General features: G+C 55.9%; 2 protein-coding genes across 2 annotated transcripts; one reads left to right on the forward strand and one right to left on the reverse strand.

Moving 5' to 3' along the window:
• Positions 1–32799: 32799 nt before the first annotated feature.
• LEP (leptin) lies at positions 32800–34529 on the forward strand. Its single transcript, XM_063308982.1, has 2 exons — positions 32800–32943; positions 34170–34529. The coding sequence occupies exons 1-2, from the start codon at positions 32800–32802 to the stop codon at positions 34527–34529; spliced, it is 504 nt and encodes a 167-aa protein (XP_063165052.1).
• Positions 34530–48133: 13604 nt separating this feature from the next.
• On the reverse strand, positions 48134–59128 carry RBM28 (RNA binding motif protein 28). Its single transcript, XM_063308357.1, has 19 exons — positions 58948–59128; positions 58711–58863; positions 58467–58564; positions 58130–58205; positions 57671–57763; positions 56675–56749; positions 56307–56400; positions 55893–56068; positions 54605–54674; positions 54259–54368; positions 53948–54021; positions 53689–53824; positions 53412–53476; positions 51381–51539; positions 50527–50661; positions 50066–50140; positions 49278–49618; positions 49018–49105; positions 48134–48915 (listed from the first exon to the last, which is right to left on the reverse strand). The coding sequence occupies exons 1-19, from the start codon at positions 59126–59128 to the stop codon at positions 48775–48777; spliced, it is 2340 nt and encodes a 779-aa protein (XP_063164427.1). The 3' UTR covers positions 48134–48774.
• Positions 59129–60948: the final 1820 nt, after the last annotated feature.

Raw genomic sequence — 60948 nt, forward strand, 5'->3', positions numbered from 1 at the left:
GTGACACAAAAGAGCTTTTACAATTACATAAATGACAATTGGCCCCAGAATCTAACACCCATACATCAGAATTACCCTTCTCAGCAACCTGTGCAATATGGGTTGCCTTCTTCTGTGTTGCCCTGGTGTTCTTCTTCTCTGTCTTTCTACTCTTGGGTCTCAAGGCACAGTCTTTATGCAAATGTCCAGCTGAACCACAGCTGAAACATCACTGGCTGGCTAGTGCTGTTGCCTCAGCTTCTTTTCCCTTCTTCTCCCTTTGCTTGCTTTCTGGTGCTGCAGCTTTCCAGAAGAGATGGGGGGATCTTTCCTCTCTCTTCTCCCATTCAGCGAGTAAGCGCTGTGTTAGGTACGATGGGGTGAGGTCTGCTTCAGGCATAGCCTCCAGGTACAAATCAGCGTGTCCCATGTTTCATTCAATGAAGACAGCAGGATATAGGATTTTGTGATAGGTGTAAATTCCATACCTCTCTCCCGCAACTCAACAAGCAGCTGCTGAATATAATGCAGGTGCTCAGGAAGGCTATCTCCTTCTGCAAGGTAGGCTTTGTACAGCTTTTTTGTCAGGGTAACTTTACTCCCTGCTGTTGCCTTTACATACAAGTCTCTCAAAGCATCCCAAAGTTGCTTTGCAGACTGCATGCCTCGCACGTGGACTAGCTGATTGTCCTCAACTCCCAGGATAATGGTGGCTCTAGCTGTCTCATCCTGTCTAAGCCATTCAGCACTGGGATTTGGGGGGGTTTGCTCACCAATTGGCAGCCAAAGATTCTCTCTGCGAAGATATATTTCCATCTTCAGGGCCCAATTCAAGTAGTTGGTCTCTGATAGGTGCTCAAAGGCATTGCTGAGCGCTGGGAGGCAGCCATGGCCTCTTCCTTCTTTTGCAAGTCACCTCAGCTGGCTTCTTTGTCCTGCAGACCGGCAGTGGCTGGAAAATCTCCAGGTTGCTCCAAGGAAAAATCTTCATAACTCTTTGCTACCTGCCTTTAAATGTGCATGAGGTGTGGAGCTGATCTCTCTGCTCTCTCTGGACTGGGCTGCTTACTGGTCCATAACCTGTCAGAGTGTGCTGGAAAGCGTTTGGCCTGAGAGATCAGAAAAATCACATACCAGGAATTTGTATAAAAATAAATTTATTTACAGAAAACACAAAAACATTTTCAAGCTGTGCATTCACACACGCTCAGAGAGGACTGGGCTGAGAGGCTGCAAAAGCGAAACTAAACAAGCCCAGGCAAGCTGCCCTCCCCCAGGCAATGCAGCTATTAACCCCCAAACTGAGGACAATTAAGTTCGACCTCTTCACCCTGCCGATACTTAAGAAAGTACTCAATTACCATGGTAACCTAGTGCTTGGTCCGAGCAAAAAAACAAAGAAATGCCAACAGAAAATAATTTTAAAATTCTGAGTAGGTGACATTTAGCACCTTTTAGACAACATGCTGACCAAAGGGCTGGAAGTGCTGCAAAGGAAAAGATGCAACTTTAAGTGAATATATATAGCTGTAGCAGGACAGAGAGGTGGGATAGAGACTGTTTACATAAAATAGGGTATTTGACTATGCCTTTTGATTCCCATCTGTAGGTTGAGGCCTCGATTAGCCACGGGCTTACTTAGGCTGCTTTTATTGGTGCACAAAGGGCGATGAAGCTAAGGCCTTGCTGATTCCTACCTTTGGGACAAACTTCTGTGCAGGGTTGAAAGGCTGGAGGAAAGAGCCCTTTGGCTTCTCCATCCGGCCCTCCAGGAGGCCCCACCCCGGTGCTTCCTTCTTCCTAGGAAGGGCCTGGGGAACCTGCTGGCGAGGAACACCCACCTCCTTCAGACAACAGCCACGGTGGGTGGCCTCTGAGCCCCACAGCAGCTACTCTGATGGCCTCTGGGATGGATGTTGATTCCTGTTCCTTTCTGTTTTCTGTAGCTGGGTTATGATGTTGTTGCTTGTGTTAGATGCTTGTCTGGAAAAAAGGAAATTTATTCATGTTTAATTCAAATGAGCAGAATAAAATGACTCTTTGAAACTGCCAAAAACAAAGGCAGGCACAGAGAACAACGGAGAGATTCCTGTGGAGCAGCAGCTGATGAGAAACAGCAGGAGGGAGATGGACGGTCTCTGTGGGATGCCTGTCACTGGTCCAGAGAGAGCAGGTGAGGGGTGGTCCCCCAGCATCTGCCCTCCGGGTGTCCTTAGGAGATCCCCTCAGAGCCAACTAACACAGTCCCAATCCACTTGGAAGAGGCAAGGCAGGCATAGGCCTCACCTTTTCAGCTCCCCCATGCCACCCACACCTGCAGATGGTGTCTTTCCTGGCAGAGGATGAGGACAGGGCAAATCCTGCCTCCAACGCATGCGTGCGCGCATACACACACACAAACACACGCACGAATGTCTTCTCCAGGCTGGTCCCAATCTATATGCTTGATGAACCAGCTCAGGAGATCCAAGCTCTTTGCAGCATGCACTCCCAACTGTCAGGCAAATGGGCTTTGACACTACTGCAGCCACGTCCTGGGTCCTGAGCACCTGCCATCCACTGGACTTGCTTGCAAGGATGTCCAGTCTTCCCTGATGGCTCCCCATTCATCAGGGCACCCCGACATGGAGGAGCCTTTTCCCTCTGACTCCCGTGCCCTCCCTTTCGCCAATCCCCAGAAGTGTCCTTGCTGTTTCCCAGCAAAGCCGCAGAAATTGTGAAATTGAGAGTGGAGGGCTGGGAATTGTCCACATGAGTGGAGGAGCGTCTGAGAAGGGGAGAAGGTACTGCCTGGGCTCCCTCTGTGGAGGGGGAGAGAAGGAGCATGTGGACCACAGCCAGATGCACCAGCAGAGGCAGCTTCTCAGGGTCTGAGAGATGGCCCTCCCCCATTTGTTCTGCAATTCCTCAGCAGCTATAGGGACACCTGTGGGAAGCCAGTCCAGATCCTCCCCAATTTTCATTCCCAGCCTTTGCTGACCTGGCAAAGGAGCCCCTTCAGCTGCTGGCAGGAAGAGCAGGAACATCCAAGTGGGATGGCTCAATGAGTAACAATTAGCCTCCAGGCTTTTTTGACAGATAGTGTCTGAAACTCTGCCGAGGCTGAAAGAGCGAGCAGAGCGGCCCCTTTCCAAGCTGCCTTCCGTTCCTCCCACACACCTCGGAAAGCTGCTCTGGTTTCCGATGGCTTTCCCTTGCCTCCTGGTTTTCCAAGAAAGCAGTTTTCAGCTGAGGGTGAATGAGGTACACGTACCAAATTGTCCCACCCCATTATGCATGTCTGTGACCGCAATAAAGATTGGATTTGATCTGACTGATCCCACCCCAACTGCATGAGTGTGCAAACACGCAGAGACAGACCCTCTGGCCCAGCTCCTCTGCCAGTGTCCCACCTCTTCAGGTCACCTGCATGTCAGCTAAGCAGCTTCCTTATGTCTCAGCAGCTCCAGACAAAGTGCTTATGGTGAGAGTCACCAGCACATGTGGAGGGCCAGCACACCTCGCACATCCTTCTGAAGGGGCGCTGCGGGCCTCCTGCCAGCACACACATGCGCCTCTCCACTGTTCATTAAACCGCCCCCTCCATCTTTTTCCAGACTACTGCAGCTGCCTTAAGGAGCGGGTTGATGGAAGTTAGTACACAGCAGCTGGATGAAGATGCTCTGCTTCAGAGAGATAAGGGGGTGCTGTGATTGCAAGAAGCACTCCTTTCCAGTGTGTGCAGCCCTCGTGTGCATCTTTGGCTTGTGCTACTTTTGGATTGTTGGCATAGGTTAGGAAGCTGCGTGCCTTCCACGTTTCCACAGCCACATCAGGCAAGGATGAAGTCAGAACTGGGTGCAGAATTCTGCATCTTCGCTTTCTTGCTTTTCTTTTCTTTTTTTCAGCCAGTTAGAAGCAGCAGCCCAGCAGGAATCTGGAGGAAGGCTGGGGAGAGGCAGGGAAATTTGATCAGCCCCCAGTGTCCGGTTTTCCACAGCCTGGGCTGGGCCAGCACACCAGGTGCCTTTCTCCTTCTAGCCAGCCCCTGCGAAGGAGGAGGGAGACGGCTCCCCCGCCCCTCTCCCTCCCTTCCCACCTGTCCTTCGTGGGGCCTTGGTCCACCAAGGGTGGGGGAGACTGGGGGGCTGCAATGGCCCAAGAGGGAGGGCGGGGCGCGCGGCTGCAATGGCCCAAGAAGAACAGCCAGAATCGATTTCATCACAGAGCAAGCAGGGAATATTTCTGGAACAAACCGAGGAGCTAGGCTTAGTCTCCGAGATTTTACTACCCGATAGGGACCCATTTGCCACAGCCGCTGCCTCCGTCAATCTCGCCGCCCTGGACCTGGGGGAAGCGAAATCCCAGGCGCCTTCTCGAAGATGCGCTGAGACGGGCGAGTAGCAGAGAGATGCGCCGGAAGTGCTGACGCCGGCGGAGAAACCGCTGCCTTGGGAAGGCGGGCTCCCCACTGCCCCCCCCCCGCGTCCGGTCTGCGGGTTTGAAAGAGGAGCGCGGACCCCGAAGCAGAACGGCGACCGGGCCTCGGACCGTGGGCTCGCGGCGCTTCCTCTTCCTGGCCATCTGCACTAGAGCTGGGCAGGCGCAGCGCCGGCGGGGAGGCCGACGGCCGCAGGGGAGGCGCTTCCGTGGGCGAAGGGAGGAACCGGGACTGTCCCAGCAGCTCTCGGGGACGGACGGGGTCCCGCACTTACCCCTTAGCCCTGAGGGGATTTTAGCTGCAGGAGTCAAGCCTTGCCTCGGAAGCAGCCAGTAAGTACCAGGGCGGTGAAGCCGTTCGGAAGCGCGCCTCGCTCGGAGGAAGGTTTGTGCGGAGCGCCCGGGAAGCGGCTTCACCCCCCGCCCCCAAAGAGAAGCGGCAGCGACGCTGCCCCGCACCGCAACCCGAGCCCCCGTTGGGCAGGTTAGCTCTGGGAAGAGATACTCTGCCGTCCTTCCACGCAGCCGCCTATCCTGCTCCTGCAAAGGGCCAAGCGCTGCCTAAACTGCCCCTTGGGCTACTGAGGGACTTAGCTAATGGTCTGGCCGAAACTTTATTTACTGAGTTTAAGAAATGGAGGTGAATTGGTGAAGGTCCGGATGACTGGATGATGGCGAATGCTTTCTTGTTCTCAAAAAGGACGAAAAGGAGGGTCTGGAGAATGACCATCAATCAGGACCTGTCCTTAAAACCGGGGAATATTCTAGAGCCAATAATAAAGATGTCAGTGTCTAAGCAGCTTAAAAACAAAGGGGTAATTATAGAGGTCAGTGTGGATTTCTCAAGAAAAATCTTGCTGGACTAATTTTATCTCATTTGGCCCTGCCTTCCACCTGGTGGAGCCAGAGCAAGATGCAGAATCAACTCTTCCGTTTGGCAAGTGAAGCAGCAAAATCTTGGCTGCTTAACCTGTCTCTGGTTTCACCCCTCATCCCAAACCACAGCAGGCAAAACGTGCGCAACATGCTAAACAATAAACCTGGGCCACCTGTGTTCCTCCAGATGTGTAGACTACAGCTAGCTACTGCTCCAGCCAGAATGGCCACAGGGGAGTTTGCAGCTCGGCAACCAGAAGGCCACGGAGGCCTCATTGCTGTGTTAAACAAAACTTGAGGAAGCCATCTTAGGACTTAGCAGGTTTGATCATTTAAACCGAGGTCAAGAAGTTTAAATCCCACCAGACATGAGAAGAGCCCTGCTGGACCAGGCCTGGGCCCATCTAAGTCAGTGCTTAGTCTCTGTGGTGGCCCACCGAGGCGCCAGAAGAGCCCTCCTCTCCCATTGCCACTCTGTTTCGCCTGGCAGAGGCGGACAGTCCCAGGCCTGGAGGCAGCCCCCCTTCTCAAGGCCAGAGCTAAGACCTGGCCTCCCCCTTTGGTGCCATCTGGGCCAGCAGCCAATGTGTAGCAGCATCCTCCACAGGTTGGTTCCAAGCTGCATGAAGAAATATGCTTCCCTCTTTTAAATCTTCTGCTGGTCATTTTCTGGTGCTTGCACAATGGGAGACGGGGGAAAAACTTATCCCTTCTCACCCTTCCTTTACCAGGCATAATTTGGGTGGCAGGACCCTGTGTGTTTCAGATGGCTTTATTTTTTTCAGATATCTTTTATTTTATTTTTCTGCCATTGCTGTAAAATTGTTTTTGATATTTGATGCCTCCTAGAGTTGCTATACAGCTGGATTGCCTTACAAATTTGATAGAGATATTAAATTAGCATCATCATAAATTAATTAATTAGATAAATAATAACAGCACACACACAAATAACTAACCTAAACCGCCCTAACCTTGCATCCTCCAGTGGGAGGTGTTCAATCTCCAGTCGTCTGAGGGAGAGAAGCAGATCACTGAACCGAGGCCTACCTCTCCAGGCAGAGGTCCATCAACCAAGGCAGGCCGAGGAACATGGGAAGGTGGTAGCCAGAGCAGGAGTTTCAGTCACAGAAGGTGCCAGGTTCTCAAGTCCCTCATTGCCCTGCCTGGAGTTCTGCTCTATGAAAGGTGCAAGTCCTTAAGGGCTTCACCTGGGCTAGGTGGCCAAGTCTCAAAGAGGCTGCATCTCCTTTGATCCGGGGCCTTTGGGTGGCCTTCCAAAGGCGGGGTCCCTCCCCGAAGCACCACAGCGACTCCAGCCTTGTGGTCCACAAGGGTCCTGGGTGATTCTCTCAGGGCCAGACTGGTGTGTTTCAGGACCTACAGAACAGGAGAAGACTGTGTCTGCATCTTCCTCCACAATTCCACTCTCTGGCTCACCAGTGCCTCTGAAATGATGCAGCCATATGTCATTCCCTTTGGAAGCTCCTGCCACAAACATAAACTGGTAGGTAGGTCTCTCTCCAGTTCCAAGGAATGCTCTCCTTGCCCCCCCCTTTTTTTTTAAAAAAAAAGCCAGTTTGGTCTACTGGTTAAGGTGCTGGGCTAGAAACCAGGAGTCTGTGAGTTCTAGTCCCGCCTTAGGCCTGAAAGCCGGCTGGGTGACCCTGGGCCAGTCGCTTTCTCTCAGCCCCACTCAGTGCAATGTAGACTAGCCTCCTCGCGGTGCACCCCGGGCAACGTGACTCGTCATGGCTAAATAGTCTACACATCTGGCTGCTGGACCTCACAGGGATTTCCCAGCAAGAAAAAGCAGCATGAACACCGAACTGCTATGCCATGCAATTAAAAAAAAAAAAGGAACGCTCTCCTTGCCCTCCCTGAGATCCAGGAAGCTGGGTTTCCTTCTAGAGCTGGAGTAAGAAGGACACCCAGTGGACACCTGATGGAATGGCCACACTGGATCATCTGGGAACTCAGCCAAAGAGACCTTGGCTCATCTCACCAGCAGGACACAAGTGCAACATCTCCTCCATTTGTCTTGCTTGGCGCTGAGAGTGGGAGACAGACTGCCACTGAGCCCAGACGTCTAGGACTGGTAACCAAGCATTTGGAGGCTGTTGGGATGAAAAGAATTTGGCGGGGAGATGGGCGGTGATAAAATTTAATAAATAAATAAATACATTCAAACCGGCGAAATGGAGCTACTGTTTGTGCTCTGCCAATGCCAGTGTTGTCTCTCAGGGGGGTGGCCCTGTCCCTGAGGAAGCAGGTCCATAACTTGGGGGTCCTCCTGGACTTGCAACTCCTGCTAGATGGCCCAGGAGAGCCTTTGGCTGATCCACCACATGGATAGACCTCTGCAGAGTCTCTACATGGGGCTGCTTTTGAAGACCACTTGAAAACTGCAGAGGGTCCAAATGCAGCTGCTGCCTATTAACTGGTGCTAGTTACTCTATCATCCCGATTCTGCACATCCATTCTGAGTGCTACAAGGCACTTCAAGCCACCTGCTCCGATGCTGGACCATAGCGGACCTCGGCCTGATCAGCAGGACTGTGGTTATGTTCTTACCATGACCCCTTCAGAGGATGGAAACAGCCTTTAACAGTGTCTTTCTAACCAATGGGCCTTTAGGGTCCCAATCATCCCTCGATTAGCCCCACGCTGGGAGGGCTTATCCCTAGAGGGATCCCACCAACCTGTGAGGCTAATATGGGAAAAGGTATGGAGCTAGTTCTAGCAACGTCCCTCATGAGTGCAAATCCCAAAAGGAAGTCAGGTTTGTCAAAGAGTTGTGGGGCTCCACCATTGGGCAGAATTTTGGTGTGGGGCAGGAATCCTTCTGACATCAGGGCCATGATCCACGCCATCTTTAAAGGCAGTGCTTCTAATCAGGCAGAAGGTCACTGAGTGGTCCTTTCTTTTTGTCCTGGAACTGCCATGTTTACTTCTATGCTTAGGCCTGAACATGGCCCCATAATGCCCTGGAAATGCATAGGAACCTGTCTGGGCCTGTGACGCACTGCCTTTCAGAAACGCAGGATGTGCTCCACAGGCTCAAGATGCCCCTCAAAGGAGATCGTCCCCTTCTGTCCTGATGCAAAGAATTCCCCAAATGCTAAGGTGTCCCCCCATCCCACCCGCATGAGATGCGCTCCTTTGAAGGTGAGGGCCTGTCTGGCTGCAGCTATGTCAGTGGACAGCTCTCCTACCCCTTGGCACATGGCCCTCCTCTAGGCCTCACCCAGCCTTTGATGCTCATCAGTCAGGACTTGCATTTACTTTTCTGAATATTGCCAAGGCAGAGAGGAGACCCATTTTGTGCAGGTGATCCCGGCATCCCACCTCCCTCCCCAGCCTAGGACTGCCCCCAGTTTGTAATGCTGATCAGGTCTTCCCCCTTCGGAATCTCCCTATTCTAAGCAAGTGCCGGTCGAGGACGGGTTTTCTTCAGTGAACAAAATAGCTGTCAGTTTTATCTCTTCAAAGACAATACTGCCAAAGATAACACAAGATCATGCAGAATGTTGAACTGCAACTGACAGTTTATTTTGCCATTTGAATGGATTGAATCACCATCCTTCTTGCTGATAATTGTGCTGTGCGATGACCTGTTTGCCAGCTCCTTGGATAATGTTTAACTGAACTGATGTGAGAAAAAAATCTAGTTTTTGTAAGGCACCGCAGTACCTTTTAAAAGCATCTAGCATGTTGACTCGATAATACTTGCTTTGTCAAGTAATTTTATTAAAGATTATAATTACAACAGTAAAAACTGATACACACTGAAAGAAAGGAAAATGGAAAGAATAAAAAGTGCAAGGGGAAAAAAATAGGAAAGACGAAAGAAAGAAAGAAAAAGAAAGAAAGAAAAAGAAAAGAAAGAAAGAAAGAAAGGAGTAAAGAGTAAAGAAAAGAGTAAAGAAAAAGAAAAGAGTACAGAAGAAAAGAAATATATTAAGAAATGATGTCCCACCTTCATCACAAGTATAAACAATTTTAGTAACTTACTACCTCCTCTTAAAATACAACAAATGATCTCTTCTTCCCATATCCCATCTCTTATCTATAAACATCTATAATCCATAAAGCATTGTCATTTCAATCCTGGTGTCAGCAAAAGTCCATTAGGGGCTACCAGAAATATTTTAACCTTGATCAAATAAACCAACTTCATATTCCTTCCTTTTACTACTGACAACCTTAATCTTTAGTCCATTCAAATAATGTTGCAGAACTTGATTTCTTTTCATTTTTTTCTTTGTCCCTTCTCACGAATTCTTCAAAACTTTAACAAGCCTCTTTTGTAAATCCAATATAGAAATGTTATCCAGGTCACTCTTTTGGTTTGTTATTTGTATATCCCTTTTAATCATTAAGACATCAGCCAGTTTCTTTTGTATGTCCAGTGAAGCATCTTTTTCCATGTCATTCTTGTAGCCTGTCATTTTCAAATCCACTTTCAACTCAGTCTCAGCCCTGTTTTGTAGAACTTGTTCCCCTTCCATAGTATCTTTTAGGTACAGTCTCTCCATAGAGGCAGATGTCTCTGTTGATACTATTAAAATTAACTTCTGATTCCATTCCTGCCCAAAAGACCTGTTGGCAGATTGCTGGGAAAGCCTTTGGCCCAGGAGAGATCAGAAAAGTCACACACCAGGCATTTCTATAAAAATAATTTATTTACAGAAAGCAAAACGAAAGCAAAACATATTTAAAGGACTTGGCTCTCAATGAGAGCAGCCTGGCTTACTACATGTCTACACAAAAGGAAAAGAGGAACTAACAAGAAGTCCGGGCAAGTTCCTCCCCCCCAGGCGATGCAGCCATCAAGCACGTGAAAGGGAGACAATTAAATTCAACCTCTTCACCCGGCCAAAATGATTACTTACTATAGCAACCTTAATCTGCAGTAGGAAACATTAACACTCCCCTTTTTATACTACAGATTAAGATGCCAACCAATTTTCTTTGACAACTCTGTATGTCTTTCCATTCACATTATTTTAACATTATCTCCCCTTTGGTTTAACAGAAAGCTACCATCCTCCTCCCTGTGTTTTTCCAAACCTAGGTTATTTGTTATATTTCCAAGGCTTTTTAATGTGAAATGGCTTTTCATGCAGGCTTCAAAATCAAGCCTTTGTTTTTCTGTTGATGTGAACAGCAGCAAATCATCAACATAAATGCACAGATACATACAGCCTTGTTTGTCCTTCTTCATATATACACAGGGATCTGCTTTTCCTTTTTCAAAACAAAATTCTGCAGTTTTTCATCTACTTTTTGGTTCCAGGATATAGCAGCTTGTTTCAACCCATAGATTGACTTCTGCAGTTCACAGACTAGATTCTCCCCTTTTTCATAGCCGGGGGGTTGCTGCATGTATAATTTGTGGTCTAAATTACCATAGAGAAATGCAGTTTGAATGTCATAGTGGTGAACTGACATTCCTTTGAGTGCAGCAATTTTTAACAGTAATCTAATTGATTCACCTTTAGTAACTGGTGCAAAAGTCTTGTCAAAGTCTAAATCTTCCCTTTGAGTGAACCCTTTTGCAACCAACCTTGCTTTATATTTTTGGATTTTTCATCAGCATCCCTTTTCAGTTTGAAAACCCACTTACAACCTAGACAGTGTTCATTGGGAGGTAGATTTACCAGTTTCCATGTTTTATTTTCTTTCAAGGATGCTAACTCCTGTTGCATGGCAGAATGCCAATTTTGTGCAATCTCAGGTGGTAAAGCATTCACTTGTTCTAAAGACTCAGGTTCCATGAATATGTGAAAAGCCTTTACTGTTTCAGCCTGAAAACGTGATGGAGGAACGCCTTTATTACTCCTCTGAGATCTGCGAGGTAATACAGGGCTTAAATTTTGACTCCTATCACTTTCCTGAGAAGCATCTGTCTCATCAGACAGATCTTCAGTTTGCTTTTCTGGTTTAATGTCCTCATCAGGCAAAAGATCACCATCAGCAAGTCCTTGCTGTTCTCTTGTGGTGGTCAGATCAACTGGAGAGCTAGAGTTTAATCTTCCCCAGTTTTGTTCAACAAAAGAAGGCTTTTGCTAATTATCAATTTCTCTCCCACTATGAACCTGTAGGCTTTGTTCATAGCCAACAAAGATGGCTTTCTTTGTTGTGGGGCCTCCTTTCCTTCTCTGTTGTTTTGGAATATGAACCCAAGCAGTGCTACCAAACACTCTAAGATGGTTTACCTTTGGTTTCACACCATAAAACAAATGGAATGGAATGTCCTGAATCACAGAGTTATACAATCTGTTTTGTACATAACAGGCAGTAGATATTGCCTGTCCCCAATACTTAAAAGATAAATGTGAATCTTTACGTATGCATTCCATCGCATTTTGCAAGGTTCTGCCCTTTCTTTCAGCAACACCATTTTGCTGAGGGGTGTAAGGGTTAGAAAGAATTTGTTCTATCCCCTTTTCCACTAGGAACCTTCTGAATTTGTGAGAAAGGTATTCTCCTCCTCTATCACATTGGAGTGCAGATACAGGCCTAGGGAATTTTCCATTTGCCCATGTCACAAAACCTTTAAATTTCTCAAATGCCTCATCTTTATGTTTTAAGATGTAGATAAATGTGTATCTTGAGAAATCATCAATGATGGTCATTGCATATCTTGCTTGTCCAAGACTTGGAGCAAAAGGACCAATAATGTCAGAGTGTACAATTTCCAAAGGTCTAGTTGTAACTCTATCACTGTGCTTACTCACAGGAGCTTTATGTGTTTTGCACTCTTTGCAAACTACACAATCTAAGTATTTATCACAGGGTTTTATCTTTAGGTCAGCACACAGCTGTGGCATTTGTGCTATATACTTGAAATTAGCATGACCAAATCTCCTGTGCATCAGGTGTACACATTGGTCGTGATATGGTGTGTTGCCAACTGCAGCCTTGCAGCTTGGCTTCCTTGCATTTTGCACAATGTACAAGGAGTCTTTTAACATACCAGTAGCACACAATCTCCCATTTTTACATATCTCACAACCATTTTTCTTAAATGTTATGATATACCCTGTTGCAGCCAATTGTGCCACAGAAAAAAGGTTTGATTGTAAATTTGGCACATACAATACACCTTTTACAGTTTCTCCTAAGCAGGATAAATACAAGTCACCTTGTCCCATAATTTTGGTCACAGACCCATCAGCTAAAGATACACTTTGTCTGTTTTAGACAGTGACACAAAAGAGCTTTTACAATTACATAAATGACAATTGGCCCCAGAATCTAACACCCATACATCAGAATTACCCTTCTCAGCAACCTGTGCAATATGGGTTGCCTTCTTCTGTGTTGCCCTGGTGTTCTTCTTCTCTGTCTTTCTACTCTTGGGTCTCAAGGCACAGTCTTTATGCAAATGTCCAGCTGAACCACAGCTGAAACATCACTGGCTGGCTAGTGCTGTTGCCTCAGCTTCTTTTCCCTTCTTCTCCCTTTGCTTGCTTTCTGGTGCTGCAGCTTTCCAGAAGAGATGGGGGGATCTTTCCTCTCTCTTCTCCCATTCAGCGAGTAAGCGCTGTGTTACGTACGATGCGGTGAGGTCTGCTTCAGGCATAGCCTCCAGGTACAAATCAGCGTGTCCCATGTTTCATTCAATGAAGACAGCAGGATATAGGATTTTGTGATAGGTGTAAATTCCATACCTCTCTCCTGCAACTCAACAAGCAGCTGCTGAATATAATGCAGGTGCTCAGGAAGGCTGTCTCCTTCTGCAAGGTAGGCTTTGTACAGCTTTTTTGTCAGGGTAACTTTACTCCCTGCTGTTGCCTTTACATACAAGTCTCTCAAAGCATCCCAAAGTTGCTTTGCAGACTGCATGCCTCGCACGTGGACTAGCTGATTGTCCTCAACTCCCAGGATAATGGTGGCTCTAGCTGTCTCATCCTGTCTCAGCCATTCAGCACTGGGATTTTGGGGGGTTTGCTCACCAACTGGCAGCCAAAGATTCTCTCTGTGAAGATACATCTCCATCTTCAGGGCCCAATTCAAATAGTTGGTCTCTGATAGGCGCTCCAGAGGCATCGCTGAGGGCTGGGAGGCAGCCATGGCTTCTTCCTTCTTTTGCAAGTTACCTCAGCTGGCTTCTTTGTCCTGTAGACCGGCAGTTGCTGGAAAATCTCCAGGTGGCTCCAAAGAAAATCTTCACAGGTCTTTGCTATCTGCCTTTAAATTGTGCATGAGGTTTGGAGCTGATCTCTCTTTTCTCTCTGGGTTTTGCTGGGCTTACTGGGCTGTTTACTGAGCCCATAACCTGTTGGCAGATTGCTGGGAAAGCCTTTGGCCCAGGAGAGATCAGAAAAGCCACACACCAGGCATTTCTATAAAAATAATTTATTTACAGAAAGCAAAACGAAAGCAAAACATATTTAAAGGACTTGGCTCTCAATGAGAGCAGCCTGGCTTACTACATGTCTGCACAAAAGGAAAAGAGGAACTAACAAGAAGTCCGGGCAAGTTCCTCCCCCCCAGACGATGCAGCCATCAAGCACGTGAAAAGGAGACAATTAAATTCAACCTCTTCACCCGGCCAAAATGATTAGTTACTATAGCAACCTTAATCTGCAGTAGGAAACATTAACAAGACCCACCTGAGGATGGTGGCCCAGCTGGGCAGAAGGGAAGCAGCCCAGGACCCTCCCCAGCTGCCCTCCATGCCTAGGATCTTTAAGCCTCTCTGATGTTTGCCATGAGGAGGCTCCTTTTCTTTTGGCTGCCACAGGCAATGCGAGCGGCTGAGTGCCCTGAGAAGTGGCAGGAGACTCTCCCGCAGCATAGCACCCGCATCTCCTGCTGAGCTGCATCTTTGGCTCCAACACATCGCTCAGGTGGAGATACGTTTTAAGGAGGCCCAAGTGCCTTGCCTCGTTCTTCAGGCCATTCAGCCCTGTTGCTCCGTCCTCCCTGCCAAGTATCTGTGGCCCCTTCAGTGGCCGTAAATACCCACTGCACAGCCACTTCCGTCCTAAATCCTCTGGCTCTCGGCCAAGCCTGGAGCCCTGAGTCCCTCACAGGGATCAGACCCGACAATCCAGGGATCCTTATGGGAAGATGTGGCCACCAGGCGCCAACAGACTGTCACAGCGGCTGAGCCTCACCGCATGTGCACCTTGCCTTTGTGGAAGAATTTAAGCCTTTGGAATATTAATAAATGTTTTAAATAAATATTTACCAAATGCTAGAAGTAAGCAGGTGCATAAGAATAGTTTCTATTTTGTATTTGTGGTAGGCTTCAAGAGGAAGTTGGTCAGGCTGCCAGAGCCAGCTGAAGCTGTGGTTTAACATTTAGCAGATACATTTAGTACACGGTACAGCTCAGCAACTTGGGTCTATTTTAAAACGTTGCCTTTTTATAATTAATTTGTAACCAATTGCATTTACCATCTTGTCCAGTATGTCCTTGGGCTTGATTATAAATACCCAGCGTTTGTTGTGGATCAAGGTCTTGTCCGTGGAGGTTGCTGAGCGTGTCCCTGTGAGCCTGACCTGGCTTTGCAAACCCATCACGAAGTGTCTGGAGCCTGAAGTCCTCGGCTGTCCCGCTTGCGCAGATAAAGCGAACCTCAGCTTGAGAAAACTTGCAAGTCACGACTGGGATAGAAATTCCGGAGTTGCCCCTTACAGACTTTTCTCTACACCTTCCTGGATAGCCAGTGATGCTCCATCCTCAGCAGCAGCAGAAGCCCCCCGGCCACTGCTCTGAGCTGAGGGACCCTCAGCCGCCCTCACTTGGTACATGAGTCAGTCCTTTTTCCTTTTAAGACAATGAACTTGTTTGGACTGCAGGAAAGTCCTGGAACAGGAGGGATTCGATGGGATTCAGAGGCTCGTGAGTTCATCCACCTTCCCTGTGTGACGGACAGGGACCCTCCCCAACGCGCTCACCTTTCGCTGCTCTTGGCCACCCTTGAAATGAGCAAGGGCACCTGCGTCTGATATCAGCGTTGCTCCTTTGTTGACCGACCTCATTTGTATGCTGCCCAACTCCCAGCAACAACTCTGGGCAGCTCATCATAACCCAAACAAGAGAAAGACAATAACAACCATAAAAAATAAAAGATGGTGAGAATAACAAACCTGGCAGGAATGAATGGGGGGGGAGAGAGAAGCAAATGGGGCGTGTGCAGATGCTGAGCAGCTGGAAAGTGAGCCTTTCCTGCCCCCCAAGTCTCTCTGCATCACCCCCCACCACACCTTCTTTCCCAGCAGAAGCTCCTCTTCCTCCCCGGCCTGTGCCCAGAGCAGCCTCCCGCCAGCCTCCTCCTCCCCGCAGTTTGCTGGGCCTGGCCTCCTGCTGCCTGCAACTCTGCCTCGTTGGCCAGGTAGAGCTCTGCACGGGGAGCGGCTCTTCTGCTCAAGACTTGCCCCCCACCCCATTCAGGGATGCAGGCCAGGCAGCGTTCAGGGCCATCCAGAGAGGAGGATTGCTTGGCACGTGGCCACTGGCCAACTGGTCTCCCACTGGGAAGCCTTGGCTAAGGCATCCCTTCCCAGTTGGAGGAAAGACAGTCTAGAAGCTCCCTCGATTGTCTTACAATGTTTGTTTAATTTATATGGTTGGCTTGGGAGAATCTTGGTTTTAAGCACAGCAGCCAGAGATCCAGATATAATTGTTGAGTTTACTCTGGAGAAAGGGGAGAGAGAAACCAGGGGAAGCGCACTGGGCTTAATCAGGTCAGTGACAGAGCTAGTGGCACATTCATGCAATGTGCTAAACATGGTTGTGATTGTGGCACAAACGTAGCCTGCTTGTGATTCAAAGCAGAAAATTGCTGCAAATATGTGACATGTTTAACCTGGTCACTGAGACAACCCATTTTCTGGGTCTGCACAATACATTAAATGGGGGGTGATAAAATGTCACAAAAGTGTAATCAAGCTTGGCCTGTTTTGTAAATGCCTGGATAGCTCCTTAGAATAGATAGGCATGGCCCATGGCCCTAACCCTAACCCACAGAAGTCAAAATTAAGTCAGTGCAACCACTAGAGGTCTTCTGGGGTTCGGAGTTAATGCAGAGGAAATGGCTGGAGAGAAACTGAGAAGGGCATTTCAGGCGTTCATGGGAACTGGCACTCTGAAAACTGTGCTGACCTTGACCCCTCTTAGGCACTACCTGTTCAGAGAGTTTGCCATTTTCAGCTGAAGAGGGGAGAGCAAAGTCTGGGAGAGACGAAGGGGATGTTTTGCCTCCTGAGGCTTCTCAGCCGGACGACAGCCCTCTAGATGGTGCTGTTAAACTCCCCGTGGCTCGGATCATCCCTGCTGGTGAGATCCCATTTGAACAACTGAGCAGGTGACAGCTGCTCCCCCCCCCCGCCCCCGCCGCCTTTGAACTTGCATTTTGGCCTTTTCGCAGAGGGGGGCACCTAAAGTTGTGCCCAAATCATTTCCTGACTCCTGGCAACTGCCCCCTTTCAAAAGTGGCTTGCCATTGCCTTCTTCCCAGGCCAGGTAACCGGCTTCATGCTCAGGTGAGGCTGGGCTTTCAGTACAGTCTCCCGGTTTCTAGCCTGGCGCCTTAGCCACTGCAGAGAAAGGGTCCTTTTAGTCCCCCAAGATGAAAGTGCTTGTTTTAGTTTGCAGATACCCCGTGGAAATGCAGGCTGCTTGGTGTCCAGTGCAGTGCTTCTCTAAGGGAGAAGCAGGCTGGGGCAGTCCCAGCAAGATGGAGTGGCGCTGGGTTCAAAGGCCTCCTGACTCCAGGGAGACCCTCTCTGGCTATGAAGGGGGTCCCACCCACCCCAAACGGAGCTGGTCTGTAATTTGGGGGTCAGCTCAGAGCTCTGCTGGAGGAGCAGGTGGCTGCTGCAGCTCCATCTTCTACCCTAACTGTGCCCTGATGGTGGATTACTGCAATGTGCTGTGGGTGGGGCTGCCCTTCAAGAGCATTTGGAAGCCACAGCCTGCCCAGAAAGTGCTGGCTCGAGTGGTTTGGGGTCCCTCTCAAGCTGCCCAGCCAGCCCCTACTCTTCAAGAGCGTCGCTGATGGCCAGGCGAGTTCCGGGTGCCAGCTGCTCCCCTTGAAGCCCTTTGGGGTTCAGGGCCTGGATGCAGCACAGGAGGTTCTCCAACACCACGTGCCCCCTTGATTAGCTATTGGCAACTGCAGGGGCCATGGACACACCTTCTCAGCTGCTGCCTCCAGAATAGCTTCCTCCAGGTGTTTGAACTGACCCTCCCCCTGCCCCCACCCACCCACCCACCCACCCCACCCCCCCGGTTTTCAGAGAGCTGTTGAAGACCACGCTATTCCATCAAGCCTTGGGACTAGATTGCTGTGGCCAAGGCTCATTTAATCAGTTATATTGTGTTCTAAATATTGATTCCCCATTTTTGTATGGCTCATCATAATATGTTGTTTTAGTTTAAAGTGTTGCTGATTTGTTTGTTTTCAGATTTGTACTCCACTCAAGGCTGATTGATTGGATGTCCTATAAATAAATAAGCAATCAAATAAATAAATAAAATTCCACCTTATATTTAAATGCACCTTCATTTTTATTGTAAACCACCAAACTTCCATTATATGGTCGCCTAGGAGTATTGTCGGCATCCGAGCATCAGCAAGCCTGCATGGGCAGAATTAATGTTCAGCTTGGATCTGGGCTCAAACCCCCACTCAGCTGCAAAGCAACTCCTGGCAAGTCACTGTTTTTCAGTTTAAGCCATCTAATGGGGTTGCTTGGAAGACAAAATTATGTATGGGAGGGAAGGGGCAGAAATGTTGAACGTGGCTCAAGAGCCTTTGAAAAAGCATTCAGGTCCAGTGGGGGGGTTAATGTTTGCTAAAAAAATAAGCTTATTAAGGAAACACTAAATGCTGATAGGTCAGAAGAGAGACATCCAGGAGAGACATCATCTGTAAAAGGCTGTTTCAGCATTTGCTTCTTTGTAAGCCCTGCTACAGAGGCAGCATTGCCAAGCCTCCTCGGTCTAAGCAGGTAAGGCCAGGGAGGTCCAGAGAAACAGGACATTCATGCCGGGTTAGGCAGGTGGGGAGAAGATCCTGTCCCCACAGACCTGTGAGTCACAAGCCACAAAGTTGTACCTTCTACAGCTCTGCAGGACTCCCCTGGCTTGGAATCCACTAAGCCTGGGAGATTTCCTGGCCCTCTGAGTCATCCTGGAAGCTGGTCATCCCCAAGCCTGACAGGTCTGAAAGGAGAAGATGGAAGCATTTCTGGTAGTTCTGGATTAACATGGCTGAAGTTCTCGGCAAACTCATGTGGGTACGTTGGATGAACCATAAACCATGGTTTACAACCCCAATGGCCGGCTTCCTAGAAGACCTCAGCCAGAACCCTAATCTGATGGAGAAAGGAGAACTCAAGGTTATGGGGGTTGGGAGACACTCCCAGCAGGTGGGATCTCAGCCTGCCCAGTACAATCCCTGAGGAAAGGTCTCCCTCCTTGGCCCATAAGAGATCAAAGGGTGGAGCTGTGGAGGACCATGGTAGGAGATCTCAGTTTCAGAGTAGGGGACCAAGGCAGATGACCTCAGGGTCTGGGGTTGGAATAGGAGTAAGGAGACCAGGTCCAAGTCCACCACCACTTATGAAGCTCATTCCTTGCAGCCCAGCCTACCTCAGAAAGTTGTGGTACAGGGACACAATGAAAGTTGGGCCCCAGGTAAACTGCATGGTGGGATATAATACTAATGAGTGAAACAAGGAAGCCACTGCAGGGAGGCTCATGGGCCTTGGCCAAGACTGGCTGCACCCTCCAGGCAGGCTGACCTCATACTCAGCCACATGGGCTTCCTGGCATGGATGAAAGAGGGAACCAATCTTGATGCTCAGCTTCTGACTGACCTCAGGAGATCCCCCATCCAGGAATCAAGAAGAAAACCTTGCTGAGGCCCTCCTTCAGTTGGGCAAAGCACAGCCCAGCTCTTGGCTGACTGGCACCCCCTTGGGGCACCCCAACCACAAGCAGCTGTGCCCCCTTCATGTGCCTCACCTGGGAAGTCCTCAGCCCTGGCCAGTCTGTTCCCCCTGTGGCAGCAGAGGAGGTGGCCCTGGCAATTCTGGGCCAAGAGACCTCCTCCCTCAGGGGCTGAGGGGGAACTAGGGATGGCCTGGCACTCATCCTGCTTATGCTGGCAGCCTTCCAGAGGTCTGCAGCCCGGAAAGGCCTGGGCACCTGGGGGGTTGTGCTTTCCCCTGAACTGAACTGCCCCAGAGGGAGCAGCAAGAATAACTGGCCTGGGAACAGAGCAGGGCTTGGGGCTGTACCCCCAGGAGGAGTTCCTGCAACAAAAAAGGGGAGGGTGAACTGAGGCTGGGTGGCTCCAGCCAGAGAAAATAAGCAAAAAGAAATGGGCCTTTAGTAGAATGAGCATCTGGCCAGCCTCAGTGGAGGCACTTCCAGGAGAAGAGGGACCCCCCCCCCACCCCCGCAGTGGTGACTCTTCCCTTCCAAGAGATGGGGGATGGGGTTGGGAGCAAGGTGCATGGCAGCGTGGCAGCTTTCTTGGGCCCATCCCCACCTGCCCCTCTCCAGAGCACAATCGTGTCCCAAGAACACCCATTCCTCCCTTTGGCGTGGCGGCCTCTCCTTTCCCTCGCCCAGCCCACAGGGCAAAAGGCTGTCAGCGTTGGCTGCTCTGCTCTGGGACCAGGGTCAGTGGAAAAAATGAAATCCTGGAAGAATCAGGACAGACAGGAGGAAACGTTTTCTACCCAATGTGTTATTCAACTTTGGAATTCACGAGCCCAAGATGCAGTGCTGGCTACCAGCTGGGCTGGCTTCAGGAAAGGGTCGGACCAATTCAGGGAAGTCCTGGGGACCAACAGCCACTGCCCTTGATGGCAGCAAGGCTGGCTCTGGAGGTCATCTGCCAGGAGATGGTGGGCTTCCTGCGGGCCACTGGGAGACCAGACCACTGGGCAAAATGGGCTAGGGTCCCATCCAGCAGGGCACGGCTGATGTTCCCATGTTTTTCCCCCTTAGCCTCCAGGTGGCAACATCTGATGCACTTTGCTGTCCACCAGATCAGGGGCAGAGGCGGTGATCGAGGTGGCTGTGATCAGACAGATATCTGATACTGCTTTGGGAAGAGGCGGTCTGTCCTTTGCGAGAATGGTTGCAATGGAGGCTGGGAGCCATTTGTTGGGGGTGCTGTAGTAGTAGATCCCTGCACAGGGCAGGCGGTTGGACTGGATGCTCTCCAAGGACCCTTCTTTGATGCTATGATCACCAGCCAGCCGGGCCTGAGGAGAGAGTAGAGGATGCGGTTTGACTCATTTGAGAGGGAACAAGTTGGAGGGACTGTGTTGGTCAGAGAGGGAGGGCAGCCAGCCTCCATGACAGCCGGGGGTGGGGGCGGGGGCAGACAGGCAGCAGTGGAAACAGCAGCCCAACTGGCCAATCCCGCACAGGTTCCTTGTGGCCACTTTCCCCAGGAAGGGAAGGGCAAGACAAGGCCACCGCAGTTGCTCTGCCAGCTGAGAGGGGCTACTGGTGGCCCCTCTCTGGAAAGTGGGGAGCCAGGGAGATCTTCCCTGGAGGCAGGGAGCCACACAGCTAGCTCTCCAGCTCCACAGCACACTTTGGCAGGCTGGCAGGGCACTCAGGTGAGGGGGCATCTGACCATTAACCTGCCAAGGGCACATGCCCTGAAGCTGGCTGAGGGACCCCCTTCTGATCCCCCAGGGCCTGAAGAAGGGGCCCCTATCAGACTGGAGGAAAAGAGGAAGAGCCCTGAAACAGAAGGGCTTGATCCAAGGAGGGCCAGAACCCTTCCCACGAAGGCTGAGATCGACTCAGGGCCACCTTGAGGTCGGCCAATAACATCCATCATCCCCAACCAGCACAGGCACTCAGGAGGCAGGAACAAGGGAGCCCTGTGGCACACTCCCCCCCCCCCCGCCGAATCTGCCTCCATGTCAGGCTGTAATACCTGAAGTCCCCAGTCAGAGCAGTCCCAGGCTTTTCTCACCAGCAAAACACAAAGACCGGCTTGACCAGAAAACCCAGTTCCTGCTGCCTTGGCCTGGGGAGGGAGGTGGGGCACTCACCAGCTTTGGGCTGTCCTCCAGGTTGGGGGAGAACCATCTTGCCCCAAAGGTCCTGAGCCGGCCTGGGAGGAAGGGGTCCGGGATGGTAGTCTTGAGAAAAGGGGGCTGAGGTGGGGCAGGAGTCCCCTTTCCAATAGCTGAAATGATATCATATAGAAGATGGAGCAGAGCCACCCTCACGTTCCAGAATGCTGGACGGACACAGAGCAATGGACCTGATTCAGAGGACGATCCAGGGAATGCTGGAAAAGCCCTGAGAGTAGAGCAGGTGGGCAGAAGACCCAATGGCCCAGAGGAGGTGGTGGAGGCGAATTGCAGAATCCTGGGGTTGGATAGGCCTTGGAGGTCTTCTATCCCAGCCCCCCGCCCCCGCCGCAGGGCAGGGCTCCCCAGACCCCCCCAGAGAAGCGGCCGTCCAGCCTTTGCTTGAAGGCCTCCAACAATGGAGCCCCCAACCGGGGGGCGGGGGGCGGGGAGCGGGCAGGCCATTCCAGCAGTCCTTAGTGCAGCCCGCCAACTGCTCTCCCCCTCGCACACCCACCCCAAGCCTGTCGTGCAAGGGGGCTTGGGTCAGGCCGCCCTTCCTGCCAGTCCCTTTTCACATCCCCCTTGCTATTTTCCTTTCGTACTTTGGAGGCACTATATTTTGTCCTTCAGTAATTTATGAATGGAAGGAGATGAGGATTTTCTTCTTCTATGGTCTATTGTAAGTAACTTTTTTGGAGTGAGGTATATTTAAATCAGAAAATTGCCGTAGAATCGTAGACTCCATAGAATGGAAAGGACTCAGACAAATGGCTGTCCCAGACAATCTTTTCTTGAAAACCTCCAGTGATGGAGCACCCATGACTTCAGGAGGCAGGCCATTCCACTGCTCAATAGCTGTCACAGTCAGGAAATTCTTCCTTATTTCAAGGTTGTATCTCTCTCTGCAAAGCTTCCAACTGCTGGTTCTTGTCCTACCCTCAGGAGCTCTGGAGAAGCCCTGGGACAGCCCTTCAAGGACTGGGAGACTGCTATCACGTCTCCCCTTGGCCTTCTTTTCTTTGGGCTAAACACACTCAGTCCTTTTAACCTTCCTTTGTAGGATTGAGCCTTCAAGCTCCTCAACATCTTAGCTGTCCTTCTCTGCCCTCTTTCCAGTTCCTCAGCATCCTTCTTATATTGTGAGGACCACAGCTGGATGAGGATTCCAGGTGTGAGATGACCGGGGCAGTGTGGATCACCTCGCTCACTTCCCATGATCTTGGCATTCTACCTTGGTTGGGGCAGCCCATGGTCTCATGGGCTCCTTCAGCAGCTGCAGCACCCAGCTGGATCCTACATGTCTCCAAGGGGAGACTCAACCGCCCAAGAAGCTAGAATTGGATCCCTGCCTGGAGCAGGTCCTTGCAGTCAGCAGCCTGTTGGTCCCTTCCAGCTAGCTGACCATAAATGTCATGCACTTGCCTTTTATGATGCATCTGACTTCGCACCCAGAGTATTTAAAGAGAAAGAGGTTGCCTGGAATGAGAAGCGTGTGTCCTTCTTTTATCAAAGTGAGCATTTAAGCCAGTGTTTCTCAACCTTGGCCACTTTAAGATGTGTGGACTTCAACTCCCAGAATTCCCCAGGCAGTTGGGGAATTCTGGGAGCTGTAGTCCCCCAAACCTGGAGAGCAGCCAACTGGGGAAGGCTGGAAAGCAGGGCTGCTGTATGGCTGCCTGCACTAATTTCCTGAGCACAAGGCTTAACTCGTCCTCGGTTTCTGATAAAAGCAAGAAACATATTAGTTGATGGCTCAGTGGTTCCTTCCTACGAAAGCAGTGCCAAATCCCCACCTCTGGGCTTGTGGCCGCATGTTTGGGCAGCTCAGTTAGAGCGGCTGAGAGGAAGAGCAACCTGGGGAGAAAACATCACTCTGCGGGCCAGAGAGAGACCCAGAAAGACACCCCCCCCCCAAGAGAGTGCCAGTTTAAGGAGGCTACTCTCATCCGTGAATGTCCTGGGACCTTGGTCTGATGCAGGGGGAGCTCAGCAAGTTCCTTCCCTTCTGTGCTCCCAGCACCCAAGCATGGATGGTAGGTAAATTGTGTCCAGCCTCCGCATCTGCAGCACGGCAGCAGCCCCTTTGCCCATTCCCCGCAGACAAGGCACCAAGGGAGGCTGGCCCTCCCTCCCTGGCTTGCAGGTGGCCAGAGACCTCCTCCCATCACCAAGCCAGGCTCTGCGCCCAGAGTGGATGGCAGCTGAGAAGTCCTGGCTTGGCAGGTTTCCTCTATTGCAGTGTTTCTCAACCTTGGCCACTTCATCAAGCTGTGTGGACTTCAACTCCCAGAATTCCCCAGCCAGCCATGCCACTTGACTCTGGGTGGCTCCTAATAGACTCATAATCATAATAATAAACAGACTCTGATCTATTATGAAGTCAGAGATTAACTGGGAGTTGAAGTCCACACAGCTTGAAGTGGACAAGGTTGAGAGACACGGCTCTATTGGCTGTTCTTATCAAAGAACTTGTGGGGGGGACAGGATGTTGTGTCTCCACAGTCCCCACGCCATCTGCCCTCCCTGAGAATGCAGCAATAGCCCCATTTCAGTTCTCTGCTTGGGACTGTACTATTTACAGGCCTGGGTGAACTGGGAATGGGTGTGGCGCCACCCTGGTTCTGATGCTCCTCAGTGGGACTTGGGGGAACAGGAGTTTGCTGCCATTTTCACTCCATCACTGGATTCTGCAGCTGGAATTCATATAGTAATAGTAATAGTAATAGTAATAGTAATAGTAATAGTAATAGTAATAGTAATAGTAATAGTAATAGTAATAGTAATAGTAATAGTAATAGTAATAGTAATATCACCATCCGTCAATTGCAAAAGGCAGCTTTACTTGGAACAACTTATATCCTGCAACAATACCTTTAATATTATTAAACAACATCTGCCTATCCCCGGTCATTGGGAAGGACTCGATAGATGGACAAAAATGCCAAACCCAGTCTAAACAAATTGCTGACTGTGCAGCCAACTATAATAATAGTATATTAAACTTGTAGGCTACCTGACTCTGGGTGGTTCATAATAGAATAATAATAATAATAATAATAATCAGACTCTGGTCTATTATGAGGTCAGAGATTAACTGGTAGGTTCCCATAGATCCCCCTAACCCATAGGAGCCGAGTCCTCCAGCGTTCTTCAGCCATGGAATAGAAGAAATCTTGGCAGGTGCCCGCCCACCCCAGCCCCCATTTTAAAGACCCCCTGAATGGAAGGGGCCTGAAAGAGCAGTCAGAGGCCTCCTCCTCCCCTCCTCTGCCCTGAGCCAGACTCCACCTGCCTGGCCAGGCCCTGCAAAACTTCTTCCTCAGGACTGACGTAAGGGGCAAGAGCATGGCACCCTTCCATTCCTTTTCTTTTGCATAGAGATGAAATTATTAGGTGAAAATTGCCTTGATCTAAAGAATTTCCTTCCTTCCTTTCTTTTGCCAGCAAAGTAGGGGGAATTCAGGGACTGCCCCTGGAACCTGGCAGTACATCTGACAGCCTAGCAGAGTCAAGCAGACTGCACAGGCTCTCTCCCTATCAAAGCTGCACCCAAAGCAATGGAACAGCTGCAGAAGGCCCAGGGTGCCTTTGAGATGGCATGGGAAACAGGAGTGCAGGACGTCCCACCCCTCTTCCTTTGGAACCCAGGGATCCAAGGCCTCATCTGGTTCTTACCAGCTCCTGGGAAGGAGCTGCACCTTCCCTGCCAGCTCGAGGGAGGCACTTCTATGGCTGGCAATGCTCACCTGACCTGCAGGGGGTTTCCCCTGTGGTTGACACTTCCCCCCTCTGCTCAATCTGTTGAAGTCCTCCAAGCACAGTCCCTGACAATTCCTCATTCTTCATTGCTGCCCTTTCACTTCTATCACTCCTCTGGCACAATGGTAGTGTGCTTGGATGGGGCCACCTGCCCCCCAGGAACCCGCTACCCATTGCAGAGCACTGAACCTTCCAGTTTTCAGGAAGGAGCCCTCCACTGCCTGGTAGCCCCCCAGATGTTGAGGCTATTCCCTGCGATGATGTGCCGAGCCAAAGGAAGGATGGGCAGGAATGTGGGGATTTCCAAGGGGAGAGTGCCAGCCTGCGGGCACCTGGGGCAAGCGAGGGCAAGGGCTAAGCCTGCTCGCAAGGCTACCAAGTCTGGGCTGCAAACATCTGGGTCACCACTGGGTGGCAGCAGTGGCTGCTGGACTTTGGAGCCCTGCTTTCCTGCCAGGCTGGTTAGGCAGTTCTCCAGCCTGGCTGGCTGGCTGATCCGGCTTCACAGGCAGTTGGGATCACTCTGAAAGCTGCCCAGGCTGAGAGCGAGGGCTTGGCCCTTCACCCTGCTCCTCACAGTTCCTTGAGAATGGCCTAGATACCCCTGTGGTTTCCCTGGCACAGACATTTCATGATCTCCTGGAAGGTTGCAGCAGGACTGCCAGGACTAGTTGCAGCGCAACCTTTAAAGGAAACCACCTGGAACATGCAGTTGCTGAAGGAGGATCTCAGGTACAGAAACAAAGTCTCCTCAGCTCACCTTCTCAAGGCCTAATTAGTTGATTCCGTCAGTTCCGCAGACTTAGCCCACACCTTTCCTCAGGGCTCAGCCTCGTGCCCAGGATGCTTCCCCCTCCAGGAAACCAGAAGGACAATCGGGCCAATCTTGCAGAGGCCTGTTCTGGCCCAAGCCAGACCCCGCAGGAGACAGCCCAGCGGCTGCCTTTGCCCAGAGCAGGCCCAGAGCAGGCCAGCTAGTTTGCCTCATACCCCAGAGGGAGCTCTGTCAGAGTCCCAGCATCCGGTGCAAAGCACCAGGCCCTCGGGGTGCAGCATGTTTTTGGAACATCCTCACTGTCTTTGTTCCCTCATTAGCACCTCATGTGAATCTAGCACTCCAAGCACAGTTGGGTCTTTCGCTGAGCCTCCCCTACCCCGAACAGCCTGGGCTTCCACTAGCAAGGCTGGAGATCAGAATCAATGAAAGGCCAGAATTCCACACGCAAATGAGTCCTGCCTTGATTAAATGGCCAAACGGGGTTTATCTGTTACGCCCAGCCCTGTACTGAAGATCAGCCAAGAGAGGGACCCCATGAAGTGAAAGAAGCCTGGGGGCACCTCAGACCCATGGAGACACATGATGCCAGCAGGACAAAACAGATTGGGAGGTCCTTTTCCCTCCTCCCCTGCATGGGTTCCTCTGGTGGCTGGTGTGTGTCCCTGTGTCTCCCTTTGTCTGCTCAGCAATGGCACCTTCCTTCCCTCTTCACTGTGGTGCGAAGAGGAGCGGGCCTGCCCCGGTGCCCTGCCATGGATCCTCTCGACCCCCCCCCCCGCCCTGCTGCCTGGCTCCCTGTGCGTCTCCCAGGGACGCCCCAGGCTCTGTGCAGGGGAGGTATCTGGTGTGGCCTCAACGCCTCTCCCTGAGTTAGCAGCCCAGCCTGGCTTCCTGTGTATCTGCTGGGTGCCCTTCCCTGCCAGAGCAAGTGCTGCAGGATCATCTCCCCAACCAGAGGACAGTGCTGGGAGCATTGTCCTCTCCAGAGGTGCTGCTCTGGAAACCCCTTTTCAGGCCAGCCTGCCTCTTGCGGCACTCCCTCGGGCAGCCCGGCACCTCTTCCCTTCCTCTGCCAGTGGTGGGGCCACCAAGGGTCCCCAGAGCCCTGGACAGAGCTGGCCTGGCCCACTGCTCCCTTTGGAGCCGGCCTTGAAAGCACCCCATCAGGGATTTCAATCAGCCTTTCTTTTTTTTACCCCAACCAACTCATGCAAAAAAAAATTCTTCCCCTTCCCAGAAGGTAATATTCTTAGTTACTTTTACCTTGACTTCTGTGTGTGTTGTGTAAATCTCACTCTCCATATAATTTTGTACCCAGCAATCTATTGTGCAACCCTGAAAAAGGATCCCTCTCACACAGGGTTAGTGTGTCCTGGGAATGCAGCTTTCCTCCCACAAGAGGTCTGTGGGAAAGACCAACAAAGGGGTCAGAATCTCGCCCCCCCCGCATCAGCCTCGCAGTTCTGCTAGCGTCGGGGGCCAGTGATCAGGGCGTCTGGAGAGACACCAATGAGTCCTGCTTGAGGTGTCCTCTTCTTCCTCGCCCTCCCGGCCCGGGCGCCCTTCGCTTCCGCCCCCACCTCAGGAAGCCGAGCCTTCTGGGTCGGTGGGGCAGAGCCGAGGAGAAAACAGGGTTCCCTTCCATCGTCCCTATTGCAGCCCAGACTCCTCTCCCCCGCCCGGCACGACCACGCAAGGCAGGTCGGCCCGACCGAGGCAGGCTATTTCGCTAGGGAGGCTCTTCCCGGCCGGCCCAGCTTCAGTCCTGCCGCTGCCCGAAGGAGGGAACGCCCGACGAGGCTCCTGCCACCCTCCCCACCAACTGCGACCCGCGATGAAGGGCAGCTCCCTTCCGCGACGGAAACCAGCAACCCCCTTGCCTGGACGCTGACCCCAGCCCCGTTCGCGCCCGTCGAAGGCCAGGACCTTTGGCAGCTGAAAGGGGGAGCAGCCGCGTCGCCAGGGTTGGCCAATAGGCCCCTTCCCGTGGGGCTTCCCTCCTGCATTCCTCCCTCCCTCGCCCACACCCTCCCCGACTCCCTTGGCGAAGGAACCACCTGCTCCGAGACTGGGCAGGGCAGCGCTGGGGTCGTGTGTGCGCTAGTGGCGCCTCCAGTTCCTCGAAGGCGCTTTCTCGGGAAAAGCCGGGCCGCCGGGCGGTCAGCCGTTGGCTGATGTTCGATACCCCACATTTCAACCGCTCTGACCTGCTTCCCGAGCATTGGTCGGATGCATTAATATATAATCCTTGGGGGGTCACACGGTACCCGGAGGGTGTCCCGGGACAATCTCCACGTGTGCAGAAACTGGCCCGCTGCACCCCGCACCCCGAGAGGTGAGAGGACTGAGCAAAAGACTTCGATAAGCGGGAGGGGCACCTAAGAACCCCTCAGCTCTCGGGACCACCTTCCCTTGACTCCGGCGCGCAGCTCCTTTTCGTTTGAGCGAGGACCCCTTTTTCTCAAGCGAAACCTGCCCTTCCCCATTGTTGCCTGCCCGGACGATTTAAAAGACGAGGGCAGTCTCGTTTCAGCAAGCTCTTATCCCCTCCCTAGACGCCCGTATCCCCTTCCCCACCCGCACGGCTTTTCCTCCTTCCCCGAGAAATATCCGCGAGGAACTGGAATCCTCTCTTTAAAGTCGAGGAAGGGAAATGGGGCGGTGGGAGGGGGGATTCCTGCTTCGTCTTTCAAGCCAGAGGTGTCAAATCCAGCGTGCCGAGTTTCCAGCCAAAGGGACCCATCCCGCCCCCACAGCCGGTCTGGAGGCTCAGCGGTGCGGTTATCTGAGGTCTCCCCACCTTATGCCCCAGCTGCTAAACTGGGGAAGTCGAGTTCGTTCGCCTTCCCGGGCAAGGGAGCGACTGGGGGCTGGAGGCGCGCGAGACAGAAAAGGGATCTGGGGCTGCCAAAGGGTGCAAAACGAAAACGGGGAGAGGAGATTCCCCCTCACCCCCCGCCCGGGAAAAGATGGATCCAGAACCTGAGAATTAGCCGGCGGCTGATGCGACCTCCCTCCCTCCTGTGTCCCGAGTTGGGCTGGGGCTCCCCTGGCCGCCTCGACTTTCCCCGTATTCCCCAGGATTCCGCTCGGACGAGAGGAGAACATTCCCGGGAGGCCGAGGGGAGGGGGGTGCATCGAGAGCAGCTTTGATTCGCTTGGCGGGACCCTGGCAAGGCGCGGCCCGGTCCTAAAGGCGGAGACACCTGGCCGCGTTGAGTTGCGTGCCCCTCTCTCTGCGGGCGCCCCGGCACCCCGAGCGGACGACGTCGGCGCCTAAGGCTCTAAGCGGGTCACGGTGGGCGGCTACTGGGCCGACACGTCTTCCCTCTGCTCAGCGCCTTCTCCGGCCCTTTGGAAGCTCTCCGGCGTCTTCCCTTTCGCTCGCCGGGACTCCTTCGCTGGAGTGTTCCCGGAGAGCGCCTCGGCCCGCTCGCCACCCAGAGTTAAGGTGGCGGCTTGCTTTGCTTAGGAAGCCCTCGACGGCGCGGCCCTTCTTCCACGCGAATGCGCCCCACTCCGCGCTCAAAGGTGGCCCTTCTGCAACCGGTCCGAGCGCGGACGCCCCTTCATCGAAGATCGAAAAAGGGAGGGTGTGGGAGCCTGGGCCGCTTTCGTTTTTTCCTGAACTGACCCGCTGCTCCGACCCCAAGCAGAACCGGGGAACCGAACTCTAGCCGGGAGACCGGCCAGTTTCGGCAGCCAGGGCCAGCCCCAGGAGCTTCTCAGCGTCTTCGGAAGGGAAGCAGGGCGTCCTGAGGCCGGCTCTGGGTCACTGGGCAGGGCTCTCCCAGCGCTGAGCCACCAACTGCCAGCCCACCCAGCGGAATCCAGCGGGCTGGGTGAACCGGCCTTTCAACCCAGGGTCTGCCAAGGGGGCTTAAAGCTGCCCTCGGATTAGAGTGCTCTCAGGCACAGCAAAGAGGGGTCGAGCGGAGGCCGCCCGGGGCGCTCAGAGGACATCGCCAGGGCCAAACCCATTCTAGTCGGCAAAGAGGCAGGACGCGCGTGGGCAGGCGCTGGCGCAGGGGGAGGAGGGCCCTCGAGCAGTGCCCGTTCCCGACTGCGAACCGCTCCCCCTCGACTCGCGCCCGTCCCCCAGTCGTTTCCCAACCAGCCGGGCGAGAAATCCATCCCGCCCCCCCCCCCCCCGTGCTTGTGGAGCGGGGCAGAGATGTCCCTCAAAGCCGCCCCCCAGCCTTTGAGCCCAGAGTGGGTCTCCGGGGTGGGTCCCTGCTGCTGGGGTGGCGGGGCCCTGGAGCACGGGGAGGGAGCAAGGGAAGGGAAAGGGGAGGGAGGAGGGAGGAGGGAGGGAGGAGCCGGCAGGGCAGGGCCGGGCCGGGCAGGGCCGGGCAGAGCCGAGCTGCGGCCGGCTGCGAGTTGTGCAACGCTGCACTTATAAAAGGGTCGGGGCTGCGATGGAGCCTCAGAGGCCGGGGCGGAAGCGCGAGGCGGCAGCCACGGACGGAGGTGAGCTAAGCCGTCCGCAGAGCAAATGATGCGCTGGACGATGAGGTTCCTCGCGGCGGGGGCGGGAAGAAGAGGGGAGCGGGTCGTGGGCTGAATTCTTTGCAGTCCTCTGGCTGCCAGGAAGAGTGCCTCTGAGCATGTGCAGAGGACATTCCTCGTACTCTTCCTGCCAGGCTTCCAGGAGCCCCCCCGCCCCCCAGGTTAGGGAGCCGGAGCCTGCCAAGGGAACAGCCACAGCCTCATGACGGGTTGAGCCCAATTTCTGGGTTCGCCCAATACCTGGAAACACAGATCGAGCCACAGGGCTGGGTTCGCACAACGCACGAAGCCGCAAAGACCATCCATGGTTAAAACTAGCCGAGCTCGGCTCACTGTGAGAACGCCACCGCGAGGTCCTTCCCTAACTCGGCTGAGCATGTCGTGAGAACACCGCGAGGCCAGGTTGCCTTTCCCAGGCCGCCCGCCTGCGAGCCCAGTGCTCGTCCGCGCGGGTCAAGGCCATCGACGTATCGCGTCCCAGGGGGCCAAGGGGACCGCACGCTGGGGCAGAGGGAGGCGGCGGCAGCGAAAGCAACGGCGCTCGGCCGCCGGGCAAGGAAGCGAGGATTTTATCACTTGCTCTTCACAGGGAGTGGCGCTTTGGGATCCCAGCCCGCCGCCCCCCCCCGCCCCGCCCGGGCCGCCTCGCCTTTGCAGCGGGGCAGGCGGCGGATGCATCTGCTCCAGACAGGCAGCCCTTCAGTGGGCCGGGTGGGCGTCGGAAAGCCCAGCGTCGGAAAGCCCAGGACTGGAGCTGGACCAGATGTGGGAGCGGACCTTTTGAAGCTGATAGCTCCCCCACCCCCGCCCCATGTCCCACAAAGAAGCCGGCAAAGGCAGGGGCTGAGCCCGGAGCCTCCGGCTGCATGGCCAATGGGCCCCGGCTGCGGCTGAGCAGCATTTCCCTGGAGCACTTCCTGGGTGCACCCTGCCTTCACCCATCTTTTCTCCCCTAAGTCTGGACAGGGCTGAGGCACCCTGGTGCTCGCGAGGGTTGGAGGTTAAGGCACGACTGAGAGAGGAGCCTCCAGGGAGCCTGCCTTTACCCTCAGGGTGCGGAGAGAGAGGGTCCCGGAGGAATGCTCAGGGGGGCTGCCTGCCTGCCGACTCTGTTCCTCCTGGGCCTGCTGCAAAGGCCCCATGTGTCTGGGGGTGGGGGAAGGGGCCCAGTCTCCAAGGGACCAGTTTGGGGCAACCTTGCTGGCGGCTCTCGGTGCTTTCGCCTTTCTAGGGGTCAGCCAGCTGGTCAGAGAGAAGTGGGCTAAGTGGCAGCTTGGGGGCCTGCCTGTAGGAGGGCCAGCCGGCCCCTGAATCTGGGGGCACAGCAGGCTCTTGCTCAGCTACCAGGTGCGTGTCCAAGTCAGTCCTCCACGAAGCCTCCTTCGCCCAAGCCGACCAGATGAGGCACCGGCCATCCTGGTCTGCTGGCTGGGTCCGCGGTCCGCTTTGCCTTCCCGCCTGCGCTCGGAGCTGGCTGCTGCCTGGAGTCTCCAGGCTGCCTCCCGGTTATGTAACGGGGGTGAGTCGAGCGCAGCTGGATGGCCACGAGGCGCTGCCTCTGCTTGCTGTTGCTGGCGAGGTGAAGGAACTTGCCCCAACCGTCGGCGGGGCTCATTAAGTGCTCACCACTTCACAGGGCACCCTGGCTGGCAGGCCTGCCGCGATTGGGCTTCCCAAGAGCCCGGCCTCGCTGGGAGGCGCTCGGGTGCACCTCGGCCGTCAGCCTAGGCGCAGGAGGCGAAGGCAGGGCAGGCAGCCGTTGGTGTGGTCCCTGCTGGGCATAACCCTGATCTCCCACGCAGCTTCTTGAGAAGGCTTTTCCACAAGCAGCTCCCTGCCTCTGCCTCTCCTGAGAAGTGGAGAAACGCTGGGTTTTTCCAGGGAGAAATACCAGGCTATTTCCCCCACCCTCACAGCCTCCGTGCCCCCAGTCCCAGGGGCTACCCAGAGCAGGTGGGGCTTCAGGGCAAGGAACGGCTGGACGAAATCTTGGGCTGGGGAGATTCTAGGGAGCGGTCTTTGAAGGGTGGTGCGCCTGGCACGACAGAGAGAGGCAGGGTGTCACCTGAGCATGTTGTACTATAGGACAGCTGGATTGTCCACACGTGGCAAACGCTCGTGCAAATGCTTCCCTTTTCTTCTTTTTACTGGGACTTTTCTTTGGCAAACCGTTTGGTGATGGCGCTTTTTCTTCAGAAGTGTGTCAGACACCCAGCCCCTCCACTGGCCTTCTCCGCTCCTCCTCAGCCCCTGCTTGCAGCGGCCTCCTCACAGGGCAGGGTTCCATTGGCCCCACTTCTTCCTCTTCGACCGCCTGGTCTCCTCTTCTTCCTCCCTCATCTTGCAGCCTCCTTCATCGCCGGCCCTCATTTTTCCCCTGCACAGGGCTCAAGGAGAAGATGCGCTCCCCCCCTATTTCTGTGTGTGGGTTTCTGTGGGTCTGGCTGCCCCTCTTCTGCACGCGGTCTGTGAAAATTGACAAAGTCATCGCTGATACTAAAAGTCTCACCAAGACAATAGTTGCCAGGATCCAGGAGCATCAGGTACGTGGGGGCGAGGGCAGGCGGGAGTAAGAAGGGGCCTCGTGGCCAGCTGCTCGGCGGTGCCAGGCTGCAGGGGCGCTCTCCTCATGCCCAGCTGGGCTTGCCCCTCCCATCCCGAGACCACCCTCCCTTGGGTGCTCCATGTTGCCCCAGCTTGAGCATCAGAGCTGTGCAGATCTTCCAAGGGCAACTTCATTTGCTGGTGCTTTGAATGACACACACACACACACACACACACACACACACACCCGCCCGGGGCTTTGTGAGGCAAAATCCCCCTTCTGAAAGTGGGGCGGCCGCCCTTCCTCGCTTTGCCTGCTTCTGAGCCTCTCCGGAGCTCCTGGAGCCGGAGAAGTTCCTCCCCGTCCTTTGGCTTCCGGGAGCGCCAGCGGAGACGACGCGCGTTTTGAGCACGGACCAGCCGCTTCCTCCGGGCTCTTCTGCGGGTGCCTTCCACTCGCGGAAGCCTCTTCCGGCTACTGGGGGTGCTGCTGGACGAGGCTTCAGGGTGGTGCGGAGGGCATCCTCAAGGCCACCCCACGACCAGGCAGAACCGCGCGGCTTCCTTGGGGCAGAGCAGAACGCCTGGTCCGGCCAAGCCCGGCGGGGTGCCGTGGGCCGGCTGAGCATCTTCTGCACCAGAGGCGGCGGCTGCACGAGAAACCGTTACTCCGTAACGCGTCTTTCCACACCCACACAGGAGGTTACAGGGGTGTGGAAGGCAGGCAGCAGCCTAATTAGGCCAGCGCTGGGAACGTTCGGTTGCCTCATAATTGCTGGGACTCTAGAGCAGGAGGAGTCAGAGGTGATGTGGCTTGCCCCATCCAAGCGGTGGGGAGGAGAAGTTCAAGAAAGCTGGGGGTGCATGTACTCCCCCCCCCCCCCGTGCCTAAAGGGCTTCTTGGGATGGAGCCCAGGACTTTGAGAAGGTCAGCACTTCGGCTGTGCTCCTGGAGACACTAGCCAGCCTTGGGTGGCTGGGACTGGGAAGGCGGGTGAAGAGGTCCCCGGACCAGGGTCAGAGACAAGGAGAAAGTCACGATCTCTTTCCTGGCATCAGCCCAAAGAGGGTATTTCAGTTCCAGGAAGGCACATTCACATGGAAAGTTTGAAGAAACGTCCTAACAGCGGGAATAGCTGCAGGGTGGACCCAATGGCTGTGTGTGTGGTCAGGTTGTGCTTTAACTCCGACCCATCCGCCCCTTCCATGTTTTCCCCACCTGCAGTTCCCTCCACTGAGCCTGAAGATCAACGGGCTCGATTTCATCCCAGGAGAACTGCCCGTGCAAAGCCTGGAGGCCATGGACGATGCCCTGGAGCTCTTCCACCAAGTTCTCTCCAACCTCCCCTTGGAGGCCCCTGTCGCGCAGATCTCCCATGATGTGGAGAACCTCCAGAGCCTCCTGCAGCTGCTGGGCTCCCACCTAGGCTGCCCTCCGCACAGACCCACGCGGCCAGAGGCCCTGCAGAACCTGACGGAGCGTCTCGCCGTCTCTCCTTACACCGCGGCAGTGGTGACCCTGGACCGGCTCCAGAAGTGCCTGCAAAGCATCATCAAGCATCTGGACCACGTGCACAACTGCTAGGGAGGGGGCAGGCCTGTCCTAGCTAGCGGGGAAGCCAAGCCACACAGGGAGCAAGCAGGTTATACCTCCGTGGCAGAACTGGGGGCATTGACTTGCCCCTCCGAGTGGCCCCCACGTCCGGCTTACAGACATTTCCTGCCCCGTCGCTCTTCTCCCGGTAGCCGAATCCCGGGGGAGACTTTTCTCCGTTTGTGGGGTGTTGCCTCGTGGGGCAGAGAACTTGCTGAACACTGGTGGTGGGGGGGATGGTGGAGGGAGAGTTTGTTATGGACTGCGTGGGAGGGACCTCCCGTTCCCAGGGAGGGACTTTCTCCGGGGGACTCTCCACGTCCCGGCTTTTTACCAGGAGGACCACCCTGGATCTCTGAGGATTATGGGAGGGAAAACACCTGGATGGAGGCTGGCGGTCAGAACCTCTGGGCACATCCACGGCTTGTAGGCCCGGTTGGCCCTGCAGCAAGCACAGGACTCAGCAGAGCACCGGGAACACCTGTGCTTGGCTGGGCAGCCCCCAGCCACTCCTGGGCGGGGTGGGGAGTGGGTGGGGCAGGGCAGGGCAGGGCAGGGCTCCCTGGGATTCCAGGGGGCGGAGTGGGGTGGGGTTTACCTTGGTCCGCATCCGACTCCTTCGTTCCGGCGTCTTTCAAAACAAAGCTGAAGGGCTGAGGCTGCAGCTCCCTTTCTATGTCTCGGAAGAGGGCTGCATTCTAGCCCCGCGGATCAAAGGGGCGCCTCCCTTCTTTTGAAAACAGAACTATGTGAGCCTTTGGCTCTTTCCTCCCTCGCCCGTTTCAGTCAACACCCAGAACAAGATGACTCCCCCCGTTCCTTCCCTGCTCCTCTCAGGTCCCCAGACCGGGACCTCCGCTCTTTCTTTCGGATGCGGCCAGGGCTGGGGGCTTTTGCGGGGGAACTGGAGGGGTCAGGGTGGGGAGGGGGAGACCCATCAGCCGAGCCGCGCTGGAGAGGGAGAGGGCCGGAGAGAGCGCAAAGCGCAGCAAAGCGTTGCAAACCCGGGACGGGAAGCCTAATCCCGAGGACTCGTTCTGGCCGCAGGGCGGGGAGGCGCCTTCAGCCTTTGGGAGGAGAAAGACGCGCTGGCGGCAGGCCCGGTTCGTTTTCTGCAGCCTCCGCGCGCACCTTTGCGCCGTCTGCCTCTCGACAGTGCCAGGAGGAGGGGTGGCGGAACATGTGTGTGTGTGTTTTGCGGGGGGGGGGATTAAATGCTTTCCCTGACAGGCACCCCGTGCCTTCCAAAGTCGGGTTCATAGGGACGGGCAGGCCCCAGGAGGCGCGGGGAGGGATAAGCATCGGCGGCGGCCGACGGAAAGCGACCCTTAAGCACGCGAGCGGCGAAGGCGGGGCGGTGGGGGCGCTTCGCGGCGGAGAAGAGCAGGGCGCTGCGCGCAAAGGGCGGCTCGCGCGGCTCGCGTTGGCTTCTTCGGGGACTGGGACAGAAGGCGGGGAGGCCGGGCGCCCAAGTGGACCGCAACTGGCCCTCCCTCCCTCTGTTCCTTCCTTCCGGGTGGGCGCTACCCCGGCGTTCTCCCGAACGCGGGCGGCCGAAGAAGAGCGGCGCGGCAGTTCTTTCGGGGTCGCCCAAGGCCCAGCGCTTCGCAGCTGGGGAAGGGGGCGCTCATTCGGCGCGGTGAAGCGGACCTTGGGGGTGGGGTGAGGTTCGGGTCATTCCTGGACTACCCACTCAACGAGGCCCTTCTTTTCTCGCCCCCCTCCCCTAGAAGTGGCCTTTTTATTTATTTTCGTTGGTTTATTTTCAGTGTTGATGGTTTTCTTTCTATACCTGGAAGACTATTTATGTTTTATAAACAAACCTTCTGAACATCTGTTGCTTCACTTTCTGGGCCGGGCGGGGAGCCACTCTCCACAAGCTGAGAGAGGGGTTATTCCAAGGATCCAGGCCAATGCGGAGCTTGGGCAGTTGTGCTGGGAAACCAAAGGACTTCCTTGTGGGGGAAGGGGGGGGATAGATCCCCGTAGGACGCGCAACACAAGTTGATCCCCGGGCGGGCTTTCTCACTCCTCCACAAGCCAGTGGGCTTACTGATGTATAGGACTTCAACTCCCATCGCTCCCAACCAGTGCCCGTGCCTACTGGGAGGTGACAGCAACCCCCTGTGCCTCAGCCATCGTCAAGGGGGGGCTGGCCCAGGGCTCCCCAAGAAACTCCCCGACACTGAGAAAGCGGAAGTGGTAGCATCCCTGGCTCTGGAGAGCATGAGACAAGCCCCTGGCCAGCACTGGTCGGGCACACGTTTGCCAGTGTGGCTGCACTTCATGGAGTGCACCGGCCTCCCACTGGCTCCAATGCATGCGGCTTCCACCAAAGCGTGTGCGTGGAGGGCTTCTCCACCTTTCAGGAGAACCAAAGGGCTAGATGCTCCAGTGGAGCCTCCTTCTTCGGGCGGAGGGCAGCGCCGTCCTCAGACCCTCCTCTGGCTGCAGGTCTTGCTGCAAGAGAAGCTGCTGGCACCCGAGAAGCAGCCTCCTTCCTGCCCCTCCCAGAGGCTTGTTTGCTTGGGTAGGACAAATGCATGCTTTGCCTAAGGTCAAACTGCCTTTTGCGGAATCTTGCTGAATTTGTCACTCCCAGCGCCACAAAGAGGGTCTCGATGACAGGCTGCTGCTGCTGCTGCTGCTGCTGCTGGCCATCCCCTTTTACCCCAGGAAGCAGGTGGAGGTTTGCAGCTTTTATTGTTCCCCATCCAAACTCAACGTTCTCCACGTGCCCTGCAGACAGGCACGCGCCTGGGCACTCCTCCCAGCTCCAACCCGCTGGCCAGGCCAGGTGTCAGTTCCAGGTTGATCAAGGGGGGATGCCCAGTGCCTTGAGGGCTCCCAAGGGCCACGGTTCCTTTTCACTTCTGGGCCTCCTAGTGGGCTTGGCCAGCCCATCCACATTTGGCTGAGAGTTTTGGCACCTCCTTCTGGGGCTTTTCCACTGGAACACCATTGCCATGGGAACCATCTTCTCTTGCAATCAATACTGGTGTTGGATCTTCTTCCAAGCTGTCATTCTCCACGTGCTGCACAGACCAGACACTTCCAGGACAGACTTTTCTACCTTTATGGCCCGCTTTTAATGAGCCTCCTTCATACCTGTCCATGTTTTTTCAGTACTTCCCAGCATTAACAGTGCAATAGCAAACATGGAGATTCCACAGAAAAGGATCAGAGACACAACAAATGGCCTTTCCCCCACCATTGGTTCATTGGTTCGTTCATTCATTCATTCATTCATTTGCCACGTCAATCATCAAACAACTCTCTCCTTGCACCAGCACAGAAACGGGCTGTCTTAAAAATGGCAATTCATTCACAGATCCCTTTTGGGGGCTGCCCAGATGTTCAGAAGCACCACTGGCTGGCTTTCCACTCTGGCTTGGCTGCCCTTTCCCTGCGGCATAATCGCAGATCAGGCACTGCCCCCGGAGAGGGGAGGTCTGATCCGGGGTCCTGCCTGGGTGCCTTGAGGCTGGATTCTTGGGCCCCCTCCCAGCCTCTCCTGGGGCTTCAGGTGAGTCAAAATCACATGAAATGAAGAAGCAGATGGGAAGATGGCTTCCAGTCATAACCACGGGTCTGCAGTAATTTTAGTTAATTGAGCAGCACCAAAAGTGTAGTAATGATGGACAGGTATGATGAGACTGACCCTGAGAAGTGTCAGGGCAGGAGCAGCCCTGGAGAAGAGGAACTCCACCAAGAGAGGAAACAAATCCAGAAAAGTCCCTTCAACATTTCTTGCCATTTCCAGATTCTGAGTTGAGAAACTGAAGCCTGCAGCATCTGACTGGATACTGTTGTGAAGTCGTGCAAATGTGAAGTTGCCCTGATAGGCCCCTTTGGCTTCCCCCCAGAAGAGCACTGGGAGGTCTGTGGAGCCCCTTCCCCAACACCGTTGTCAAAATTGCTGGAGCACAGAGCGTGCCACCAAGGAGAAGGGCCCATGTTCATTGCAAGGATTGCTGGGTGCCTTATAAGAAAGAGGGATCCCAGATAAGGGGAAGGCAAAAGTTTTTGTAGAGGTTGAGGGCTGCAAGGTGGGAAATCCAAGGGATATGATGGGCTGGCCAGTCTGGGGAAGCCAGGCAGGCCCTTGTCAATATACCTGGGGTCATTCCTATTATTCGGAGGGCAGCAGAGCTGGGGAGTTCATTGTTAGGGGGTGGAACGTGGAAGTCCTCTGCTGAGGGAGGAGAGGATGCTGGGGGTCCTCAGATGGTTCCTCTGTTGTGAGCCCCATCTTGGCACTGCCCTCAGGCTCTCAGGGCAGAGAGCTGGCGAGTGAGGCTTCTCCACCAGTCTAGACGGGGTGGCGGGTAACCGGATAACCCACCTGGCAAAGGGAGAGTCTACTTGCCGAAGTGGGCCCTGAAAGCCGGAAGAGAGCTGCTGCTTGACACTGTGGGCGGACGGAGCTACAGGTCAAGGGAGCACCCCTCTAGCTCAGCTGGCAAGAAAATCTCAGCAGCACCCCAGGACAGATTTAGGGGGGAGCAAATGGGGGGTCTTTCCAGCACTCCCACCGGTGCCTCTTGCTGGCTGGCAGGCAAAGGGCGGCCTCACCGAGGAGGGGGGCGGCTTCTGGCGGAATCCTGCAGATGGGTTTTCCCGGCTCCAGGTTTTCAATTGTCTGCTTGACATGCTTGTGGATATTATTTCGCAGTAGAGAAACCTACTATTTTATATCTGCTGCTTTTAAATGAACAAAAATGCCAAAGAAGGTTATTTGTCAGAGTTAGTTGCTTTTGGTGCATAGTTTAAGAAGGAGAAGGGGGGGAACCTAACCCTAGCCCAGTTAGCCAGGAGCCCAGGTGGATGGCCTTCCCAAAACCTTGGAAGCCCCCTGGATTCCACTGGGGAAGAGAGGCTGCCGCCCCCCCCCCCGAATTCTGGCACAAGAGGGCACTGGCCAGGCACCCTGGCATCGCTTCCCCATTGGCCAGGCAGGCAGCAGGAGGCGGGGCTTGGGCCACCAGAGCCCGGTTAGGGGCTCGGCCATGGGGTGGGGGGGTGGGGACAGGCAGGTTCAGCCCCCTTTCTCCCTTGCTCCTTTGCGGGGGGGGGGGCGCAGGGAAGCAGGGCTGAGCAATGAAGGACTGTGGGAGCACGTCTCCCCATGCACGCTGGGAGTCGGCTCCCCCCCCCTCTCCCCCCTCCCCCCCCCCCGCCAGATTGACTCAGCCAGGAGAGCCATTTCTGGTGCTCCCACGACACACCCACCACACGCAGGCCGACCCTCTGCCACGTTGACCCAGTTGAGTGTCTTGCAAGGACAAGGTGAATGCTGCGGAGGAGTTAAGCTGAGGTCAGGAAGCCTCGGGTGACTTTGGACCCGTTGCTCCCTTTCAAGTCAGCCTGCTTGAGAAGGTCGACGGGGAAACAAGTGGGGAAGGAAGGCGAAGGCGCTCCTTGAGAAAGGGCTATTGCAGAATTATTAATAAAGATGAGAACAGCAGTGAGGGGAGGCACCCCCTGCATCAGTCTCGGCCATCGCCAGTTTTGGTCCCAGCGCCTGGTGAGAGCAGGGCCCCAAACATGGAGCTCCTCCAGGGTCACTCCCATGCTGTGCTTTCTCCATGGGGCCCGGAGAGGCCAGGCTTGTTCTGGCCCATGGCTGGGCCTTGCCTGACATGCCTCTGTCCACATGGGGTGGACATGTGTGTGCTCTGTCCACAAGGCCCAGCCTCCTTCCTGGTCAGCGAAGGAAAGGCCGCTCGGCCCCAGCCTGGTCCGGTCTGAGACCTCACCCTTCTTTGCTCTCTCCCTTTGTCCTGGTGGCGGCTTTGGCAGATTTTTCAGACTGCTGCTTTTATTACCTGATTTCACAGAAGATGTTCTTTTAGCTGGAAAAGCAGAACATTTGGGGATTTTTTTTTAAAAAAAAGATCAGGTTGAAAACGTGACAGATCTTTTGAGGACTCCTTGTGAACTATGATCCTCTTTCTTTTAATTAAACCCTCCAGCCCCAGGTAACGACACTCGAGCACAGAGCCCCCGTTTCCCCTCCTGGCTAGAAGCTTCTCCTGCCGTACCCCCACCCCCCACTTTGGGCTTCCGGGCCATATGCCTTGGCAGAGGGCCTGGGGAGAGCGGGACTGGGGGAGCCTCCCAGCCCCCAACCCATCCATCCAGCCCCCTCCTCCCATGCTGACTTGGCAAAGTGCAGGGGGCTCAGCCGGAGAGGCGCCTCTGCACCCCCAGGTGGAGGGGGCTCACTCTCCCTGCAAGGGCAGGCAGGAGGGCCTGGGGCTGGCAGGAAGCCAGGGAGCCGCACCCACCCTCGTCCTCCTGTAACCTCCTGCGTGGCGGGGGAGCCAGGCGCACTCTTCACGTTGCAGCAAGAGGCCATGTCAGGACAATTGTGCACCTGGGGGAGGGAGAACCCCCAGCTGCTCCCACCTCCCTGGTGGGGGACAGCCCCACCCTGAGATGTGCATGCACATGGACAAAGAAAGGGTTCCATCTGCTTTGCACAACACGCCTAACCTGGACCCAGAATCCACCTATCTTCTGGTTTGCACAATAGGCTAAGCTAACCCCCCAGAGTAGCTACACACAGGATGCTGAGCCACTCTTAGTGTCTTATGGGATTGAAGCTGTTGATTTGTCACTGAGGGGATTTCCAATCAGTCTGGACAGAATAGTGGAATTATCATGGAACCCTAGGGGCAGAAGGGACCTTGGAGGTCCTCTAGTCCAACCTTCTGCCTAGGGCAGGAAACCTCACAGTACTCCAGGCAAATGGCTGTCCAGCCTCTGCTTGGAAACCTCCAGTGATGGTGCCTCCATGATTCCAGGAGGCAGGCTGGTCCACTGCTTCATGGCTCTCGCAGTCAGGAAATTCCTCCTGATTTCGAGTTGGGATCTCCCTCTGCCAAGCTCCCACCGGCTGGTCCTTGTCCTGTGCTCAGGGGCTCTGGAGAATAACTCCCACCCTCTGCCCCGGGCAGCCCTTCAAGGACCAGATGATGCTATGTGGTCTCCTCTTCCGTAGGCCAAAGATGCCCAGTTCTTCATAGCATTGAGCCCCCAAGACCCTCCCCATCCGTGCTGCTCTTCTCTGCCCTCTTCCCAGCTCCTAGGTGTCCTTCTTGTGCTGTGGGGACCAGAACTAGACCAGTATTCCAGGTGCGGTCTGACCAGGGCAGCGTGGAGCCCAAGTATCTGACCAACCAGTGCAGTGTAGAGTGGCACTGTCACTTCCTGTGATCTCAGTAGTTTACCTCAGTTGATGCAGCCAGCCCAAGATTGCATTGGCTGTTTTGGCAGCTGCAGCACACTGCTGGCTCATACTCTGAAGTCTACCAGGATGCCGAGGTCCTTCTCCCAGGTACTATGATTGAGACAGTACCACCTATCTTGTACCTGTAAATCTGACTTTTCCTACCTAAGTGCAGAGCCTTACATACTGCCCTGCACCTCTCTCTCCTCTCTGAGGGCAGCCCGGCTGCACCAGGTAAGGCAGTCCCCTCTGCCCCACAGACCCAGGCATCGCCAGACCCTACTCCCCGGATGCGATAGGGGGTCGTGCTCCTCCAGGGCCATGGAAGGCATCATCGCAGGAAACAAAGAGGCGCCAGGAGGGTTCAGTAGCACTGAGGAAGTGGCTGATCATCCATCTGGCCTGTTGTTGAAGGAGCCTGCCTGTGGCCTTTCAGCAAACCTTCTCTGCAGCCCGGTGGGCCAGCCTCAGAACCAAGGGTGCCCCTCTTCAGGCATGGTCTTCTCTGCACCGGGCCTGCATCCCTCCAGCACCTCCCAAGTGCACAAGCTGGGTCAAAACTCTGTCCGAAGCAGTGAACAAAACCGCTGCCCAACCTCCCTTCTGCTTCCTGATCTGGCAGGGCCCGGCCAGGAAGGGTGTCACGCAAGCACGTGGGCAGGGCAGTGGCTGGGGCCCGGCACCTGAGACGGGTCATTGGCTTTGCCCGACAGCTTTTGTGCCTCGGCCCCAACCGACAGCAGCAGCAGGACTGTGTGGAAGGAGACCTGCGTGGACCCCTCGCGCAGGTCTGCCCTGGCATTGGTGAGTGCAGCCCAGCAGCCTTTCCCACAGCTCCCCAATCAATTGCGAGGACCGGCTTGTGCCTCTGTGGCGAGCGGCCCAGGGTGCTGCAGGCCAGGTTGACATCAGCAGGCAGTCACTAAGCTGCAGCACGCGTGTCTCCACAGCAACCCGGGTCAGCAGAGGATACACCAAGTGCAGAGGCAGCCAGAGTCTGGGCCCTCGCCAGGAGCGGTTCAGCCTGGCTGCTGGCCAAGCCAGGAGGCCCCTCCCCAGAGGAGGCAGGCCTGGGGCAGCCCCGCCTTGGCTGCCTTCCCCAGGTGGATCACCTGGCCCCAAAGCAGCCGCAGCAGCAGCCCCAGCCATGCCTGGTGACGTGGCGCAGAGCAGGCTGCCTCTGCCAAGCCTCCCCGCTCCTGGCTCCCTCCAGCCTTCTCGGGGACGCAGAACTTGGACTCGGACACAGGGCCAGACTTGAGCCGAGGGGGGCGGGGGGGGGAGTTGGGAGTGACATGTGTGGCTGCAGATGCCTGGCAGCATTGCCCAGGTGGTGCCCAAGAGCTGCAGAGCAGAGAGAGTCAGATGACTGGGGACTGGGGTGTTGAATTCCAAGTTTGCTTTGTGTGCCCACCATCCAGCATGGTTCTGAGGTTTCAGGGCTGCTGAGTGGCAGAAGAATCGTCTCCCACGCCTGAAGAGGTGGGACTGGCGGGTGCCTGGGGGGAGCGGAACCTGGGCCCCACCCAGACTCTGCTCTTCGGGGCCATGTGGGGCTTGGCGCTCCAGGAGCCCCTCTGGCAGAAGGCAGAAGTGCTTGCCACAAGGCGAAGTGAGAGAAATACAGTACGGGGCCCAAAGAGGTCAATCCTAGCTGCCCACTGGGTGGGACACTGCCAGTCAGCCTTTGGGCCGGACCCCTTTCAGCCAGCACTGGGTGCTGGGCCCAGAGGAGGACTCTCTTCCAGATTTGCAGTGACTCAGTTGGCCGTGGGGGCTGGTAGCTCATGCACTCAGGGATCTGGCCAACGCTCTCTGGCTGCAAATTCCCAGGGCCAGGCGCAGATCTGCCGGGAAAAAACTGACGTCTGGAAGACATTGGGCATAAGCAGCTGTAGTGCCACTGTCTCCCTCTGCTGACCCCAAAACTGCATGCCAATCACACATGGCGCCTCCCCAGCCTCGGCTAAGGTGGGACAAATCTTCCCTGAGTGTTCCGTGCCTAGGGTCCCTGGAAAAGTCCGTATCCTCCGATTTGTGAGGGCTTTCCTGTGTCTGGACATTCCCAAATGCTTCTCCCTTCTTGGAGTTCTGCTCTCCTCCACTTTCCAGCTCCTTGTCCTCCTTCCAGCCCCCTGCAGGGTAAATTACTGCTGCACAGGCAGCAGGGCTCAGATTTCCCTCCTCAACCACCTCCCTTCAGAGACCAGTGCAAACCCGGCTGGCTTCTCTCCTCCTGCTCTGGCCCAGGCCGATTCCAATTCCAAAGGGGCAACATTCTGCTTTCTTTCCCAGATTCCTTGGCAGTTGGCTGGTGGGTCAGGCCCACGCTCCCTCTGCCCCATAGCAAGGGGAGCTCCATGCATCGAGGAGGAGGGCAATCAAGGCCTCCACTTCGCTGGCACCTCCCACAAACCTGCACAACAGAAAGGGAAGGAGTGGGGGGGGGGGGTGCAGAGCAGTTCCCGCAGAGCCTCCACTGTGCTGAACTGCAGGAAAAGACCCCACATGGCAGCTGTTCAGGCACTGATGCCTGTTCCAGAGGTTCCAATCAGCACTGGAGCTTGACATCCTGAAGAATTTCAGCCTGGCATCCTGTACAGGATCATGCCCAGTGGGCTCAAAAGAAAATGCCAGCTGATGGAACAGCAGAAATGTGCAAGGCCTGCCTGGACCATCAGAGGAAACTCAGCCTGCCAATAGAGCAGACCACCCCACCTACCCTTTTTCAGGCAAAAGGGCAGATCAGACCAGCCCCCCCCCCCACCTTAAACCTTGCCTCGGCCCACCTACATCTAGGAATGGGGGCTGCGTGGCAGGCCTGTGACTGGGGGAGCCACCCCCAGCCTAGGCATTGGGATCTGGGCCTTAGGGGATGGGGTGCATTAGACTCCGGAGGGGATCCCCCCATGGGGACCAGGGAGGTCCACAGGTGCCCATGTCCCTAAAGCCACAGCTTGTCCCAAGCCATCCAGCTGGTGGAGGGGCATTGGGGGGGGGGTTGCTCCAGCTAAGTCAATGTCCCCAGAGCTGCGTGTCTCCAGATGCCAAGCGGCTGCTTGCTCCTCTTCCCATCAAAGTGTCTGTGGTGGCGGCGGCAGCGAGCCAGCCCGTCACATGGCCCCCACTTCCCCTGGTTTCTGGTCCGAATTTGTCTGGCTTCAGCCTCCAGGCCAAAACCAGATGCTCTGCTCTGAATTATGCAGGTTGGGAGAAGAACCAACTTGGTAGAGAGAAATGGAGGTGGCTTTCCCCCAGTTTGGCAATCGGGCTGGGCATGCTCAGAGATCTGGCAGAGGAGTTGGGTCCTCAGGAAGCCCTTGTGCATAACACAGGGAGGGGCCTCTGACTGCCACCCTGGCTCGGGCACGCTCTGCAGCCAGCCTGCTCCCCTGCACCCGGACAGCGCAGGGCAGACGAGGGGAGGCTCTGGCGGGAAAGGAGGCAGTCGGGCCGCTGGGCTGGCTCTGCACTTATTCCCCCTGGCGCCGGGGAGGGAGGGAAGAATTGCAGGGCGTCCGTTTTGCATTACGAACACGAACAGCTCGCAACAGAAGGGAATCCAGCAGGCAACAGGCCAGACCCACATGCTGCTCATCATGAACTCCCAAAATTCAGGACATCTGCAAGGGATGGCACTTACGCACCCTGGGTCCCAGCCTCCCAGCATTCCTGCTCGGATCAACCTCCCACCCCAAAGGCCCCCTTACTTGGTGGTAAGGAGGGTGATTTTCCTGCAGGCCAAGACCCCAGAAAGGTGCTGCCGAAAGCAGAGAGGAGGCGGGGCAAAGGTGGGAGAAAGGAGGGTACCCTACCTAGATCCCAGACTCTGGGGCTGCAGGACAGTGTGAGGGAAGGGACACAGTGGGCCAAGCCAGGAGTGGGGTCCCTGAACAGGCCAGGAAGTGCTTCTGAGATCCAGGAAAAAGGGCCACCAGAAGAATTAAGTAACCCTGCAAAGATTCATGTTGAGACCTGGCCAAGTGGGTCAAAGATGAATTTGGGAGAGCAAGCGGGTTAGAGGGAGAAGCCCTATGGATTCCACACAGATTCTGCAAGACTAGCATGCTGGAAAAGGTTGCCTGGATCCATGGAGCTTCTCTCTTGGCTGAGAGAAAATGGAACCAATGCAGGAAGCCGAGGTGGCCTCGCACTGGGGCTCACAGAAGAGGCTGCGCCTTGGTTCAGACCTTTGGCTCCAACTGCAGTCTTCAAAAGTGGAAAAAGCTTCCCACACAAATGTTCACTGGGCACCGGGCTGTTCACTGAGATCATATGTTGACACTCTGCTTCCCAGAGGAGTCAACATTTCCAGAGGCAGAGCATTACCCAGCTGCACTTCCCGTTCAGAGGATCTTAGGCGACTTACTGGCATTTTGTAATGCTTGGCTTGTTTACAGAAATGCAGCAAGCGCCAGAGCAGAGTCACAAACTTCACCTTCTCCCTTCCGGTGTCCTCCGCATTGTCACCCCTTGGCTGCTGGGATCCCTGGCAGGCAGGCGCCCGCCTTGGAGGCTGCCAGGACAGGGAATGTTGACGCGAGCCCTCTCAGGTGGCACTGACTCACCTGCCCTCCAGGCACAACAGGGGAGGATACTGAGCGCGCCCTGGGTCCAAGCCGGACCTCAAGCCAGCTGAGTTGACCGATTCCCCAGAGCAACACGTCACCTCTTGTTTCCCACCCTGGGACGGCTTTGGTGGAGGTTGCCAGAGGCTCTTCAGGACCGCCGGCCCGCTCCAAGCCAATCTAATAATAGTGCTTGACCAAGCCATAAGCTTTCTGGGATTGATGAGACTTGTGGTCCCACGTATTCAGAGGACGCCAGGCTAGAGATGTCTATTCCAAAGGATTCAAAAAGGCACGAGGGTTCGCATTCTAGCTGGCAGAATCCTCCTACAGGGAAGTGGGACCCCCATGGAACACAGCTGTCAAGCTCAATTTACACGTGCTTCAGCCTCAGCCCAAGTTAACCCATCACACATGCTCTGTTCACAGAACCTGCGTTAACTGAAGAACCTGTGTGGCTTGATGCAATGCCCTGGTTTACACAACCGGCTGAAACAATGGCTGGGTTTCTCCAATACGCTGCACTGCAAACTACCTGGCCCACCTTGTTTTGTTTGTTCGTTTAATTTGTCTCCACCCGTCTCCTCCCATTGGGGGACTAGTCTAGAATAGAAGTCTCTATCGTAGATACATTAAAACGAGTTTTCCCCCCACCCCACCCGAGACATGTCTGGGAATCTGGGCTGGGGAGTGAATGGGAACAGTAGCGTTCAACCGGGACTGTTCACTGGGAGCAGACCTGTTACAGTGCTCCCCAGGTGAATTTAACAGAGCCAAGCTGGCAACCCACAGGCTGATTTTGCACGGTCCTCTGTAACATGGGATAGAAGAACTTCTGAACCTGAAGGCTGAAATAGCACACTGCCCCTTTAGCGGGATTAGGTCTCCAAGCCCCTGATGCAAGAGAGATCCTGTGATCCAGAAATGGGGCAAACGAGCTTTGGAGGACCGGGGGCAGAGTTTCCCAAGCAGGGAAGATCTTCCAAACTTGGAACCACAAGCAGGACAATACCGTGGGCCATCCCCAGGAGCCCAGTAACCGTGGCAGCACGCGGACAAGTTCGGAAAGTGGCAAATATGTGGGGCTGGAGAGCCAACACGGGTGCCCTGCTGCCTGTGGAAGGGAAGGATGGCTCTGGCTCCAGAGAACTTTCAGCCAAGCCCTTTTGGAAAATCAGTCAAGAAGGAACCTGAAGCACAGCCAGTAAATGGCTCTTCTCATAATCCCCATTTTGCCTTTGGCTCCATCTGCCTGAGGCAGGGCCCTGGCCAGAAAAAACCATGGAAGTAGATCTTGCAAGACAGAAGCAAAAAGAAAAGCCAGTTCATTGACACTTTAGATTGGTGTTTCTCAAACTTGGCAATTTTAAGATGGGTGGACTCCAACTCCCAGAATTCCCCCAGCCAGCCTTTTCCAATGACCAGATAAAGCATTGTGGAAACCGCATCTTGTGCAACTCAGTCAGACCAACATCAATAACTCTTTAGAGCAGTGTTTCTTGACCTCGGCCACTTGAAGATGGGTGGACTTCAAATCCCAGAATTCCCCAGCCAGCCACACTGGCTGGGGAGTTCTGGGAGTTGAAGTCCACCCATCATCAAGTGGCTGAGGTCGAGAAACACTGCTCTAGATGATGAACCAGCCAATGTGATGGTTTAAACTAGTTAAAGTGCCTGGGCTTGGAAGAAAGGGGGGCTGATAAGGAAGGGGAAGGGTGGACTTGGTAGGTCACAGCCAAGGCAAGAGAGACCCACCCCAGAACACCAGCCCAGGAGACTCCCGAGAGCCACAATTCTGAGAAAGCCATTTATTAAAAGAGGCTGAATAAACAGTGGGTGGGAACTCCATACCTGGAGCCACCTCCTCCTCGCAGCAGCCCCCTTCCACATTTTCCACCATGCAGAGAACGTTGTGGGGACGTTCTCTGTAGGCTAAGGACCAAGCGTGGAGGAAGGGCCACAAGGACCCTCGGGCCTGGTCCCTCCACACACCCACCCCTTGTGGCAAGGACGGGTAGGCCCTCACACAGCATGAGGCTGCCCAGATGCATTTCTGTAGGCTAGGACCAAGCGCAGAGGAAGGGCCACAAGGGCCCAGCAGGAGACTGCCTCACCTTCTCCCTTCCTCCAGACCCCCTTCAGAGGCACTGGCAGCGTTGGGGGATGATTCCGGCGGCCCTGGCTGCAGACGTCCTGGGCCAGCAGGGACCCCAGCACCTCGGGCCCCAGGAGGCTGGCTCTTCTTCCTGCCTGTCTGCCCCCTGGGCCCAAATGCACTTTCTGTGTCACACCTGTCCATGCAGTGCCAAGGAAACTGCCCCAGGCATGGCCTCCTCCCTCTCGCCAAGGGCAGCGCTCCATGTCCAAGCAGCAAGAGACAGAAGGGGTGGCCCTGCCCAAGCTGGGGGGCTCCATTCCCTGGGACAGGGAAGACTCAGTTCTCAAACCACTTGCTCCTTTTGACTTGCAGGGTGGTCTTGCCACTGCCGAGGATCTTCTGCTTGTACCGCTCCACCAGCTGCTCGAAATGAGCCTCTGCCTGGCCGCGCCCACCCTGCTGCTTCTTTGGGGACACCTGGAGGAGGACCCAGAGTCAGGTTGCGAAGGCCAGAGGGGGAGGCAGCTGTGAAGGTAGTGGCGGGCACGCCTCTGCAGGGGAGGGGACTCGGCCACTCACCTGATGGGGAGCTCTGCGAGCCTTCTGCTCTTTTGGCTTGGCCTTCTTCTTTGGGGGAGCCCCCTGCGCTTTGCCCTTATCGCGATTCCTGCCAGGAGAAACACCCCCTCAGTCCAGAGAGCAGCACCAATGGCTTTTCCGCCCTGTGAGCTCCTCCCCCACTGGCAGAGTGGGGTTGACCAAAGGCTGAAGGGAGTGTGCAGCATCTCTTCCCTCTCCCATAGCAGGGACCCCAGAAGCCCCCTCAACCTGCTGTTTACCTGATCTTGGGTCCCCAGTGAGAGGGAAGGGCCAGGACCCTGCGCCGCTTCTTGCCATCTGGCAGCTCCACCGCCGCCTCCTCCGTGTGTGTCTGGAAGCCGGACCAGGAGGGGGCTCCTTTGGTGGCCTGGAGGCTTGGCGGGTGCCCGGGCCGCTTTCTCTTCTGCCCCCTGGGCTCTGATAGAGCCTGAGGGCCACCAGGGGCCCCAGCCCTTCCTTTGGCCCTCAGGGCCTTCTTCAGCCCCCTTGGTGGCTTCTGAGGAGCCCCTCGCTGGCCAGTGCCGGGCGACGGCCCCTGATCTGCTGGACCAGCAGTCGCTCGCTTCTGCCTCAGCTTTTGCTGCGCAAAGGGAGAAACCATCACCCGGCGGTGAGCAGAAGCCACTGGCCCAACAGAGCACCCGTCTCCCGCCGCAGGGGAGGGGCAGGCGGACATGCGGAGTCCTGGCACCAGTGCCCCAGCTGGGAGGCGCTGCCTGTACTGGCCGGCTTCTGTAACGGCCAATCCGTTTCAGGCTCACCTTGCCATCCAGAGTCAGACTCTCGCACCTCGGGCAGTGGCACTGGAGCCTCTCTGCTTCTCCAGCGGCTTGGGACGCCAGTGCCGAGGGACTCCAGCCAGCTCCGCGTTTTTCAGGGGCTCCCACCCACAAGACCCCCCTGCACACTTCAAGAAGTCTGCCGGGAGCCAGCGTACACTCCCCCTCTCCTGGAGCAGAGAGGGAGGGACTGAGGGGAGGCTGTTTCAGCTCTGCAGCCACAGAAGGGGACCAGCCAGATGCCCTACCAGGCTGCGCTCAGCTCGCCGCTCCTTCAGCTTCAGTTTCCGCCCATCCTCCAGGGAGAATTCCACAATAGGCCGCTGGGAAGAAAAACAACCCCATCTTGCCACCCTCTTCAAAGCAGCCACCAAGGAGCACCCAGATCTCTGCCCTTCTGGGCTCAAGGGGCGGCCTTCCTCTGGCGCCCAGCCTAGATCCTTCCATGGGGTGGCCAGAAATCCACAGGACCAGAAACTGCCAACTCTGCTTTGCTTCTGCCCCCCAATGATGCATCCTGTCTTGAGATCCCCAGGTAGACCTGGGAACCTCGAAGATGAGGGGCAGGTGGTCTCTCACAGATCAAGGAGATCCTGGGGTGGCTGCCAGACCAGGCAAGAAAGAGCCCCGTGGTGGTGCTGCCGCTGGGTCTTGGGAGAACTTGCGCTCAGCCCATGATCTCCCTTGACAGGACTGGAACGAGGCTCACCTTTTGGTCCCCAAAGAACTGGGGGCTGTTGTTGACCTGGCGCAGGGCAAGCAGGGCGTGTGCATGCTCCTGGAACTCCACGAAGGCGTACCCCAGGGACTGGCCCTGCCCCTTCAGCTCCCGCATCACCCGGCACTGTGGGGAGAGGAGGGGCGGCAGTCAGGCACCTGCTGGAGACTAACTGGGTCTGCCCAGAGGCCAAGGGCTGGTTCTAGACCTGGCTCAAAGGTTCATCCTGGGACTCAGCTCAGCACGCAAAGCAGGGGCTTCACCACAATGGGATTTGCCAGGCACTGGGAAGGACGAAGGGAAGCCCTGTTATTCTGCCATGGACATTTATTTTATTATTCAAATTTTGTTACCGCCCATTTCCCCCAAAAGAGGGACTCATTAGGCTTCTTGGTCTGCCTCGGGTCTCACACGCCACCAGCCACAAGGGGCCTTGGAGTTGCTGCAAGAGCACCAGCCCAGGACAGCACTGGAATCCAAGGAACCACAGGCTCTTTCCAAGAACAGCCCCTCCCCAACACATCCCCCCCACCTCCTGGTTCCTACACAGAGCGAGCCCCATCTCTCCTCCCAGTCCTGCCGAGACCTCCCACCCTCTTCTTGCCCTACAGCAGAGGCCCTCCGGCAAGAGGAGGAAAGGAGATACATCGGCCTCTGCATTTGGAGAGTCAACTGCCTTCCTTCCCTCCGGTGAAGCCCCATTTCTTGGGCTCCAGAGGCAGCACTGAATTTTCCAAGAGGAAAAGGGCACCTGAGTCATCCCCGGCCACAGAGAGGGCAGAGGGCAAAGGCAGCAGAACGGTGTGCTTGCAAGCCGAGCTCCTTGCAGAGACCAGGCAACTCACCTCCTTGATTCTCGCACCAGGCTGGCCACCAACTGCCTGCAGCATTATTGTCCGAAGGGCAGCATCATCAACGCTCTTGGGCAGGTTATGGACACAGAGTCTTGTCTGGGACACAAAGATATTCTGGTCCTTCAGCTTCTGCCGCTTCAACTCCTCGAACTGAAAGGGGGGGGGGGCTGCCATCAAAGCTCTGCCTGCAGGCCAAGCACACGGCCTGCGCAACCCATCTGATGCATGCCAACCAGCCCTAATATGAAATTAGGCATTCTTTAGTCTACTCTCTATGGGTGCTCTTCTGTTATCTTCTCTCTGAATCTTGCTACATTCTAAGCATCTCCTTCCATTGCTAGCTAATCAGGAAAGGGGAGCAAACAAAATTAAACCATCAATGGGCACCCTTTGCAGCTGATGACTGGACACCAGCTGAAGGGAACATGCACCCATCGTGACTGCAAGGCCCATCCTTGCAAACAAGGCTTTCTCTCCTTGACTCATCAAAACGCGAAGGAACAAACGGTGAAATTGGCCGTGAGACTCAGCGCCGCTCCCAGGATGCAGGTCTGCCTGCCGTAAAGGAGGGAAGCCTGGCAGAGGGAAAGCGGAGATGCTCCCATGAGGAGCTCGCGGCCTCTCCCTTTGCCGACTCGGGCACTGGGGGAGAAGGGCCCTCTGTCACTTCCTCTTCCTTTGCGATATGCGCACTGTGTGCGAGTGGATGGACGTGTGCGGGTGCTTGGAGGCTGTGCTCTCATAAAGTAGTCAGAGCACAACTGAGCGTGCTTCGGCTTCATGGGGAGACTTTTGCCATCTATGCTCCGAAGTTGACCGGACAACCCTGTTTTATAACTGCTCCTTCAGGTAGTTTATAGTTCACCAGATTGTGTGAACCTAGAAAAAGGCTAATTCAGGAAGCAGGTTAACTGTGTTCTTTGAATCTAGAGAGTAGCTGGGTCTACACAACAAGCTGAAGCTAAAGGCTGGTCATCAAAACACAGTCGCTGCATTCACACAGTGGGCTTCTGTGCTCAAACAAACTGCTCCTGCGGCATCCAGGACTGGCTGGGCTTTCAAGCAGACGTCACCCACAAGCTTTCTGGCCATATTTGGGCACCAGCTTGTCCATATTTTGGTCACCCTGGAAAGGCACTTTCTTTCAGGCCCCCCAAGAACAGACTCCCTGCACGATCCTGGACAAGCTGGTGCCCAAATGTAGCCAGGAAGCTTGTGGGTGACGTCTGCAGAACCACAGAGCTGGGAAGGACCATGGAGGGCACCCAATTCCAGAGGCAGACAGCTCTCACCATCGGCAACTGCTCCAAGTTTGCACCTACCAATTCTGGTCCTGCCCCCAGGGTGGCAGAGAACAAGCCCACGCCCTCTCGACGACAGCCCTTCAGACGTCAAAGCATCAGACAGCATCAGCCGTCTAACCCAACCCACTGCCCAGTGGGGGTCCGCTGCAGCCTCTCGGACAGACCGCCATCCAGCCTTGTTCTGTAGTCCCCAGCCAAGGAGGACTCTCCATTTCACGGGGCAGCCACTTTCACTGGCCAGCCACTCTCCCAGCCTGAACTTCCCTCCTTGGGGCCAGAGAGGAGGTCCACTCCCACAGCAAATGGCCCCCTTCAGATATATGGGGCTGCTGCGCCCTCCAACTTCGCTCTTCCCTTCTGCAGTTCAACTGCTCCTCACTGGGCTGCTCCAGAGCCCTCCCACCCCGCTTCCAGCTCCTCGGTCCTTCAGCGAGGCTGGGCCCTGGGACGCCCCAACAGGCCGAGGGAAGGCCTTCCCCAGGCTGCCTGCCTTCGAGAGCCCCTTTGCACAGGAGCTGGTGGGAGGCACATTACCCTCAACAGCAAGGCCAGCTCCCACAGGGAGCTTTTGGAGGCCCCCAGCCAGCAGAGTGTCCAGCACGACCCAGCACCAGGCTTCCTCCCATGCGCTGCAGGGAGGCTGGACCAGCGCCTCAACAGCAGCGGGGAGGCACAAATTGATAGTCCCCCCTCCCATCAGGCACAAGGGAGCACTCACCCGGGCCCTTTTCACCATGTCAGCAGCGCTCACACCCTCTGCGGCTCTTGTGCCGGGCCGGATCACTGCGGAGGGAAGGGGCAGGTGAGGCTGGCCAGAGAGGACGGGGCCACAAGAGCCTCAGCCAGTCTGGAGCCGGCCGGAGGGTCCAGGCTGCATCCCAGGAGGGCTCGGCTTTGCATTGGGCCTCTCCCCAGGCAGGGCTGGACTAGGGAGCCACGGAGACGAGGCAGGGTGGAGGAGCCAAGGGGACCACTCTGGGGCAGAGCCCACTCACAGCCTTCCCGGGCCAGGTAGAGGTTGCGGGTGCCACTCGGCTTCTGGGCCTTCGTGCTTTGCAGCTGCCGGGCTTCCTCGCGGCTGACGGCCAGGTCCACCCGGAGAAGGCGGCCGCCCAGGTGAAGCCCCCGGCCCTTGCGGGAAGAAGGACATGGTGAGTCAGCGGGAGGCGTCCTGCAGAGGGGCTCCCGTGAACCCGGTGGGCTCAGGGATGGCACCTGCCCCCTCCCCTCATCCCATGACACATCCCATTTCACCTCACTCTCATCCTGTGCCATCTGCAGACATTTCTGGGCAGCTCCCTGAGTGGCAAACTGGGCAAAGGCACAGCCTGGGGAGGGCAAGAGAGAGAGGTGGGTACTGGGGGAAGGAAGCCAGAAGGTGAAGCAGGGAAGCTTCTGAACTGCCACTGCAGGGAGCAAGGAAAGATCCGCTTTGTCCTTGTTTTTCCTCTCTACCTCCCCCATTCAGGACCGGGGAACAGAAGGAGTGCGGGGGACCTCCCCATGGCCAAGCGGAGGGTGCCCTGACTGCACTCCCGGGGAGGGGGTCCGCAAGCCCCACCCACCTTTGGAATGCTCCGTGTCGGGGTGCAACACGATCCGGACGTACTCCAGGTCTCCAAACTGCTCCAGCAGCTCCCTCAGCTCTTCCTCTTCAGCATCGAAAGACAAGTTCCTGGGCGCAAGCAGAGGACGGCTCCCTCACACACGTCCTGACACCCTGGCAGCAGGAGGGGGTGGCCGGGTTTGCCCGGCACTGTCCTCGCGCTGCTGCCAAGCGCAGCCAGGGGCCTGGGGCAGAAGGGCTCAGGGGCTCTCATCGGCAGAAACGACAAGGCCCCCTTCAGCTGGAATGCAGCAACCCTGGACCCCCAGGAGGGCGCAAAGCCCCGAGCCGAACCTCGGACCCACCTAATGAAGACAGTTCGGCCCTCTGCGACATCAGAGGGGCGCTGCTTCTGCTTCAGGGCAGGGTCACCTCCTAAAACGAGAGGGGAAAAGCAAGCACGGCCAGGGCTCTGCAGGCAACGTAAGTCCCAACGACCAAGTTACAGAGAGGCCACAGGAACAGGTTCTGAAACTTCTGGGGCACAGATATCAACCTTCCTTCTGGGACCCACCACGGTGGCCCAACTGTCCTCCAGCGCATCCTGGGCTGGACAAGTACCGAGGCTCGTAGGTGAGTCAGTTTTAGCAGGGTGGCACTTGGGTGAAGCAGAAGTCTGAAAAGCCATTAGAGGTGGTAACTATAGGTAATCCTTGACTTACAATGACAATTGGGATTGGAATTTCCATTGCTAACCGATGAGGTCATAAAGTGCAACTGCACCACTTAGCGATGGCAATCCCTGCAGTCTCAGTTGCTGTCATTAACTGAATCCCAAGGTTGTTAGGCGAGGCAGCTTCCTACTAGCTTCCCTCAACCAAAGTCAATGGGGAAGCCGGCAGGAAGTTGCAAGTCCCCAGCAGGCAGGCAGGCAGGCAGGCAGGCAGCTGCTGCCAGGTGGGGGACAGAGTGAGGGGGTGGATGGGGAGGGTGCACAAGGGTGTGTGCAACAGGTGTGCGGGTTGGGAGTGTTGCAGGGGTGTGGCACAGGCCAGGAAGCGTCTGTGGGGGTGCACAAGAGGTGTTGCGCAGGTTGGGGAGGGCACACAGGGGTGCGGTGCAGGTCGGGAATGGTGCGCGAGAGGTGCCACGTGGGTTGGGAAGGGCGTGTGGGGGGGGCGAGTGGGGGGGGGCGAGTGGCTGGCGCAAGCACAGAGGTGCTGGGGAGGATGTGCAAGTGGGGGAGATCTCCCCCAGTGACTTGCAACCTTCCTCGCTAGCTCCCCCATTGACCCTCTGGGGAAGCAGGCCAGGAAGGTTGCAAATGGCTAGCATGTAAGTCGTAAGCGTGAACAGGTTGCCAAGTGCCGAGATTACAATCACGTGACTGCGGGGGCACTACAACAGCCATAACTTTGGGGACTGGTCATAAGTCCCTTTGTGCAGCACCATCATAACTTTGAAGTCGCTGAACAAACGATCGTAAGTCAAGGACTACCTGTAAATAGAACTCCCTGTTGTGGTGGAAGCAACTTGAAGGATACTCAGTTATTTCTTTGGCTTAATCCAGGCAGCCTCTTCTTATGCTCCTTCATGTATTAGCTGACATGTACAAACCCTCCACATCCACCCCTCCAAAGCATCTAAACCAACCTCCTCCTCCTCCTCCTTCCTCTTCTTCTTCTTCTCCTCCTTCCTCTTCCTCAACATCATCCTCATCTTCCTCCTCTGAACTTGCAGCCTTGTCTGGCTCCCGCTCCTGCACAGTCGAGCTGACTTCTTGCTCCTCATCTTCGCTATCCGCAGCTGGAATTTGATGCTCAGAGTCCCTACGGGGAGGACCAAGCCGGCAGGAGAGATTAGCAAGAGAGCCTTTCTGGGAGGCTCTGGGTGACGAAACCTGGAAGTCTGCCTACTTTGGGCAAGAAGAGGAAGCTGGATACCTGTGTGGCTGCCTGCTACTCTTGAAAAGACAGCTCCAGCTGGTCACACTCACCCTTTTACCTGAAGCAAACCCGTTCCTTGTCAGCAGCAAAGCGTGGCCCCCCCAGGTTCCTTGTGGCTTACCTGCCGGGCCTTCCTGGCCCAGGAGATGCCAGTCTTCCTCCTCGTTCTTCACCCCCATCTGCCCCTTCCTGCTGGGCCTTCCTGATTTTCTTCTCTGCGAACGGACACACCACAAAGAACGTGAGGAAAAGATATTTGCCCCTTAAGCGAGGCTGCACTGCAACTGGCTTCTTCCAGGCAATTGGATGAACCAGGCCCTCACATCAGATCAGAATGGGGTTTATTTGGTCACAGTCACTCCACAGTTTGGCTGCAGAAGATCCATGGAAAGCCTTTTTACAGTAAAAACGCCAAGGGTAAAGGCTTTAAGGGCAGTACAGAAGCACCCACCACCCAGGCCCCCCGCACAGCCCAGAACAGCCACTCACCAGTAGGAACGCCTTCTGCCTGCGCGGCCTGGTATTTCTCCCGGGCCACAGCCCAATCCACAGCCACCGGACGCTCTGCAGGAGGGAAGGGCAACGCTGAGGCTGGCCTGAGGTGGGGCTAATGCAGACTGAGAGCCACCAAACTCAGTGATGCTTACGTAGGAGGAGAAGAGGGTCACCCAAAGCATCTCAGTGCTTGAAATCTCCTTGGCTGCTCTCCAAAAGCTGACACACCTTCAGCCACCTGAAGGGCTGCTCAACTTAACTGTCAAAGCCAACCCACAACAGGTGAGAAGTGCCATTACAGTGGAGGAAATAAATCGAATATGCAAAATGGAGACTGCAGCCTTTCCCCCTTCTGTCTCTTGGACATGACCGGGGTCAAACCCAGCTTCTTCTTTGCCTAATCCCATCAGACCCACACTGGCCTTCCCTGCCCCAAACAAAGCCCCCTGCCGTTCCATCGAGGCCAAAGAATAGAAGCCTCCTCACCACCTCACAGCACAGCCCAAGGGCAGCCTTAACAGGGAAACTGCAGCTTAGAGAAACCCCAAAATTCTCTCCTCAGGTAGGGACGTGTGCCCAATTTTGCCTAACAACAGAACCTGCCCCAGATGCAGGGACAAGGGCCTGCCCGGCTTCCCCATCAGGTTCCTCGGATTTCCCACCTTGCAGCCCTCAACTTCTATAAAAATCTTTACTTTCCCATTGTTGGGGGTCCCTCTTTCTTGTAAGGCACCCAACGTGTTCTTCTCCCCAGTCTGGTGCCCCTTCCTTCCAGGACACCGCAATGTTGTCGGCTCTCAGCTTTGCGCAGAAGTGAAGACAACGTGCACACAGAGAGAGAGCAAATTCCTCCCCCAAGGAGGGGATCTGCCGAGCCACAGCCGTCCCCTCTGGACTGCTTGCGGCCAGCACTAGAGGGCAGATTTCCACCCAGAACCCTTGTGCCCTGCCCTGCCTGCTGGCTGCCCCAAACAGGCTGCAGGGACTCACCCTTGATCTCCTTCATGTTCATCCCCTTCAGGGCCTTCCCTGCTTCCAGGACATTCCTGAACTGCACAAAGGCAAAGCCACGCAGCTTTCCATCTGGAAGGCAAAACCAAGCACAGAAGCTGCCTCTGTCATCCCTTCACACGTTCCCTAGACCAGCTGCCTCCCCTGCGTCCCAGGAACTAAGCTTCTGCCCTGTGAACAAGCCCACAGAGGAATGGGGGCAACACAGGCAGGGAGAGCAGCCCCTCAACCAGAGCAGCGCAACTCCTGGATTCACCCGGAGAGAGACGGCCCGGCAGCAGCTCTTGTCCCTGACACACAGAACATACGGCTGCCGACAGAGATGCCGTGGATGGACGAGGGGCGCAGGGTGGGCCAACCAGGGACCTCAGGACTCTGAGCTTGCCCCACGGCGGCTTCAGGGCCATCTCTTCCCTTTGCATCTTCCAGCCAACCTACCTGGTTTTCTGGGGAGGGTGGCTTCCAGGACCGTGCCAAAAGGAGCAAACACACTCTTGAGGTCGTCTTCGGTGCACTGAGAGGAACCAAAAAGCAAGGAAGGTCAGACAGGAAAGAGCAACTCGGCCACACGGCTCAGACAGGGCTGTCCCAGAATCTCAGAGGCGCGGCTGAGCTGCACTTCCCTTTGTAACCTGTGGAAGCAAGCCCCGCACCAGAGAACCAGCAAGAACTGCGAGGACCATCGCGTGAGCGCGCGACAGGGCCACCTTATCCCATCCCTGCAGCACCTCAAGACCCGACACCGGTACCGGAAGGAGCCCTGCGGCCCCCCTACCTTGAAGCTCAGGTTGCGGACGATCAGCCTGGCTTTCTTGGAAGGTCCCCTGGCCTTGGGGGGCCTCTGGGCTTGCTGGGGCGCCTCGGGGGGAGCATCTAAGTGTTTAAAAGGTCGCGACGGCCAATGAGGGGAAGGGAGGCGCCGGGGAGAGCCCCTTCAGCTCTGGAAAGGTTTCCCGGGGAGGAGAGGGAAGCCGGCCTCGCCTGGCAACCCCCGGGACCCCGCCCGCCCGCCCGCCCACCTGAGCTCCGTCCGTCCGTCCTCCGCCGCTTGGGCCGCGCCAGCGCCAGGCTGACCGGGCGGCCGCCGAAGGTGCGAATCTCCCGCAGAGCCCTCCGCGCGTCCTCCGGCAGGGAGAAAATGACGAAGCCCAGCCCGCGGCACGCCTCGCCACCTGCAACGACAGAGCCGGTTGGCCGGGAACGGGGGGTGCCCGGCCTTCGCGCCCCCCGCCCGCCCGCCCGCCGACCCCGCTCACCGGGCGCGGTGACGGCCACCGCCCGCCGGACCGGCCCCGCCTGCCCGAACTCGCGCTCCAGGTCGGCGGCGCGGGCCGAGGGGGGCAAGCCCCGCACCAGCACGGTCCGCCCGCCCCCGGCGCCCCCCGCCGCCGCCGCCGCGACTCCGGCCGGACACGCGCGCTGCCCGGGCGGCGCCATCTTGTCCGCGGGCCGGAAGCTCGGGCGCCCCCTGCAGGCGCGGCGGGGAAGAGCACGTCCGGCCGGCCGCTGCCCCGCCCCTCGCTCCGCCGGCCCCGGGGCTGATTCGCGGGGGGGAGCCTCGAGCAGGCCGGGGCCCCGCGCCCGCGCCCCCGCGGACGGCCGGACCGCCCCCAGGCCCTCGGGGCCCTGGAATGATCCCTGTGCGGCCCTCGCGAGGCTGGAGCGGGGCTCCTGCCGAGGGACCGGCGGGGAGGGAGCCCGAAGTCCGAGGGGCGGCGGGGAGCTGCCGGCCCTCTTCGCCCGGGGTGACCGAGTGCCGCTCCCCGCTTCCGCCGCTGGGATGCTCGGCTCTAGCCTCGCGGCCGCCCAGCACCACAAAGACCGCCGCGTTGCCCAGCCGGTGCCCGGCTTGCCCTCGCCCCTCTGCGCCGGCGGGAAACGGGTCGGCCTCAGCCAAGATACCCCCCCGTGGCTGGCTGGGGGGCTCGTGGGCCGTCTCTGAAAAACAGCATCTTTGCCCACCCTTGGCCAGGACTGACTCAGACCGTCCCCTCTCTTTATTCGTTACCTCACTCTCCACAGGTGGGGGGGGTCCTGGGGTTGGAAGGGGCCTTGGAGGTCTTCTAGTCCAACCCTCTGCCCAGCACGGGGATCTTCAGACCATTCCGGACAAATGGCTGTCCAACTTTGGTTTGGAGCCCCCCTCTGGTGCAGCCCCCAGGACTCCAGGAGGCAGGCGTTCCGCTGCTCAGTCACTCTCAAATTTGAGTTGGGATCTCCCTCTGCCAAGCTCCCACCGGCTGGTCCTTGTCCTGTGCTCAGGGGCTCTGGAGAATAACTCCCACCCTCTGCCCCGGGCAGCCCTTCAAGGACCAGATGATGCTATGTGGTCTCCTCTTCCGTAGGCCAAAGATGCCCAGTTCTTCATAGCATTGAGCCCCCAAGACCCTCCCCATCCGTGCTGCTCTTCTCTGCCCTCTTCCCAGCTCCTAGGTGTCTTTCTTGTGCTGTGGGGACCAGAACTAGACCAGTATTCCAGGTGCGGTCTGACCAGGGCAGTGTGGAGCCCAAGTATCTGACCAACCAGTGCAGTGTAGAGTGGCACTGTCACTTCCTGTGATCTCAGTAGTTTACCTCAGTTGATGCCGCCAGCCCAAGATCGCGTTGGCTGTTTTGGCAGCTGCAGCACACTGCTGGCTTATGGTGGGTGTCGGGAGAGCTGCTCTCTCTCAACCCTTTCCTTTCTTCATATATATTTGGGCAGCTGTAATTGTTTAAATCCCTTTTACTGTATTAAACAATGCCAGGTTTTTGAAAAATTGGCACCCTGCATTTTAGAGGAAAAGCTTCCAGCCCAGCCCTTCCACCGCAATGCAGTTTTCTACTTGTAAGATGATTTGATGTCACCCACTCCCAGTGCACCATTTAGTGAAGCCATCCAGTCACACGCAGCAGACTGAAGAGAGCAGCACTACGTTGGCCTCATTGATTCATGCAATGTGTGAGTTGGAAAGGTCCTTAAAGGTCATCTAAACAACCCTTGACAGTCACTGAGCTGGCCCACTTTGAAAACCTTTGGTTAGTGGGAAGCCACGCTGTTCCAGGCAGAAGGTCCAGCTGATTTGCAGCCCTTGCCATCCCAGAACTCCTCTAAAGGCTTCACTGAATCCCCTTTCTTTTCATTTTGACTGACTGATTCTTCTTCCCTCGACTGCCGTGGAGAACAGCCTGGCCCTCTTGTGCAAGACAGCCTTCAGATATTTGTGGACCGCTGTCCTTCCTCCTCTCCATCTTCTCTTTGGCACGTCCAACCTCCC

The sequence above is a fragment of the Candoia aspera genome, chromosome 7 (assembly GCF_035149785.1).
Source record: "Candoia aspera isolate rCanAsp1 chromosome 7, rCanAsp1.hap2, whole genome shotgun sequence".
NCBI lineage: Eukaryota > Metazoa > Chordata > Lepidosauria > Squamata > Boidae > Candoia > Candoia aspera.

Bases quoted from the DNA above. Each gene is read 5' to 3' on its own strand.
- LEP (XM_063308982.1), top strand. From the start codon at position 32,800: ATGCGCTCCCCCCCTATTTCTGTGTGTGGGTTTCTGTGGGTCTGGCTG. The intron at 32,944-34,169 runs GTACGTGGGGGC...CCCCACCTGCAG, and splicing joins CCAGGATCCAGGAGCATCAG to TTCCCTCCACTGAGCCTGAA.
- RBM28 (XM_063308357.1), bottom strand. From the start codon at position 59,128: ATGGCGCCGCCCGGGCAGCGCGCGTGTCCGGCCGGAGTCGCGGCGGCG. The intron at 54,022-54,258 runs GTGGGTGGGGCT...TGCCCTCCCCAG, and splicing joins CGACACGGAGCATTCCAAAG to GCTGTGCCTTTGCCCAGTTT. The intron at 49,106-49,277 runs GTAAACAGCAGG...TTCTCCTGGCAG, and splicing joins CACTGGGGACCCAAGATCAG to GAATCGCGATAAGGGCAAAG.